This window comes from Chanodichthys erythropterus, chromosome 19, assembly GCF_024489055.1.
Source record: "Chanodichthys erythropterus isolate Z2021 chromosome 19, ASM2448905v1, whole genome shotgun sequence".
Classification (NCBI taxonomy): domain Eukaryota; kingdom Metazoa; phylum Chordata; class Actinopteri; order Cypriniformes; family Xenocyprididae; genus Chanodichthys; species Chanodichthys erythropterus.
In genome coordinates this window covers 895,441-967,529 of record NC_090239.1, presented here as the reverse complement: position 1 = coordinate 967,529, position 72,089 = coordinate 895,441, and the positions used below count along the sequence as shown (strand labels likewise).

Here is a 72,089-nt window from a genome sequence, read left to right as displayed (position 1 = left end):
TAGTGATAGTTGACCTGGCATTACCAGAAGGGTGTGCACTGCGTGCGCAGAGTGTGATGCATCAGACATGCAGTCAAATGTCATTCATAAACCTAGTGAAGTGATCACGTCAACACCTAATGTTGAACATAGTGTACCTGATATGTTAGGACAAATGATTTCAATTGTCCATCAGATTGGTCAACAGTTAGCAGACAACATTATATCTCATCTTAGTCCTTATAGCATTGACACCCAAAATAGACAACACCCAGACAATAAGGCTACAAGCTCTTCAAGCATTGCAAATTTGTAATTCAGCACAGAAAAGTCAAGGAGCCAGCTTCATTCAGAGGAGATGGTTCTGACACAATTGAAACTGAAGAATGGGAAGATCTGATGAGGACATTTGTCAAAAAGAACAACATGAGTGCCGATGAACATGTAGAAGAAATCCTTGTACACCTGCGTGGTAAAGCAAAAGATGTAGTCAAATTCTGGATCAGGAACTGTGACTCCTCGACTACTGTCAGTCCAAATTCTGTCTACAGCCTGTTGCGTAAACATTTTAGCTGCAACCACTACTCGCCTGTCCCTCTTGCTGATTTTTACACTACCTTGCCGGAGGAGGAAGAATCCATACGACTACTGGCTGAGACTCAACAAAGCAGCAGATGTCGCTTCAGAATGCCTGCGAGAGCGAGGTAAAACACTTGACAAGCCCAGCGTGGAAATAGTGCACATGTTTATCAGAGACTGCCCGAGTAAAGATTTGGCCTTAACCTTCAGGTCCAAACCAATTGACAAGTGGTCAGCACATGAAGTACAGGCCGTACTTAATGATTACCAGTCTGATTTATCTTTCAAAGCTACAAGTACAGTGCATCGCGGCCAAAGTGAAAGAGTTTCAGTCAACAAGATTGATCTTAACACAGTTCTGGTGCCTGCTCCCACGGTGTACGAACAACAACAAAAAAGCACATATTTCTTTGCTCTTGAAAAGGTCATTGACATGCTTGAGAAAGTCCTGCTGACCAATACTAACCGACCTCAGTCTCATCCTAAATACCAGCCTTTTAACAGACTTCCTAGGATTGAAGGTTTGGATGCTTTGCCGTGTGCTATCTGCGATGATGCTGCTCACTCTGCCTTAACACATTGCCGTGAGCACAGACTGTGTTTTCAGTGTCAGTCTCCAGGTCACTCCAGACGTTTCTGCCCTAGGAGAAGATGACAACCGCCTCAGCCCACACAGGAAAACTAACAGGTCTGTGCGTAAGGGAGGTTAGTACAGACCAGATTGATAACCCTCCCATCTTTGACACACAAGATTATGAGTCCATATATGAGCAGTACAAATCCAGTGTCTCACCTGATAAAACTGCTGGAATACAACGAGTCCCCAGAGCTGATTCATTATTTTACACAACTGTATCTGTTGAAAATGGCCCATCTTTCACTGCATTATTGGACAGTGGTTCAATGGCCTGCACTCTCAGCGAGGCAGCTGAAGCAATATTGTTGGAGAGCCTTTCTAAGTTGCCAAAATGTCCCACCGATGATGTTGTGATCATTGGATGTGGTGGTCATCGAGTCACACCAACAGCAATGTATGATCTGTCTGTCTGTGTTTATGAATGTAAAATGATGATACCACTGCTGATCGTTCCAGGCCAGACAGATGAGATTATCTTGGGCAGTAACGCCATCAAAAGCCTGCTGACTCTCCTAAAGAATACAGATGACTATTGGAAATTGGTCTCACTATCAAGTGGTAATGAAGAAAGTGAGAGTTTGGAGTTCATTTCATTACTATTCAATACACAGAGATGGAGAGGCGATCACATACCTGGAAAAGTAGGTACTGTTAAGCTCAAACACAGCGTGACGCTTCAACCGAAGAGTGAACATCTTGTATGGGGCAAGATTCCTGTCAGCACTGCAATGTCTGTGGGTAGTACAGTGCTTGTGGAGCCTACCCAATCCAAATGCAGCCCTAAGCAGATCATGGTAGGCCAAGTCATTACACCTTTATGGGGCGACGGTTGGATACCTGTTAAAGTTATAAATCCCACTAACAGTGTGTTGACATTAAGAAGAAATGCAAAGATTGCAGATGTTTCTCCATGTGTTGCTGTGGAAGATCTTCCAGAAAGTGAGTACATTAAGTCTCAAGTTCAACACTTTCAACATGAGTATGGTCCCCAGGAATCTGAGGATGAGATGGTGCGAACCTTGAATGACTTGGGATTGAGAGACCTAGATCTGACGGCGTGTGAAGTGTCTTCTTCTTGGAAGATAAAATTACTCCATCTCATCAAGAAATATGAGTCCATATTTTCAAGGAACAAGATGGATTGTGGTGAAGCCAAAGATTTTGTACATCGGATCCGCTTAGTGGATGACAAACCCTTTCGTCTCCCCTACCGTCGTGTACCTCCAGGCCATTATGAGAAACTGAGAGTAGCGTTGGATGAAATGGAAGAGAAGGGCATTATCAGAAAATCAAATAGTGAGTATGCTTCTCCTCTTGTCCTGGTGTGGAAAAAGAATGTTGATCTGAGGATCTGTACAGACTTTCGATGGTTGAACGCCAGAACAGTAAAAGACGCCCATCCTCTACCACACCAGTCAGACGCCTTAGCTGCTCTTGGGGGGAATGCTTTCTTCTCGACTATGGACCTTTCCTCTGGTTACTATAATGTTCCTTTGCACGAAGACGATAGGAAATACACTGCTTTCTCGTCTCCTTTTGGCTTACATGAATATAACAGGATGCCGGAGGGCCTCTGCAATAGCCCAGCTACATTCATGCGTATGATGATGTCGATCTTTGGTGACAAGAATTTCACCAGTTTATTGTGTTACCTTGATGATCTCATGGTCTTTGCTCCCAATGAGCAGATTGCACTTGAAAGGCTGGAGATGGTGTTCTCAAGACTCAAGGCCCACAATCTCAAGCTTTCCCCTAAAAAATGCCATTTCTTGAGAAATTCAGTCAAGTTTCTTGGTCATGTAATTTGTGAAGATGGTGTTAAAACTGACCCTGGGAAAATAAAGGCCATTACAAATGTTAAAACAGTTGATTTGATGGACTCTGATGGAATCACTCCATGCCATAGAAAAATCAGATCATTCTTTGGTATGGTACTATACTATCAACATTTTATAGAGAGATGTTCTGCAAAAGCAAAGCCTCTGTTCGATCTTATCTCCAAAACAGACACAAAACGCTCTAGAGGCAGAAGGAGGAAGCTCAACTCGACAGCTGTGTGCGCAAAACTCTCACCTGCAGACTGGACGGATAAATGTCAGAAAGCTTTTGACACTTTGAAAGAGGATCTTCTCTTGAGTGTGACACTGGCTCACCCAAACTTCGAACATGACTTCATACTAGCGGTAGATGCCTCATTTGATGGATTGGGTGCTGTCCTTTCCCAGATCCCAGAGGATCCCACTTTGGCCAGGCCAGTTGCATTTGCTAGCAAGACGCTATCATGTTCTCAGATGAATTACCCAGCTCACAGGCTAGAATTTCTCGCACTTAAGTGGGCGATATGTGACAAGTTACATTATTGGTTGAAGGGCCGTCATTTTATAGCTTGGACGGATAATAATCCCCTCACTTACATACTCACCAAGCCAAGACTAGATGCTTGTGAGCAATGCTGGGTTGCTAAGCTAGTTTCCTTCAGCTTCGACCTAAGAACGTAGTCGCAGACGCGTTGAGCAGGGAACCTTTTGTCCAGTCCAGTGTAAGCCATCGACTCGTAACTGAACCTTACCAGTCTTTGCTCAGTCAGGTTGATGGTGTTGTAGATCAAGTTGTCCAAGATTCTTTCCGACTTACCACTAACTGTCAAGTATTGAGCCCTGCTGACTACTCTTCTGGATCAACCGGAGTTGGCGGTCGATGTCAGACTACAGCTGGTGCTTTGAGTTCGCAGGATGTTGCTGCTGTATTGGACGCGCATTGCATCAATTCATTGTCCCAGATGCTCTGAAACAACAAGTGCTTCATGGTCTGCATGATGCAGCTGGTCATCTAGGGCGCTCCAGGACTCTTTCATTGGCCAGACAACGGTTCTTTTGGTTAGGGATGGAACATGACATAGCAAATTATGTAAGAAACTGCATGCATTGTATTGTAGGAAAGACTCCTGAACCGAAAGATTGTGCTCCTCTTGAGAACATACGTACCTCTGAGCCAATGGAACTGATCTGTATCGATTTCTGGACAGCAGAGCGGGGTGACAAGAGTGTGGATGTTCTGGTAGCGACAGACCATTTCACTAAATTAGCCTACGCTTTTCCCTGCAAGAACCAGTCTGCAAAACAGGTTGCTCATCATCTATGGAATGGTCTCTTCCGTGTTTACGGATTCCCTCGGCGAGTGCATTCGGATCAAGGTCCAAGCTTTGAGAGCAAATTAATGAAGGAGTTGTTGAATATGTCAGGTGTCAAGAAGTCGCACACCACTCCTTATCACCCGATGGGAAACGGGATCACAGAACGCTTTAACAGGACCTTAGGGAACATGATAAGAGCCTTACCTCCCGAGTCCAAAGCCAAGTGGCCACAGTCTTTGCAGATGCTGACATTTTGTTATAACTGCACCGTTCATGAGACCACAGGCTTTGCGCCTTTCTATCTGATGTTCGGGAGAGTTCCACGTCTTCCAATCGATGTGATGTTTCAACATGTTCTCAAGGATGATACTGTTGTTAAATATTCAGATTTCGTATCCAGGCTCAAATGCGATCTCGGCGAAGCTGTGAAAATTGCACAGAAGCACAGTTCTACTGAGAAAGCTCGGCATGCAAGGATCTACAATCGTAAAGTGAAAGGATCACCTTTGACTGTTGGTGACAGTCCTTTTGGCAAACCGTGGTGAGCGTGGCAAACGGAAAATTGCAGACAAGTGGGAGTCCAGCCTTTACGAAGTGATGTCAGTGAGATCACCCATTAATGTCTATCGGATAAGAGACACAGAAACAAGCAGAGAAAAGACTGTGCACAGGAATCTCTTACTCCCTGTTAAGTTTCTGTACAAAGATGGGGTCGATTTACCATCCAAGTCCCATTCAAGTGATTCAACTACAGACTTCCCTGATCATCCCGAGAGTGATAAGAGAACAGCTCACTGGATTATGCAGTCTGATCAGCACAGCTGCCCTGATAATGATGGCGACTCAGTTGTTTTGTCTGAAATTCAGTGTTCTTTGGATGTGCACAATTCCAATTCAAGAGCAGACTCTGATACCCGTAGTAGCTCTGTATGCACCGAACAGGGAAGTGACGTCCTGCATTTGTTGGATGAAGAACAACCTCCTGACGATGAGTTAGATCAGAGTTCCTCTCAGCACTCCTTGACCCTGCCAGTTTTTCCACTTTCACACGTAGTCAATAACCCTGTTCCGGATACAGTTGACCCTGTAATATGCAGTCAACCAAAACACATTCATACAGACACAATCAGTACTAGGGCTAGTAGGACCATTAAACCTCCACAAAGATTGATCTGTGAGATGCATAGTCAGTTTGTGCATGATTCATCACCTTCAGTGATTTCTCTTTTTGATGTGGTGAAAAGCCTTTTTCATGGGTAACTTATAAGTTGGCTCTAGACATTTTGAGTTTAAATAGTCATTTAAGAAGTTATTTCTATCCTTGAATTGTGTATGTAAAGAGAGGTGTTTAGAGCATCTCTTTAAGTCTATGTTAAGTCTGGATTTTGGTACCGGTCCATACTTGCATACTTCCTATGGAGGAATTTTGTAATTGACATTTATGCTGAAATGTTTCAAGGACAGTCACACTGTCATCTTTTTTTTTTTTCGCTCTCCCTTTTTCTAGTTCTTGTGTTAAGTTTTCTACTGTATAGGCGCTTCCCCAGTTTAGCATAATTTAAGGGGGGTGCATGTAACGGTGTGTAAAAGTGTTAAATTAATGCATAAATGGGGACAGCGCCATCTGTCTGCTACGTAATGGCATATAGCACGTGAAATGGGGACCACCCACAGCAGAGATAACGAGACATGCTGTGGGTAAGTCGCACATTTTCAACAGCTGGAGATTTATAAGTTAAAATGATTAAAAACACATAACTAACTGCTTTATTGCTGATTTATACTGCAATGAACTTCTTATACAACTTTTGATATGTGTTTGGCATCGAATGTGTTGTTTTATGTTGAGTTATTTTTAGTTTGTAATACGAGGCCTACTCGTGATTAATTTGTGCATTGTCTTTGTTTTATGTAGATGTGATTTTAATTCTCCGTGCTGTTTCCTTTATTTCTATGTGTTCCCCATTGTGCAGGTATGTTGTAAGATGTGTTGTTATAATGTTTAATGTATTAATTAATAGTTCAAATGGAATTATATAAATTCGCCGCTAGGTGGGGATGTTTACCCTTCAAATCAGATTTAACGGAATTGAATTGTTCAGTTTTTCATTTATTTGTGATAAATTAATTGAAAAGTCTATTGAAGTTGTCAAATTGAAAATTGTTAACACTATACGATCACAATGCATAAAGATTTAATTGATTTAAAAAGATTAAGAAAAAGAAAGAACTGTTTTAAATAAACAGCAGAGATAATGAGACATGAGTGATTTTAATTCTCCGTGCTGTTTCCTTTATTTCTACGTGTTCCCCATTGTGCAGACCACCCAGGCAAGACCATCACACGGGCATGAATGGCGTGTCGCGGAATGAGGGCATCTGAACTGGACAAAGCCGACCTGATGTAGTATTTTTTTTAATTTGTTTTATACAGTAAATATATTTGTTTGACAGCGAAGCTGTGCGCAAACAGGAATATATATTCATTTATTTATTTAAAAAAAAAAGCACCCCAGAAAAAAGGGCACTTTCTGTCCAGGAAGAAAAAGGGCAGGGGCTCAAGCCCCTTTTTTGTCTATGTGTGCACGTGCCTGCTGTAAACTGTACATTCTCTCCCCCTACACTACCCCTACCCTTAACCTACCCATCACAGGAAACTCTCTGCATTTTTTTTATTTTATAAACCATGTATACACTCAAAGAAGTGTAGGAGGGGGCGGGACTTCAGATTCTAGAGAGCATTTGATTGGACTGAAGATCTAATGAGAAGATCTGAAGTCCATGGGGATGTCATGAATATCCATTTTAGCAGAAATGTACGGTGGCCAAGAGAGCTCAACGCGCTGCAAATGAAGAAAACTCATGCAAACAGAAAAAACACCATCAAATAAAGAAAACATCTTCATCAGTTTGACAACACATGCAAATACATGCTGCAAACAGGCCTGTTCATAATGCAAATATGATCAGAATGTTAAGATAAACAAAGAAACTGAACAATCCCAGACAAGTTTGTCACTTGTTGATGTTTCCTTATAACATTTTTGTTGTGGTCTGTGCCAGTCCCGGTGCCAAGACAAACTCTTTGGGGGGTATTATTTTGCATTAAAAAATATTATTAATAAATTATTAACAATAAATAAAATATTTTTTAATAATTTACTTGATTTTATGTCTCAAATCCCAGTCAATTATTCACTGCAGAAAGTGAAACTAAAAACTCAGCGACGAGAGCCCTACTTCAACTTCTTTTGTGGCCTATAAAAAATGAGGAGAGATGTAGGTGTTAAACAAGTTGTTTCTTTTAAATGAGGAGTTATCTTATTACAGTGCGTTGGTTATGCGTAATGTGTTATAAATTATTGCAGGGCAAATTAAATATATATATATATATTCTAAAAGTAGCCTAATCATCATCATCATTCAGATCATCGCAGAAGGGCTTGAGATGTGCTATTTACAGCATGTGTCTGTATTTGCATGTGTTTTCTTTATTTGCAGCACATCTCGGCCACCGTATAAATGTGAATTTTGTCATTGTTTTGGAACACACCAGCTTGTTCATAACCTTAAAGCTAACATACTCGTACTAAAAGCTAAAAAAAAGGTGTTTATTGGACACAAGCAGAGGTAAACCAGATGACAGGTAAGTGAATTGCAAAGGTTGAAGTGATAGTAGAGTGAGCAGATGATAATACTGTCCTTTGTGTTTACAGGATGATCACAGAAGCTGGCTGGAGATGACGCTGGAGGATGACACTCACACACAGACTTGGAACACAGGAGGGAACACGGAGACACTGAAGACAGGTAGGTAACGACTGGAGTCCTTGAGGTAAGCATAGAGGTAAGTTCCTGTAATGCGAACGAGACCGGACAAAGTGGCTGTGTGTGTGAGTGTCTCTTGTAATGCTGGTGATGATCGTGCTGATGAGGTGCAGGTGGCGGTGATTAGTACTCAGGGGAAGGTGCTCGTTGTGATTGGTGGATGCTGGAGCCTGGTGTGTCTGTTACACTTTAAAGGTGCTCTAAGTGATCCCGGGTGGAGTAACTTCCTGTTGGCGTTCGAAGTGTTGTCAAACAAAACAGAGGCTAGCTAGACCCTCCCTCCTCCTCCTCCTCCTCCTCTTCCTCTTCCCCTCCGTGCTTCCTGAAACAGTCATGAATGCGCATTTAAAATCATTCTTGTCGGTTATTGGCTGGAGCATGTTTATTATGTTTCGTAGTCCAGGCTGCACCACTTTGTTTTTATTGCCGTTTTCGGAGCTTGTGGCGACTACAGAGACCACGTTTTTTTACAATGTGTTCAGGGGACAGGCAGCTAGCGGATAGTGAGGAGATTTTTTTTCTTGTATGTGACAAAAAATGTTCTGGCCTAAAAACTCGAGACATTGCTTAGAGCACCTTTAAGCAACTCTTCTCTTCTCTGATGATGAGGGCGGGGCAATCTTTCAATCACATGAGATCCACCAAGGCAAGGCAAACCACAACCATCCAATCAATTCCCCACGGGCAAAATATGTGTGTGTGTGTGTGTGTGTTCAACCCTCTTTACAGAGACAGAGGAAGTTCAAGTGTGTTTAAACTTCAGGACAGCTGGTTCTTTCTTTTCTTTCGGTCGGTGTGTTTCTGTGAAGTTTCCAGACTCATCTGTGTTTGTAGTGATGGACTCATACAGGACTTATTTCTGACATCTTGATGGTGAAGGTGAGCGTTTATTGTAGAATCTGTTTAATAATTAGTATAATGTGGATTGTGTTATGTCAAATGCTTTGCTGTGCACATTTATTTATTCTGATTCCACTGATACCAGTGTCGATCTCTGTGCTTCTCAGGATTGTTGGTGTTGATCTGATTCTGCCATGAGCCACAGGAAGTTCACGTCTGGATCTCTGCAGCTGAAGGTAACAGAAGCCAACAGATGACTGTTGAATATGAGCGCTAGACCAACAATATTCTCCCACACGCCCGAAGAAGCTGTTTGGAGAAACTGATTCATGAGGGTTTTTGAGTAGATCAACAAGAATATGTTCTAAGAACGTTTTGTTAAAGTTCTCATGAAAACATTATTTCTGAATGTTGACTAAATTTTCAAATCATCCATTTTTTTAAAAAATGTTTTTTTGTAAAAACTTTTTTTTCCTTGGTTATGCATTCATTAAGGGAACATTTAATGTGTCAAACATTATAGGAATATTGCTTTTCAACAAGTAGAAACACTTAAAAAATGTTAGACATTAATAAAGGCACAATATGTAAAATTTTGGGATTAAAATATCAAAAAACCACTAGAACAGTGTTATATATTTTTTTGACTTGTGTACTTACATTATACCAGATGTTTCCAAGAATGTTTAAATCCAGTGAAATAAGTCATTTTAACCAGGACACAGTTTCTGTGCGTAACCTATCAATGACATCATACTCGAATCACCTCCAGTTTCCGGTTTTATTTTGTAGAAACCATGGAAACACCAAAGTATTTGCCACCATTTTGGTGATTGCAATAAAGAGTTGAAGCTACTGTGAACGTTGGTTTAAGAAACAGTGTCTGTAATTAGACACGCAACATTATACCCAGCTCTTCAAATGTTTTTTATGTGATGACCAAAAACATTATTTCTTCATCCTTTTCATCTCCAGTTGTAAAACCCAACATTTGAAGATGTAAGAAAATCATTTGATAGAAAATAATATTGTTTAAAAATTAAAGACGTTTATTACCACTATAACCATCAGATGGCGGCAGAGGACCATTTATTTTCCTGTCCTGTTTTTCGCTTTTGAATAAATATTAAACATTATAAAATCACTAGGTTTACAAATACATTTGGTCAAGATGAAATATGAAGTACTCAGAAAATCTCATGGAAAACAATAACTTTTCTTGCGAATGAATTACAGAAAGTGTATTATCGCTTATAATCACAGCACCTGTCAGTCAGTGCAGCACAAGATCACACTTTACTCACATTTTATTCCATTAATCTAACTAACTAAAGTGCACAATAAATCTTTAATTTACAGTGTGTTGACACTTTTTTTCACATGAAAGTGTGAAAACTGATGGTCAAATTGAATTTTGCTGAGTAGGAACACTGAGATGCGTCTTTTTAATGTTTGAATAACTAAATTAACCCTAGGCCTGACTATTTAAATGTCTATATTCTGATTATAAACTAAGTATTACACCATTGATGCTGTTAAAACGACCTCGCAGACACATCAACAAGTGACATTTCACCAGAAGTTTTTCAGCTGGCTTATATTATTGAGAATGTTCTTAAGAACGTTCCGTGTATCACTGCAGAAAATGCTGTTCTTACTTAGAGTTTTTGTCTTGTTTCTAGTCAAAATATCTTAAAGTTCTTAAATCAAGAAGCATTTTCTTGACAAGTAAAAATGATTTTCTTGTTTTTAGGAAAAATGAATTAAGTGAGTTTTTCCTTAAAACAAGCAAAATAATCTGCCAATGAGGTAAGGAAAATAATCTTATTTTAAACCAAAAATAAGATATATAATCTTGTTTTCAGTTTTGCATGTTTTAAGGAAAAACTCACTTAATTTTGACTCATTTTTCCTGAAAACAAGAAAATAATTTTTACTTGTCAAGAAAATGCTTCTTGATCTAAGAATTTTTAGATATTTGACTAGAAACAAGACAAAAATTCTAAGTAAGAGCAGCATTTTTTGCAGTGTGATGACCTGTCATAGTTGAATCAGTCCCATCACAGTTTTATAATAATCCTAAAAGATCAATAACATTGTGTTTTGTGTCATTGCTTAGGCGAAGCATTCTGTCAATCGAAAAGAAAACAATACAGCTTAGTGCGCTTTAAACAGAACAAAGTGTTCACACGAGCAGCTCCGGATTGGTGTCTCAGAGCGGATCCGTTCACAGTAAATGAGCTTCATCACTGATAATGATGCTGATGTGAAGCTGCTCTTCAGTGATTGTTTTCTCTGGTCTCGACTCTGTTTGCTGTGTTGAAGGTTTGTCATTATGCCCCGCAGAGACTTCCATCACTTGCCAGCCTCAATAAATTCTGTGGCTTCATCCTCCTCGTGTACTTCATCGTGGCCTCTTACTTGCTGTTGAGAGGCGAGAGGAAGACTCTGCCGGAGGACCCCAATGAAAGCACCCTCACAGACTTGGTGCGCAGCATCGGAACTAAAGTGACGTTCAGAGCCAGACGAGTTCCTGCCGTCAGCGAGCTGCTCGACCTGCACGTGAGAAATTCATAGAGTACATAGTGACATCTGAATATAGTAAAAAGCACCTTTTGTTCAATGGAAATGTTAAAGGTTCTTTGTGGAACCATTGATGCCAATACAGAACCTCCAGTGCACATTTATGAGATTTAGAGATTCAAATGAACTGTTGAACTCTCTGCCTCTTTCAGATGTTCTCCGTGATTCCGCCACACTTTTTACCAGATGTTAAGAACCCCTGCTGGTATGAGGAGCTGCATGGAAATGTGAGCGCAGATCCATACGGATCCAACCTGTTCAGCCGCTTGTACAATATACAAAATGCCTTCGAGCGCCTGAGCGCCACGTTCAAAAAACAGTTAATTCAGCAAGATGGGAAAATCCAGCGCCTGCGATGCCTTCCCTACTTCTACATCATCGGTCAGGCCAAGTGTGGCACGACGGACCTGTACGAGCGCTTGAAGCTCCATCCCGACGTTCATCTCACGCCGCCCAAGGAACCGCACTGGTGGAGCCGGAGGAGGTTCGGTACGTGAGATTCCTGATGCTTAAATGTCCTCAAAGGGAAGCTGCTTTCATCTGCACTCTCATTACAAAGAAAATGTTCTGGAAGAAGCAGCTTGACAAAGCAGAAATAGATTAAAAACAATAAAAACAAGCAGTTCTGGTTTGTTTGTTCTTGTCAGAAGCGTCTGCTGGGAACTAAAACACACTTCATTATGAATCTCCGATCACAGTTTGATTCGTGAGAATGTGAACCGATTCATCAGGGTCAGATAAACACGTGTGATGATGTACAGTCATTAGAATAACACACGTGATGTAGACTGTTCTTTCGTTAAGATAATTATAGTGTTTCTACTTCAGAGACTCATTCAGATGCATCTAGTTTAAGTTTAATCTTCTCTAAACATTCTAAAACTAGAAGATATTAAAGACCAGATATCTGAATAAAGGCTCTATTAACGTTACTGGAAGAACATTTGTTCGTAACTTTGAGAGAACATTCTGAGAATGTTTGCTGGGATCAGGTGTTTCACCTGCACAGAATGTTTTATTAACACAATTCGGGAAGAGCAACGTTCAAATAATCTGACTAATCATCATGTCATCTCGGCCAGCTGTCAGCAATCAGTAATCAACACATCTACCCAATCAGCACGAGTGAAAGCATAAATGAGACACGGTCGACTCACCCATATTCCTCGACAGTTTGACAGCATCTGACCCGCCCTAAGTTCCGACCATGTCCGAAATTAATCTCTTTGTGTCGGATGAAGACTTTCGTCCTCTAGGAATCTTTTCCACAATCCTCTGGCCTTACTAGGAGCAATTACACCGCCGCCGATTCATCTCGGGGGGGCGTCAGCCCAAACGGGTCGCCGCATGCCAAGACGCCGAGGCCGACTCTCGTCACTGCGGTCGAAACATCCGCAATCTCCTTCCGTGTATTTCCTAGTGCTACCCATTCTATCATTCCTGCCATAAAGAAATGGACAACAAGGCAATGCCGCCTCTTCTCGCGAAGGAACGGGCCTTGTTCCAGCATCAGGCCGCCGCAGCAGGCCTTCAGCAAGCCAGAGCCGCGCCGCAGCGCAGATTCAATCCCAGCCAGCGCGGACTTTTCTCCCCATCGGCTCAACCCCGTAAAAGTACAGTTAAAATCCTTCTCGATTTCCGTCCCTGAATTAATTTCCACATTATGACATCTGTATCAATGCTGATCGGGGGAATTCACGTTTTAAACTGTTTCTGTAAAGTTTGCCTTTCTAATTAATGTGCCGCTTGTGGTTTAAACACTCAATCAGCTGTATATGCTCGTAGCCTATGACGTTAAGATTGCACAAACGGTCGTATAGATTCATTGAATCTCAGAACATATTGTCATCGCTGTCCTGCGATTCATCAACAAATCGCTTAGAAACTTAGTCATAATATGTATTTCTGTTTTGAAGTATAACCACAGCTTCACTATTGGAGGCGTAGAGACTGATAGGACAAATTCTTTTCAAATCGTTATTTTGATGCATTTAAAGGTACAATATGTAACATTTTTGCAGTAAAATATCCAAAAACCACTAGCCTAGTGTTATATATTTTGTCCAGCTGATTACAAACAATATCTCTAATGTTTTCAACTACTTGTAAATCATGAGAAAATTCCCATTCTAAACAGTGACACGGGGCAGTGCAGTCGCCTGTCAATGACGTCAGTTACCTTTGTTACCGCCTTTACTGACGTAGAAACCACATGACAACAGTGCCGTGGACAAATGCGGAAGTAGTGTCTAGCGTCCAGCAAACCACTAGCTTGCTTCAAGCAGTTCCTTATTTAGCTCTTGCACGTTTTATCGTGGATTGTGTTACTTATTTATGGAACATAATTACTGTTTACCATCTGCCGCTTGTTCTGTCGACAAGGACAGCTCCCGTAAACTCATGACCGGAAAAGCGGAAGCGGCGCCGGCGACTGTGTCATAATAAAAGTCCCGCTGCTCGTGAGGCATTTGTTGATCAATCGCTCCAGCTCCTCGTTCAGCTCCCGCAACACTCGCTCCTGCTCTGCTTCATACTACAGTAACGTTAATAATCGCATCCACGAACATGAGGTCTTCCAGACTCCAATCCCTATTCTTTTGCACCGTCCGTTGATATGGAGACCACATGTCCCAAGTTTCCGCTCTAAAACTTGGCGTCATCAAACTACGCCTTTGTTTTGAAAAGGCTTCTAGCGACCTCTAGCGGAAAAAAATATCACAAATTGTACCTTTAAATAAATCTTACCGTCTTTATCTGTTTTATAACGAGCAGAAATCTGTAAGTAACTTAACAAACGATAGACAGATAACCAATGAATAAACTAATTACATTACAGTTTGGAAAGTATAGAATTGAGTAATTTCCAGGTCTGGATGGAAAATATAATAAATATAAATAAACAATATTAAACAAGCAGCATGTCCATGGTTAAATGTTGGTGATTGTTGAAGACAGTTGAATAGATTCAAGGTGCACATTTTTATTATGCAAAGCTCTGTCTTTTGCAGATGAGTCTCTTTTGAGCTTCGCTGGGTGAAGGCGCTTGTGACTCAAACCAGTACAGTTAGAGAACAAGGATAATCCAAATCATACTGTACTTCATTTGATGTTGAATGATCATCAAACAGCAATGATAGTACAAACAGTACTGTCATTTACAGTATCAAACCATTGTGTCAGAGGGGAATATATGCAGGTTTAAAGGATTTCAGGCTGCTTCTGAGAAAATATGTAAAAAGTTTAATAATCTATCTCTTTCGCTGAGCTCAGGTTTCCAATCGCCGCGAATAAACGATGGGTCCAGCCACGTCCATTGAATTTCTGGGATTTAACTCGAATACAGTTAATTTCCAGGCATAAGGAATCAATAGGACATTTATGTTCGCTTCCACCTTCCTAAACAGTCCAAACTGTTCTAAACAGGAATTACTATCTTCGCTCCGCTACTTAAACTTCATGATGCGAGTAATTCCACAAGGCCCGTCTTTCATCTTACATCCTCACTCTTGTATCTTCAATTCATGTGCTAGAAACAAGCATCAGGCCACAGCAGCAGCAAGCCTGGGTCGTGCCCCAGATTCCCCACTTTCTTCCTCCAATGCCTGCCCCTCTTGGTGAATGCCTTCCCTCCTAACGTGAGGATGCCTCTACTAGCGGAGCAAGCTCAGCCATCTCAGCCATTTCATGCCACCATCTCTCACCCTACCTCTCTTTTGTCTTTGGTCTACAGTGTCAGCTACGGACCTTAGCGTGAGGCTGCCTCCGCTATCGCCGCAGGCCTAGACGTCCTATTTTCCCCAGCTTCCCTCTTTTTCTAACCACCCTGTTCCTTCCCAGGCTCCAGCGGGCAACCCGAGCAAGAGGCTGCCTCTGCTAACGGTGCAGGCCCGGACACCCCAATTTCCCTTTCTCAGTTTCCCTCTTTTCTAACCTCCTCATCCCTCCCCTGGCTCCAGGGGCCGACCCGAGCATGAGGCTGCCTCCACTAACAGCCTCGGTCCCGGCCTTTCTTCCTCCTCGCATTTTCCCATAAGCAAAACTAACCCCGTCTACTACAACACTGATGCCCATCCCACCAAATGCTACAGCCTTGGAACCAAACCCTGTTTCCAACAACATCAGATCCTCTTAGAAATTCAAGCTGTTGGCAATAATTGCCTGGAATGTGGACCCAACCCCTGTACCTTATTATTCAGAGCTGATAATTCCATAAACCACCTACTTAAAACTATCCTTGACACTTCTCTCAACTACATTCTTCAAGCTGTCTCCCCTAGAACCCTATAATCCATTCTGCATAGGAGCAGCAACTACAGCCACCCAAAAAGGCCTCTCCCAGCATCAGATTCAAACTTTTGGTCACTGGTCATCAGAAGCATTCAAGAACTACATCCAATCTAATCGCTCCCATATTAAAGAAAGCCTAACGAACACCTATCAGCTAGTTTTAGCTCCAGCTTGTTCTCTCACACATACCTGCAAGCTGCAATATCCAACTCAACTAATACCATCATTCCAACACAACGGAAAATTTCTATCATTGCCGCAGCAGTGATGTGCCTCGGTTCCCACAGGAGCTCAATTCCTCTGGCTATTCTCTCCACAGCCGCAGCAGTGATGTCGCCTCGGCTCCCGCAGGAGCTCATTTCTTCAAGCCGATTTCTCCACTGCCGCAGCAATGATGTCACCTCGGCTCCCACAGGAGCTCGGTTCTGGCTGTTCTCTCCACTGCCGCAGCAGTGATGTTGCCTCGGCTCCCGCAGGAGCTAATTTCTTCAAGCCGATTTCTCCACTGCCGCAGCAATGATGTCACCTCAGCTCCCACAGGAGCTCAGTTCTGGCTGTTCTCTCCACTGCCGCAGCAGTGATGTCGCCTCGGCTCCCGCAGTAGCTCAGTTCTTCAGGCCAATTTCTCCACTGCTGCAGCAGTGATGTCGGCTCCCTCAGGAGCTCAGTTCTGGCTAAATTCCTCCACTGCCGCAGCAGTGATGTTCCCTCGGCTCCCGCAGGAGCTCAGTTCTTCTGGCTATTCTCTCCACTGCCGCAGCAGTGATGTCACCTTGGCTCCCGCAGGAGCTCAGTTCTTCAGGCCAATTTCTCCACTGCCGCAGTAGTGATGTCAGCTCCCACAGGAGCTCAGTTCTGGCTGTTCTCTCCACTGCCGCAGCAGTGATGTTCCCTCGGCTCCCGCAGTAGCTCAGTTCTTCAGGCCAATTTCTCCACTGCTGCAGCAGTGATGTCGGCTCCCTCAGGAGCTCAGTTCTGGCTAAATTCCTCCACTGCCGGAGCAGTGATGTCGCCTCGGCTCCCGCAGGAGCTCATTTCTTCAAGCTGATTTCTCCACTGCCGCAGCAATGATGTCACCTCAGCTCCCACAGGAGCTCGGTTCTGGCTGTTCTCTCCACTGCCGCAGCAGTTATGTTGCCTCGGCTCCCACAGGAGCTAATTTCTTCAAGCTGATTTCTCCACTGCCGCAGCAATGATGTCACCTCAGCTCCCACAGGAGCTCAGTTCTGGCTGTTCTCTCCACTGCCGCAGCAGTGATGTCGCCTCGGCTCCCGCAGTAGCTCAGTTCTTCAGGCCAATTTCTCCACTGCTGCAGCAGTGATGTCGGCTCCCTCAGGAGCTCAGTTCTGGCTAAATTCCTCCACTGCCGCAGCAGTGATGTTCCCTCGGCTCCCGCAGGAGCTCAGTTCTTCTGGCTATTCTCTCCACTGCCGCAGCAGTGATGTCACCTTGGCTCCCGCAGGAGCTCAGTTCTTCAGGCCAATTTCTCCACTGCCGCAGCAGTGATGTCAGCTCCCACAGGAGCTCAGTTCTGGCTGTTCTCTCCACTGCCGCAGCAGTGATGTCACCTTGGCTCCCGCAGGAGCTCAGTTCTTCAGGCCAATTTCTCCACTGCTGCAGCAGTGATGTCAGCTCCCGCAGGTGCTCAGTTCTGGCTAATTCCTCCACTGCCGCAGCAGTGATGTTCCCTCGGCTCCCGCAGGAGCTCAGTTCTTCTGGCTATTCTCTCCACTGCTGCAGCAGTGATGTCAGCTCCCGCAGGAGCTCAGTTCTGGCTAAATTCCTCCACTGCCGCAGCAGTGATGTTCCCTCGGCTCCCGCAGGAGCTCAGTTCTTCTGGTTATTCTCTCCACTGCTGCAGCAGTGATGTCAGCTCCCGCAGGAGCTCAGTTCTGGCTAATTCCTCCACTGCCGCAGCAGTGATGTCGCCTTGGCTCCCGCAGGAGCTCAGTTCTTCAGGCCAATTTCTCCACTGCCACAGCAGTGATGTTCCCTCGGCTCCCGCAGGAGCTCAGCTCTTCTGGCTATTCTCTCCACTGCCGCAGCAGTGATGTCAGCTCCCGCAGGAGCTCAGTTCTGGCTAATTCCTCCACTGCCGCAGCAATGATGTCGCCTCGGCTCCCGCAGGAGCTTGGTTCTTCAGGACAATTTCTCCACTGCCGCAGCAGTGATGTCGCCTCGGCTCCCGCAGGAGCTCAGTTCTGGCTAATTCCTCCACTGCCGCAGCAGTGATGTCGCCTCGGCTCCCGCAGGAGCTTGGTTCTTCAGGACAATTTCTCCACTGCCGCAGCAGTGATGTCGCCTCGGCTCCCACAGGAGCTCAGTTCTGGCTGTTCTCTCCACTGCCGCAGCAGTGATGTCACCTTGGCTCCCGCAGGAGCTCAGTTCTTCAGGCCAATTTCTCCACTGCTGCAGCAGTGATGTCAGCTCCCGCAGGTGCTCAGTTCTGGCTAATTCCTCCACTGCCGCAGCAGTGATGTCGCCTCGGCTCCCGCAGGAGCTCAGTTCTGGCTAAATTCCTCCACTGCCGCAGCAGTGATGTTCCCTCGGCTCCCGCAGGAGCTCAGTTCTTCTGGCTATTCTCTCCACTGCTGCAGCAGTGATGTCAGCTCCCGCAGGAGCTCAGTTCTGGCTAAATTCCTCCACTGCCGCAGCAGTGATGTTCCCTCGGCTCCCGCAGGAGCTCAGTTCTTCTGGCTATTCTCTCCACTGCTGCAGCAGTGATGTCGCCTTGGCTCCCGCAGGAGCTCAGTTCTTCAGGCCAATTTCTCCACTGCCACAGCAGTGATGTTCCCTCGGCTCCCGCAGGAGCTCAGCTCTTCTGGCTATTCTCTCCACTGCTGCAGCAGTGATGTCAGCTCCCGCAGGAGCTCAGTTCTGGCTAATTCCTCCACTGCCGCAGCAGTGATGTCGCCTCGGCTCCCGCAGGAGCTTGGTTCTTCAGGACAATTTCTCCACTGCCGCAGCAGTGATGTCGCCTCGGCTCCCGCAGGAGCTCAGTTCTGGCTAATTCCTCCACTGCCGCAGCAGTGATGTCGCCTCGGCTCCCGCAGGAGCTTGGTTCTTCAGGACAATTTCTCCACTGCCGCAGCAGTGATGTCGCCTCGGCTCCCACAGGAGCTGAGTTCTGGCTGTTCTCTCCACTGCCGCAGCAGTGATGTCACCTTGGCTCCCGCAGGAGCTCAGTTCTTCAGGCCAATTCCTCCACGGCCGCAGCAGTGTCGTCACCTCGGCTCCAGCAGGAGCTCAGTTCTTCAGGCCAAATTCTCCACTGCCGCAGCAGTGATGTCGCCTTGGCTCCCGCAGGAGCTCAGCGCTGTCTAATGTCTTCATCCATATGACGATAACTCTACCGGTCCTTTACTAACCCTCCTAGCAGCACTTTTGCAATTTTGGGGGGTCATCAGTAATGTTCTGGCTGCTATCCTGCATTGGTTTGCAATTTTTGGGGGGAGTAATCTGGGTTCGGGCCAAAATACCGAGCTCGGAGCCCTCTCCTCGGACAGCACGCCAAATATGCATACTACTACGCATATTTTTCTATCTGATTATTTGTAAGTGTGAACTCGTGAAATGTTTTATTAACACAATTCGGGAAGAGCAACGTTCAAATAATCTGACTAATCATCATGTCATCTCGGCCAGCTGTCAGCAATCAGTAATCAACACATCTACCCAATCAGCACGAGTGAAAGCATAAAGACACGGTCGACTCACCCATATTCCTCGACAGTTTGACAGCATCCCTCCACCACCCCGTCTCCTCACATCTGCACTGGTTACTTTCCAGAATACTAACCAGAATGGAGGGGAGTAATCTGGGTTCGGGCCAAAATACCGAGCTCGGAGCCCTCTCCTCGGGCAGCACGCCAAATATGCATACTACTACGCATATTTTTCTATCTGATTATTTGTAAGTGTGAACTCGTGAAATGAAATCTGCATCGTTCAGCTTTTTACTTATTTTACTGCATTTCTGCATTTCCTGTCTAGATATAATCAGCTATATTTAATATTTAATATCATTCTTCAGACTCTATTCAGACTATTTGTACTTCGGCACATACAATGAATCAGCGCTGGATTTCCATCAGAAGGTCTGCGAGTCTCTGCGTCTGTTCGACGCCTGTCTGCGGGACGCCGGTCTGAGAGCGTGTGTGTACAGCAGCACGCTGTATTACACCATGAGCGTGAGTATGCCGACCTCTGACCTCAGAGAGACCTTACATAGTTAAGTATTTAATAGGTATTTACCTGTGTGTGTGTGTGTGTGTGTGTGTAGGTGCGGCTGCAGGTGGGCCTGTATGTGGTGTTTATTCTGGACTGGTTGTCAGTGTTCAGCCGTGATCAGCTCTTAGTTTTGCGTCTGGAGGATCACGCTGCAAACCTGACGCACAGTATGAACAGAGTCTTCCACTTCCTGCAGTTAGGTCAGTCCTGCAGCCGCCTGTCCATCATCATCTCATAAACACTGACCTGCTGCGAGCAGAAGGGGGCAGCAGATGTTCATCATCATCTTCATGAGACGCAGCTCACAGCAAAGAGAACATATAAACCACACAGAATCATTTTGGGATGAGACTGATTGTGTCGTGTGTCTGTTTGCAGGTCCAGTGTCTAAACAGACAGAGAGACTCATCAGCAGACGTCCCGTGGCGAACACCAGGGATCCGTCGGACAGGAAACTGGGGCCGATGAAGCCGGTGACACGAGAGCTGCTCCGGCAGTTTTACGCTCCTTTCAACCAGAAACTGTCTGCGGTGCTGCAGGACGAATCCTTCATGTGGTAGAGTCGCTGCCGTTCACACGCAGATCGCCTGTCAGATGAGTTTGATGCTGATTGTTCATTCCCTGGATCATGAAGGGACTTTTTGTAAATGTTGAAGTATTTTTAAACCACGCAGAGAAAAAAAAAAACTCTCTTTAAGTGTCTGAATCGCTGACATCTGCTGGTCAGATTGATCCAGTTCAGTGTGCAGTTTCACAGTCGGCATGAAAAAGAATTCACGCTCATCTTTTCTTCTCTATTGTGCCGTATATCCGAGTGAAACTGCTTCTCAAACAAGAACAAATGTAGGGCGGGGCTTGATTTTGTTTGTGGGGAATTGATTGGATGGTTGTGGTTTGCTATTGGTGGATCTCATTTGAGTGACAGGTTGCCCCGCCCTGGTCATCAGAGAAGAGGAAGGAGAAGTTATTCTGATTCAAGATTACTAGGAACATGAATTTATAACAACGATGATGTGCACCGATAAATGATTTAGAATAAACACTGCAATATTCCATAAAAAAACAAAAACATTTTTTGTGATGGATTAAGAAAGTAGTTACAATGTATTTTTCTATCACAAATAATAATATTTTATTAACCTTTCAAGAGTTTAAGAATCGGTTTGAGTTGGGTAATCATGACTTATTTAGATACTTTCAAATAAGACACCTGTCATGTTCCTGTTCATTCCGAACTCCATTTCCCATAATCCTCCCTGCCAGTCACATGTACTCACTCCACCAATCACCTATTGCCACATACTCCTGAAGCTCTTTACCTGGACTATTTAAGACTCACTCACACACCACCTCATGGCGAGGCCTTGATTCCCCCGTGTCAATTCTAAGCATTTGCATCCTGTCTGTTTCCTGTTTATGATTCTCTGCCTTCTGCCTTTGGACTGATTATTGTTATCTGGACTGTGAACGATATCTGCCTGCCCTGATCTACTGCCTGTATCCTGACCACGATTCTGCCTAGAACTTGCTGTTCCTGTTTGCCCCTGCTTAGACCCTGCCTGTACGACCACGCTTACTTTTGTAATAAAGCTTGCAAATAGATCTCTGCCTGAGTCCCGACCCGTTACAGAAGACCTCGCCAACACAACGATCCAGCAGCTTTTCTGATGAACACTGGTCTGGTAGGAACTTTGCATTATTGCTATCAGGGCTCAAGCAGGGCTCACGATCGCTGGAGGACTATGTTGTGGAATATTTGGACATTGATTATTATTCAGACTGTGCGCTGATAGACTTTTTCTGTGGAGGCATTAATCAGCCACTCAAATCACAACTCATTCGTGAGGGACCCCGTTCATCTCTAAGTCAGTTTTTGGATTATGCATTATTGACTGGTTCTCCGTTTACTGTGGGTGTCGCGGAGGAATGCGACACCTCGTCTAGTCATGTAATGGCTGCCGCGCCAGAGGACACTCACAAAATGGCAGCTACCAAAATAACGACACCAAGTCAAGTTAGCTATCCTGAACCAAGTCAAGTCACCGCTGATCGCCCAGACTCACGTCACTTCTCCACTGATCGCCCAGAGTCATGTGACATTACTGGTCCTGTCCGAGAGCGGAGAGGATTGTGTTCCAGTGTGGCTGATCCACCGCTGACTTCAGTACGAGCGACTGGCATTCCTAAGCCTCCGCCGGCCGCTTCGCACGCAAGCTCGCTGGTTGCTACGCACTCAGACTCCCTGGATGCGATGGACAAGATGGCAGCTTTGCCAGTCTGCTCCAGAGCCCGCTCCAGCCCGTGAGTCCACTCCAGAGCCCGCTCCATCCGGTGCGCCCGCTGCAGCGTCCACAGAGGAGGTGAACACAAAGCCACCGCCTCATCCACATAAGAAGAGGAAGAGGAGGAAGAAGGCTTCTTTCATCCTTCAGGGCTCGGAGGCCTTCCCAGAGCCCGCTGAGGGCACTGGAAACCACTCCAGAGGTCTTTTTTGCTCCACCCAAGCGTTTTGCACTGCCGGCGCCGCCCAAGCGTCTTGCCCTGCCGGCGCCACCCAAGCTCCTTGCCCTGCCGGCGCCAACCAAGCTCCTTTACCCGGTTGCATAAAGCACCTTAAGTTTTTCCCTTAAGTATGACACTTAAGGCGTGATTTCCCCTTAACTAAGGGAATGACTTAAGGGGGTTGCATATAATCTCTTAAACTGTTCTCTTAGGTAAGGGAAACAGTTAAGTGTTTAACGACAGCATCCCAGGTTTTGCTGTTAAAAAATTCTACTGTTGCCATGGACACGTTATTTGTTAATACGTATTGTGGTAAGTTTTCACAGAAAACAACATAATATGGATAAGGAAAATAAAAAAGAAAACCAAATATAAAAGAGACGAGAAACTCAAATTGATTGTTTACTCAAAATTGAGATTTCTGCCATCATTCACTCACCCTGACACCCTCATGTCGTTCCAAACCCATAAGACTTTCATTCATCTTTGGATAACAAATAAAGATGTTTTTAATATTCTCTCATCATTTATGTCCATTTATTGAAAGACATCCATATGATTACGGCTGTGTGCTCAAATGTGCGCGCAAGAACCAATGAGGTTTGTTTTTGCGTGTGATGCATGCACGTTTGCGCTTCCGTTGACCATATAAGATATGTTATAAGATATGTTATATTTCATCAATGTTCATGTGAATAAACCGCTAAAGTACAATTTGTCTATCATATAAAGCGGCCGATCGTGGCACGTTATATGACTTGGATTGAACCTGCTCACTCTGTGTAACACTTAAGGTGAAATTTGTGTAACACTTAAGTGAAAAATATATACTTAAGGGAAATTCTTAAGGGTTTATGACGTTTCGCCTAAAGAAACCCTTAAGTAACACTTAACGGTTATTTTCTGCAACACCCTTAAGTTTAAGGGAAACATAAGGGCGATCTTAAGGGAAAATTACACTTAAGGTGCTTTATGCAACCGGGCACTTGCCCTGCTGGCACCACCCAAGCTCCTAGCCCACAAGCCCGTCACTTCCACCATTGAATCCCCCAAGAAGATATTTTGGGGGGGCCATATACCTGTGGATGGGTTTACAGGCCCGATAGGGCCGTCTATGGACTCTGAACTGCCACGGTCACCAATGGCCCCTGAATTGCTAGGGCCGTCCTCTGCATCTGACCCGCCATGGCTGCCTGAGCCACCTGACCTGCTGTGGCTTCCCGAGCCACCTGACCCGCCGTGGCTGCCCGAGGCTCCTGACCCTCCTGACCCTCCTGACTCCACTTCTTATGTTCAAAAGAAAATGGGAGAAATGTCTATAATGGAAGAGGTTTAAAATCTAATAAAAATGTAATTTGATTTTTTTTATTTCACCAGTTAAAAAATGTTATAGTGAAATAGGATCAGGATGTTGGAGACACTGTAATTCAGAAGTAGCAAATCATCACCATATATTCTGGGCGTGTCCAGTCATTCACACATTTTGGAAAGATGTACACAGGACATTAGAGGCTATATTAAGGATCAAAATTCCATTCCAATTTTATGTCTTATATTTGGGTAATCTGGACTTGCATAAAACCAATTATATATACCTATGGAGAATATTTCTGGTTGCAGCTAAAAAGGCTCCTACGCACAAATGGCTTCAACCTACGTCACCCACTATAGAAGACTGGAAAGCAGTTGTAATTGAAATATATAATATGGAAATTTTTACCTTTTCTTTAAAATGAACAAAGCAAAAAGGGATTCTGCTATGGAAAAGATGGAAGGAATTTGTGCAAAACTGAGTAATAATATAATAGATGTAATCATAGATTATTGTTGGAAAATCAAAACTGTAACTATGCAAAGTTGCCACTAGTACTGTACTGTAGCTACCCCTAATTGTTTTTTTATTGTTTTTTTTTATTCTTGTGTTGCTTCTCAACCTTTTTTATGTATATAGTGTTGTGAATAACTTGTGTTCTACAACCATTGAGAATTTATTGAGAAATTTATGGGATGTCAGCTTATTGGAAAATGTCCAACTTCCTTTTATTCTGTAATGTATGTGTTTGATAGTAAGTTTAAAACGGTCGGACTGTATTAGGTGATGGTCCGTTTCTAGCTTTCCTCAGTGGGGTGTCGGCAGTGTTGGGCAGTAACGTGTTACTGTAACGCAGTTACTTTTGACAGTAACTAATACTGTAACGCATTACTTTTTAAATAAATTAACTCCATTACCGTTACCAAATGGTGCATTGTATGTTACTTTTTAAAATTAATTAATTTTGGCTGAAGTGTAGCCTACAGCCTAACCTGTTTACAGCAGCGACGCATTGTAAGATTGGTGGATGCCAACCACTGTAAACACGAAGATGCACTGTGGACATGTTTCCGTTTATTCAAGTATGTGTGGCAGTCATGGCGAGTTTCTTAAAGTGGAAATATGCTCATTTCACTTTAGTTGAGCATAAAAAACCTTTTAGTAAAATGTAAGCTGTGTCTTTCTGGTTTGAACCCAGCTAACACACGACGTAACAGTTACGTAATGTATTCGTACTTTTTGGTAATTTAATGACTTACTAACTGACATTGAAGGGGTTATTTTCCTCATTTAGATTATTTATGTATATATATATATATATATATATATATATATATATATATATATATATATATATATTAGCCTATATAGACCCATACTAATACAAATTACTCAACTTAAAAGTGAACTATTAGCACTACCAAAACACGGCAAGTTAAGTAGGGGTAGACCAGTTGGTACCCTTTTTGCTTTCACCGTTACCACACCGAAACTATGGGACTGAAAAGAAGTGATTTTTCATATGACAAATCCTTTACTTGTCTACTAAAGTATTATTAATTATTAACATCCATAAGAAGGTCATATTTTTCACAATTAGCTCATAAACACAAGAAGCTTTTTTGTTCCAACTGTACCCATGTCGGGAACAGTCAGGTACAGTTGGAACAGTACCCTAGTACAGTTGAGACACCCATCCGAAATGCTGTAAAGCTGCCTAACCAATTCACTGCAAATGTAAAATACCTTAAAAAATGAGAATTTAACAGTTTTTATTTCCATTTAAGTATTTTATTTTATTTTAGTTAAAAGTAGTCCATTTGTAAAACATTGTGCAGTAATGGCAAACAGCAATACAATATTTAATTTCAGTTCATAATTTTAATATTAACCGTTGAAAAGTTAAGTAACAGTAAAAAACATTGAACAATTGCAAACAGCAATAATAAAACAGATGAAATCTATTATTTTTAATAGATTAATAGATCTTAATAGATCTTACATCGTGCAAATAAACTGCACGTGCCGCAATAGGATTCTATGGTGTGGGTATGTGTCTCAACTGTACCCCGCTGACCACCTCGAACATTTCTCTAGATTTTACGATGACCTTATATGACACAAAGTTATGCAATATGTCAGTGTTTAGAGCACAGAATAAGGTTTACAAAAATGTAAGTGAACTTTAGCAGTCATGTAAGGATGAGAAGCTATTCAATGTGGAAGCGACGTGGTGAAGTGAAAAAAATACCTTAGAAAAAAAACTTTCGCCGATATCTTCAGACTGGAGAAGCACATGTACTTCAAATTTCACACAATCGAAGAGAGCGCTAATACGCATGTGCTAAGCAAATTTCACAGATCAGACTTGTTGCGTACGCAAGTTATTTAAGGTGTTTCAACTGTACCCCTGAACCAACTGTACCTGGTCTACCCCTAAGTTAAGCCTTATACCAGCAATGAATCGCAAAGGAGAGTATGGAGGAAACTGATCATGTATGTTCATGTAACGACTCACAACTCCTTTATTATTTTGGATTGGCAACCACGTAAACACATTGTTATGCATAGCCTAAGCTACATTTAAAAGCATCAAAATAGACCCGCTGTTAAATGTTAAGCACAATAAAACTAACGTTGCACAAATGTGCCGCCTTGCCGTCAAGTGTTTCATTAGTAGGTACCGATAGTGTAGGAAACCCGTGACGTTTTCTACTACGCAATTACGGGCATACGTGTGTAGCAGGGATATTGTTACACCAGATTATAATTCATTTTTGTTTTATATATACATATATATATTATTTGTTTTTATTATTAATTGTTTTGGGGCATTTTATTTTGAAATCGTCGCATGCCCTTACTACATTACATTACATTATTTTCATTGTTTTTTGTCATCAGCATCTGAATGAGCAAAGATGGCGCCGACCAGTGTAGTGGCTTGCCGTCGCTCCTCTCTGTTTACTCTTTTGTTTCTTTTTTGTGTTCTTTTATATTTTTTGTTTTGTCCTGGTCAGTCAATGTGGGTTTATGATCGCAGTACCCTGCTTCAGATTCGTTCGTTTGTTATGGACTTGTCGATCAGCAGTGGAAATAAGAATTTCTTTACGCATTCTGCACTGCCATCGCGTACACAGTAGGGTGGAAGTGCGTGCTGCAAGCAAAGGCGCCGGTGTTGCAGTCGATTCTGTTCCCTTTGGAATGTGTGTTCCCCCTGCTGACTGCGCATGCGCCATGAAACACCGCTGGATGGACGGAAAGCGAAGGAGGACAAAAATATTGGCGCTACGTTTAAATGTCTTGCACTGTAGCATAATAAAATGATTCAGTCCAGTTTTATTTCTGTGAATTAAATTAATCTTGGACTTGTTCATAGTTTATGTATTATGCCTGAATATATAAAGTTGAATTGTGCCAACACAAATTAGCTTATGTCCAAACTTTATGCCTTATATTACTGCATTTTTATTTTTATTTTAATTTCCAAAGTAGCCTACTGTTACAGTTCCCTCGTCTCCAAGACTCCATTTCCCATGACCCTCCTGTTTCTACACCTGCACTCACTTCCCTCGTCAGCTCCTCATCATCACCCATCACCATCACCTGGACTTCCTCGTTTGCACTCCCTATATATATGGACTCACTCCCTTCACTCCTTGTCTGTTCTTAATGTTATATTGTAGTGTTTGGTTGTGTGTTATGCTCCTGCTTTCATTAAATACCCATTAATTGTGGATGTCCGTATACGACTCGTCTATTACAACCAGCACCCGTAACAGAAGAACAGACCCAACCGTTGGACCTCCACATCATATAATGGGTATTTTTCTGACTCCTGTGCTTCCTGTAGCCCTCAAGACGGACGAAAGACTTTGCCATCTGCGGCAGAGTGGCAGGCCGTTGGAGAGGTATGTGGAGGAGTTTTTGGAGGTTTCTCATCTGGTGAGCTGGCCTGATGCCTGTCTTAATGCTGTGTTTTTGATGGGACTGGACAAGGACGTTATTCGTTATAACGAACCAGCCTGTCATTTCTCCTTAGTCGATTCCCTGAATGTGATTCTCCTGTTAAATGGTTCTAAGTTTGAAGTAGATAAAGCTCCTGAGAACCAGAGTCCTTGTCCAGCCCCATCAGCAGCTTATCGGGCATCACCAGCTCACCTCACCCCAAAACCCTGCACATACCGCTTCAACGGTCCTGCCCACTCCTGGCCGCCAGCCGCTGCCGCCGAGCCCTCAGCTCCAGCCGCCGCCGCCGAGCAAACTTCGCCAGTCTCCACAGAGCCGGCCCCAGTGCCTGTGGGGATTCTGATCGAATTTGAGGGGATGGACTGGACCCCTTTTCCAGCCCCCTTCGAGCCAGCCACTCCAGTCTCAGCCGCCGAGCCCTCCGCTCCAGTCTCAGCCGCCGAGCCCTCCGCTCCAGTCTCAGCCGCCGAGCCCTCCGCTCCAGTCTCAGCCGCCGAGCCCTCCGCTCCAGTCTCAGCCGCCGAGCCCTCCGCTCCAGTCTCAGCCGCCGAGCCCTCCGCTCCAGTCTCAGCCGCCGAGCCCTCCGCTCCAGTCTCAGCCGCCGAGCCCTCCGCTCCAGTCTCAGCCGCCGAGCCCTCCGCTCCAGTCTCAGCCGCCGAGCCCTCCGCTCCAGTCTCAGCCGCCGAGCCCTCCGCTCCAGTCTCAGCCGCCGAGCCCTCCGCTCCAGTCTCAGCCGCCGAGCCCTCCGCTCCAGTCTCAGCCGCCGAGCCCTCCGCTCCAGTCTCAGCCGCCGAGCCCTCCGCTCCAGTCTCAGCCGCCGAGCCCTCCGCTCCAGTCTCAGCCGCCGAGCCCTCCGCTCCAGTCTCAGCCGCCGAGCCCTCCGCTCCAGTCTCAGCCGCCGAGCCCTCCGCTCCAGTCTCAGCCGCCGAGCCCTCCGCTCCAGTCTCAGCCGCCGAGCCCTCCGCTCCAGTCTCAGCCGCCGAGCCCTCCGCTCCAGTCTCAGCCGCCGAGCCCTCCGCTCCAGTCTCAGCCGCCGAATCAGCTGCTCCACGCGCCGCCAAGCCCGCTCCATGCTCCTCCACCCACATTTCCATGATGTCTCTGGGACTCCTTGGTACTATCCTAAACCTCCCCAAGTATTTTTTTTTGGTCAGTGGATACGAGACCTGAAAAATGGGATGTGTACCTAGATGCAGTAATGTTTGGTCTTAGAACCAAGACGCAAACTGACTACTAGGTACTCCCCATTTTTCTTAATGTTTGGCATGGAGGCCCGATATCCTTGTGAGGTTCCAGATACGTATGAGGTATGTTATCCTTTACATTGTTTCATATAAATATCATGTATCATTTAAGTTAATAATTTTAATCTTCAATGTTTCTGAAAAGGTCAACAGCACTGTGGAATCTGTGTTGGCAGAGGACACTGTATCAAATGCCATTTCTCTGAAGGAGAAAATGGACAGCATTGTAAAAAAAAATGTAAAAACGAAACAGGACAGGACACAGAGGGTGGCAAATCAGGCTCCATTTTTTGTAGGCCAGAAGGTCCTACGAAAAAACATAAGGGCCCAGCAGAGGAAAGGGGGCAAGCTTGAACGCAGCTGGTTGGGACCTTATGAAATTGTCCACTTACAAGAGAAAAGTGCAGATTTAAGGGATGAAATGGGGAATTTTTTTTCCCAAAATCAACACTGACCATCTCAAACAATTTAAAGAAGACACACCCCGGATACCCCATAGAATAACTCAAGAACCACAATGTAAAAGACCACATAAAGAAACTGGACCATGCCCTTCTGTCACACCTGTTGATCTCACCATCACTACGTCACATGAAAAGCCCCCACCATCACCTCCATCCTCACCAATTGACTTGTCTATTGGACCAAAGCATTCACCAGCTACCAGATCCTCTCCTCTCTCTTCAATGAAAATGCCTCCTTACTCTCCTGTGTCCCACACCACTACAATGGTGACAGAAGTACCGACTCATACCACAGATGCAGCGCATAGCTGTAAGTGTTGATGTAAAGTCAGATCTTATAACAGATTAATATTGGTCTGAATCCATATCTGTGTGGCAATTAGTGCAATGCTGTTTTTGGTCATCCTCTGTAGATATCAAAAGTGCCTGGGATGGAAACGACAGTTATGTACTGCTGTCCAGAGTGGGACCCTACAAATTATTTTTCAAAGATCTGCAGATTGGCCCTGGGAAGGAGTTGGAGAGTGAGGTACTCATTTCATTGATTTTTGAAAAATAAGACTTTCAACAGCTTCATTAATAATCTGTATTTATAATGCTGTATTTATAATGTTATATTTGTCAAGGTTATAAATGCATACCTGTCACTGAAGGTGAGGCAGCACAATATCACCTCTCCGGGTAAAGCATACCACATGGACACATCTGCCATGACAGACATGTGGAAGGGAAAACATGAGAAGCTCAAGGTGTCCTGCAAATTTTAATGCTGTTATTTTGTATTTTATTACTTGTGCCTATTTTGTTCTGGCTGTATGTCAATTTGTGTTGTTGGTACATACTCAAGGTTTTCATTAGCAAGGTATAGATCATAACTTTTATATATAATTTTTTTTTCTTCCCCAGTTGGACCCAGCAAACTATGAGCTAATAGTGGGCATTGTAAATGAGCGCAACCACTGGTTCCTGGTTGTAAGTATTTGTGGTAGGCCTATAGAACATTTAACATTGCCTTAATGTTGATTTGCTCTAAAATCGTGTTGTCTGGATATTTTTCCACACAACCTAGGCCATTTACCCATCCCAACAAAAAAACATTCTACTTGACTCACTTGGAGAGTCACGCATCAAGAAGAAAAAGTGTTTGGAGGCAACAAGGTATTTTTCATGCAATACAATCAGATAGTGTTATTGTGAAACATGTATGCTTGAAAGAAAACTCTTGTTTGTAGAGCCCTGATGATGGCAAAAGGTGTTTCACACTGGGTTTGTGAAAGCCTGCCTCACCCACTTCAGAGGGACACTATTTCATGTGGCGTGTTTGCTTTGAAGGTGTGATAGCATTATATAAAAATATTAAATGTCCATTGAAATGGTACAATACTTTAAAGTTAATTTGTCTTATTACTTCAGTTTGCAGAACACATTCTGCAAAATTCTACAATAAACTTCTCCAGTGAGCCACAAGACATAACACGGTTCAGAATGGAGATTGCTTTAACACTGCTACACCAATCTGGTATGGCTTTAAACTTATGAATACCATTGATGTGCTTTTTGTGTGCACCTTCACTAGTGTTGTACCTCCATAGATGACCTAAGTGAACTGTGCCACTTTTGTGGAGAGGCAGAAACATTTGAAGACTCTGAAGTAGAGGCAGAAACATTAAAAGACACTGGAGGAGAGACTGAAACATTTGAAGACTCTGAAGTTCTTTGGGTAAGAGCATTTTTGGTTTGTAGTGCAAGTCAAGTAATATGAATGGACCATTGCTTTAAAACTGTTTGTTTCTTATGTTGACAGATTGCTTGTGACTACTGCGGGCGGTGGTTCAACTTAAAATGTGTGGGCAATCCATCTAGAGAAAGAATACAAATGTGTTTTATGCAATAAATGACTCAGTTATGAAGCCTTTGTTTTTGGAGGGTTTTTTTTCTCAACTTTCACTTTGGGTAAACTCTTTTCTTTTATAAAATTTGCCATTTAAAATCACCTGTGAACTCCTTGTGGTTCAAATAGGCCTGCAATGGAGGCTTCTGTACTAACAAAGCCTTAATAAACATGGCATTAAACTCTGTAGTGCATTTTAAATTGGAAAAGGAATAAAGATTTGAAGAAAAAAAAAAAAAAAATACCACCTTCGAGGGGAAAAATAGTTTTTGAACCTTTTGTGTTCCCATGCTTGTGAAAAGGGGAACACAGATTCTGAAGGGAACAATCAAATTTGCAATGCTAAATGGTAATATGAGGCATAAAGTTTGGACATAAGCTAATTTGTGTTGGCACAATTCAACTTTATATATTCAGGCATAATACATAAACTATGAACAAGTCCAAGATTAATTTAATTCACAGAAATAAAACTGGACTGAATCATTTTATTATGCTACAGTGCAAGACATTTAAACGTAGCGCCAATATTTTTGTCCTCCTTCGCTTTCCGTCCATCCAGCGGTGTTTCATGGCGCATGCGCAGTCAGCAGGGGGAACACACATTCCAAAGGGAACAGAATCGACTGCAACACCGTTCATGCTTGCTGCCAGTTTACCCGGAGGGATGTCCGTCGGCGTTTCGCTTTTATCTGGATGGAAATTCTTCTTCGTCGTGTTCCAGAGGTGCTGACTTGAGCAACTTACTCTATCCTAAGACGGTAAAGTCCGGTCAAGCCTCAGTAGTTGTTTCTATGGTCTCACAGACTTTAAAGATGTCATTGGTTAATGCACCCTCGATTACAAACAAGACTTTCATTTTAAATGATTTTATTTCACAAAACGTCTTGGACTTTTTATTTACTTTTTAGTCCATGTGATGAACTTTGTCCAACTGACTATAACTTGATTAAAGGTGCTAAATATGCAATATTACTTAACTGTCTTTACTAACTGATAAAAGACTATTTATTAGGTGCACTGAAAGTAATAATATTAATATACATCATCTGTGCACGTCAGCCAATCGTTTACGCGATAATCGTGTAAACGATTGGCCCTCTGGCTTGTCAATCACTGCCGTGACGTTCCTTGTGAGAGATGAGCGCGGCTGCGCGCTCCAGTAACTTTCTACTCTCCACAGGTGCTGCATCCAATGTTTTTGTCAACAACTGCAGATTATGAGTTACCTGCGGTGAGTTCGACATAAGGAATCCAAAAAACACGACACAGCGAATGCCGGTGGTAAACACTCGTTTTCCAATACTCGTGCACGAGTTTTGGTTGGCGTTCCTTTGAAATGAGCTGTGAAGGTGGGGGGCTGTTCTTACGCATGCGCTCATTTCAAAAACTCAGTCTTTGGATTCTCAGTCAACGAAAATCTCTCTCTATCACCTTTAATACCCCAAGATCAGTGGGTCGTGGTGGGGTTTTATTTCAGTTGAGCTCTTTTTTGGCTAATAATGATGTGCTAGATGCTTTTCAGTCTGGTTTTAGGGCAGGACACAGCACTGAATCTGCTTTATTGCGAGTTTCCAATGATTTGTTACTCATTGCAGACTCGGGTAGTCGAGGAACTTTAATTATGCTCGACCTTAGTACAGCTTTTGATCTAATAGATCATGACATCCTTATTAAACGTTTAGAGCATGTTGTGGGTCTGAGAGGTGGTGGTTTTCTTCTTATTTGAAGGGACGATTCTTTTCAGTGAGGGTTGGGGAATTTTCCTCTTCTTCAGTTCCTATTGATTGTGGAGTACCTCAGGGCTCCATTTTGGGCCCCATTCTGTTTTCATTATTTCTGTTGCCTTTAGGCCTTATTTTCAAAAAAACACAGAATGTCTTATCATCTTTATGCTGATGATATTCAGATTTATCTACCTATTAGATCTGGAGGATCAACTTCTCAGTCTTCTTTGCTACTATGTCTTGAGGAGGTGAAGAGCTGGCTAGAGCAAAACTGCCTACAGACGGTATAATAAATCTGAAGTAATCATTTCTGGGTCAAATAAGTTTGACTGTGACATAAATGATGTGTTAGGTTCATGGACAACAAATGTGCAGCCCCAAATAAGAAATTTGGGTGTAATTTTTGACTCTGCTTTAACGTTTGATCGTCAGATTAAAAGTGTGGTGAAAAGTTGCTTCTTTCAGTTGAGGACTGTTGCAAAAGTGAAATCCTTTCTGTCTGCTGCTGACATTGAGATTGTGATACATGCATTTATCTCCTCCAGTTTGGATCACTGTAATGCACTTTATTTGGAAGTAAGTCAAACTCTTATTTCAAAATTGCAATTGGTCCAGAATGCAGCTGCGAGACTCCTTACTAATACAAAGAAAAGGGAGCATATTACTCCAGTTTTGGAAAAGCTGCATTGGCTTCCGGTTAAATATCGGATTCAGTACAAGATGTTACTGTACGTTTTGAAAGAAGTCCATGAGTTGGCCCCAGAACATATTTCGGACCTGATTCATATGAACTCTGGTAGATCTCAAAGATCATTTAATTGCTTACTGCTCTCAGTTCCGAAAACACATCTTAAAACCAAAGGGGATCGTGCATTTTCGGTTGCCGGCCCAAGACTCTGGAATACCCTTCCACCTGACATCAGATCTGCATCTATTCATGAGCTCTGTTCATTAACTGTTAAAATGTGTTCATGTCATGTCTATATGATCAAATACGAGAAAGTATTGTGAGAGTACTGTGTGATGTTATATTTGACCATTAGTTCATGTTATCAACCTGGTAAATGTAGTTTATTTGAGTGCTCCTTACTAGTGAATAGTGCATTGCGTGAGATGGCGGCAAAGTGTGTGAAGGATATGTTAGCTGCTAACATCTCAATTAAGGATTTATATATAGATAAATATAAATTGATAAATAATAGATTGATATATATATTATATATATATATATATATTGTATATTGCATTCATTGTGTGATCTGTGGTTAACTACCTGGGGTACTTAACATGTATTTTGTGGTTAACAGGCATAATTAAGAGCAGTTGCAGATAACAGTGCCTGTCTGTTTATGTGTTTCACCACACAGGCACTGCAATTAAATCACCATCAGTAAAAACCAGCTTTGTGTGGAAGATTCTTTTATTCAACATCAAATGATGTTTTATTAACAAAATTCGGGAGGAGCAACGTTCAAATAATCTGACTAAAGGTGCGTTCACGTGGCCTCGTAATTCCTGTAGTTGTACATGGGTTCGGGCCAAAATACCGAGCTCGGAGCCCTCTCCTCGGACAGCACGCCAAAGACGCATACTACGCATACTATTTACTATCTGATTATTTGTAAGTGTGAACTCGTGAAACTAACACAACGCAGAGGAACAACTGCTACACGTGGAACGGATCGTGTACCCACAGTGCCTATACCCACAGTGCCTTTTTTTCCACCCCTGGAAGTCAGCCGACATTGGCTTAATGTAGCACCATCTTGTATATGTTACATATTACCACGCTTGTTTGTACAGTTTTAACCACTTCCCCTTTTTTCTGTGCTTCTAATATGTAAAGCTGCTTTGAAACAATTACCAATTGTAAAAGCGCTATATAAATAAATTTGACTTGACTTGACTAGGTCGCCACAACATAACTTTTTGACGTTGCCAGGTAGTAACGGTGGCAACGTTGTGTATCAATAGTTGTGTGTTGGTAATCAGTTGGTAATTTTTATATTTATTTATTTTTCTATGGGCGGACATGCAATTGTTTAACCTAATTTATGTCCTCATTTGCCCAGACTAATTTAAAGGCTATTCCAACAGCTGTGAACGATGAATGCAGAGCTCAAATTGAATTCAATTCATTTGTTTTAAAAAAACACACAGAACATGAACAAAAATCCAAATAAAAATAATAAAATACACCCAAACTATAAATAAAAACATATAGCCTACAGCAACATAAAATAAAAGCATTCAAGACGTTTACATGCAGTATTATTAAAAACATATGCTATGCTAGCATAACATTTTGCTAACATATATTTTAGATGATCAAAGAAAGATACCATATAATCACAGAGGTAAAAATATTAACAAAAGTACTTAAAGTAGGCTGTAGGTAATGTTACTTAACCAATCTGACCCAGTTGTTGAACTTTAAAACTGACGAGAAACACGGAGAAACGTCGACGCTTTCCTCTCCAGCAGCTTGAATGTTTTCCCGGTTGCCATAGCAACTCTAATGGCCACCAGTACACTAACGTAAACACAACAATAAAAAAAGATTTAGCGTCTTTCCAAAGTTTATTTTATACATTTTTATAAAAGCCATTTATTCGTTGTCACCTCGGAAGAATAAATTCTTCTCTCAGAAAAATTAACTTCACTCACTTGTCAACGTACTGTGGGCGGCGCGCTGTATGTCACGTCGTTATAAAAAGCAGTCATCCATATTCTGACTTGGTGAAAAGAAACAATTTTTTCTTCAGGGAAATTTCAGTCTGACGTTTAATTACACTTTTTAAATAGCAAACTCTGGTAATAATAACATATAAAGAACGTGTAAATGATGGTAATGAAATTACGAGCACACGACGTTGCTGTTATAACATATACGTATACGTTGCCAGTCAGTCATGGAATGACCATTATATTATGAATAGAGTACTTATCTGGAACATCCTAACGTTGGATAACGTTAGGAGATCGTACTGACAACGTTGTGATATGGTAATTTAATGGTAGTAATATTACGGGCATACAACATTGTAGTTACGTTAGTTAGTCAGTCATGGAATGACCATTATATTATGAATATAGTACGTATCTGGAACGTTCTTGGTAATCTTATAACGTTAGGAGATCGTACTAACAACGTTGTGAGATGGTAATCTGAAGGTAATGAAATTACTGGCGTAGTTACGTTGTCAGTTAGTAAGTCATGAAATTACCAAAAAGTACGAATACATTACGTAACTGTTACGTCGTGTGTTAGCTGGGTTTGAACCAGAAAGACACAGCTTACATTTTACTAAAAGGTTTTTTATGCTCAACTAAAGTGAAATGAGCATATTTCCACTTTAAGAAACTCGCCATGACTGCCACACATACTTGAATAAACGGAAACATGTCCACAGTACATCTTCGTGTTTACAGTGGTTGGCATCCACCAATCCTACAATGCGTCGCTGCTGTAAACAGGTTAGGCTGTAGGCTACACTTCAGCCAAAATTAATTAATTAAAAAAAGTAACGTACAACGCAACATATGGTAACATAGTATTAGTTACTGTCAAAAGTTCTGCGTTACAGTAACGCGTTACTGCCCAACACTGCCGACACCCCACTGAGGAAAGCTAACGGACCACCACCTAATACAGTCCGACCTTTTTAAACTTACTATCGAACACATACATTACAGAATAAAAGGAAGATTTGATTACATAAAAAAGGTTGAGAAGCAACACAAAAAACCCCCCCAAAAAAAACAATTAGGGGTAGCTACAGTACAGTCTTGTGGCAACTTTGCATAGTTACAGTTTTGATTTTCCAACAATAATCTATGATTACATCTATTATATAATTACTCAGTTTTCCACAAATTCCTTCCATCTCTTCCATAGCAGAATCCCTTTTTTCTTTGTTCATTTTAAAGAAAAGGTAAAAATTTCCATCTTATATATTTCAATTACAACTGTTTTCCAGTCTTCTATAGTGGGTGACGTAGGTTGAAGCCATTTGTGCGTAGGAGCCTTTTTAGCTGCAACCAGAAATATTCTCCATAGGTATATATAATTGGTTTTATGCAAGTCCAGATTACCCAAATATAAGACATAAAATTGGAATGGAATTTTGATCCTTAATATAGCCTCTAATGTCCTGTGTACATCTTTCCAAAATGTGTGAATGACTGGACACGCCCAGAATATATGTTGTGTGAATATATATAATATATATATGAATATATTTTCTTATTATATATTGTCTGTGGTTTTGTAGACAATGATAAAATTTAGAAACAACCTTATTAGTTGTAATAGCCTTGAATGCAGACAAGAGTATCTTCACAAATTCATTTTGTTCCCAAATCCCCTTCTTATGCACTGTTGAGTTAAAGTGTTGTCTTATTTGAAAGTATTTAAATACCAATAGCAAACCACAACCATCCAATCAATTCCCCACAAACAAAATCAAGCCCCGCCCTACATTTGTTCTTGTTTGAGAAGCAGTTTCACTCGGATATACGACACAATAGAGAAGAAAAGATGAGCGTGAATTCTTTTTCATGCTGACTGTGAAACTGCACACTGAACTGGATCAATCTGACCAGCAGATGTCAGCGATTCAAACACTTAAAGAGAGTTTTTTTTTTTTTTCTCTGCGTGGTTTAAAAATACTTCTGACAGGCAATCTGCGTGTGAACGGCAGCGACTCTACCACATGAAGGATTCGTCCTGCAGCACCGCAGACAGTTTCTGGTTGAAAGGAGCGTAAAACTGCCGGAGCAGCTCTCGTGTCACCGGCTTCATCGGCCCCAGTTTCCTGTCCGACGGATCCCTGGTGTTCGCCACGGGACGTCTGCTGATGAGTCTCTCTGTCTGTTTAGACACCGGACCTGCAAACAGACACACGACACAATCAGTCTCATCCCAAAATGATTCTGTGTGGTTTATATGTTCTCTTTGCTGTGAGCTGCGTCTCATGAAGATGATGATGAACATCTGCTGCCCCCTTCTGCTCGCAGCAGGTCAGTGTTTATGAGATGATGATGGACAGGCGGCTGCAGGACTGACCTAACTGCAGGAAGTGGAAGACTCTGTTCATGCTGTGCGTCAGGTTTGCAGCGTGATCCTCCAGACGCAAAACTAAGAGCTGATCACGGCTGAACACTGACAACCAGTCCAGAATAAACACCACATACAGGCCCACCTGCAGCCGCACCTACACACACACACACACACACACACACACACACACACACACACACACACAGGTAAATAACTATTAAATATTTAACTATGTAAGGTCTCTCTGAGGTCAGAGGTCGGCATACTCACGCTCATGGTGTAATACAGCGTGCTGCTGTACACACACGCTCTCAGACCGGCGTCCCGCAGACAGGCTTCGAACAGACGTAGAGACTCGCAGACCTTCTGATGGAAATCCAGCGCTGATTCATTATACGTGCCGAAGTACAAATAGTCTGAATAGAGTCTGAAGAACAACAGCAGAAGAGTTTGAGTGTGTGTGAAGCATCAGATGACATCATCAAACACACTACACGAGCGTCACGTGACCCGGAACTGAAACACTGTAGCGAACTTCATTTGATGAACTCCGCTAATAAGCGGTTGTTCCCCTTTAAAGGTGCCATCAAATGAAAAATTGAATTTACCTCGGCATAGTTGAATAACGAGTTCAGTACATGGAAATGACATACAGTGAGTCTCAAACTCCATTGTTTCCTCCTTCTTATATAAATCTCATTTGTTTAAAAGACCTCCGAAGAACAGGCGAATCTCAACATAACACAGACTGTTACGTAACAGTCGGGATCATTAATATGTATGACCCCAATATTTGCATATGCCAGCCCATGTTCAAGCATTAGACAAGGGCAGCCAGTATTAACGTCTGGATCTGTGCACAGCTGAATCATCAGACTAGGTAAGCAAGCGAGAACAATAGTGAAAAATGGCAGATGGAGCGATAATAACTGACATGATCCATGATATCATGATATTTTTAGTGATATTTGTAAATTGTCTTTCTAAATGTTTCGTTAGCATGTTGCTAATGTACTGTTAAATGTGGTTAAAGTTACCATCGTTTCTTACTGTATTCACGGAGACAAGACTGTCGTTATTTTCATTTTTTAAACATTTGCAGTCTGTATAATTCATAAACACAACTTCATTCTTTATAAATCTCTCCAATAGTGTGTAATGTTAGCTTTAGCCATGGAGCACTATCAAACTCATTCAGAATCAAATGTAAACATCCAAATAAATACTGTACTTACGCGATTAGACATGTTGGATGACAAATATTTTGTAAAGATCCATTTTGAGGGTTATTTTAGCTGTGTGAACTTTGTTTATGCTGTTTAAGGCAAGCGCGAGCTCCGTGGGCGGAGAGCACAAGAATTTAAAGGGGCAGCAGCCTGAATCGGTGCATAGTTAATGATGCCCCAAAATAGGCAAAATCTATGGAGTATTTTGAGCTGAAACTTCACAGACACATTCAGGGGACACAGACTTATATTACATCTTTTGAAAACACGTTCCTCGGCACCTTTAAATAAGGAATGAGTACATGTGACGTCATTCTCCCCAGCGGAAAAAGAAAATGTCCAGTGTTAGGAGACACCATGGCGTTTTACTCTTGTTGATGCTTTGAATCTCCCGCTTGTGTATGGACTAATTGAATCTCCCGCTGTGGATGGAATGTTTAAAACGCTTGTTGAAGCCGTGTACGGAGAGATATTGTTCACCTATCCTGATGTAAATTTGTGCTAGGGAAAGTTTAAGGTTAATTTTCTTTTGCTATTGTTTATGGGATGTTGTAAATTCGATTGTTATTTTGTTTTGTGCTAATTACACTACTGTTCAAAAGTTTGGGATCGGTAAGATTTTTAATGTTTTTAAAAGAAGTTTCGTCTGCTCACCAAGGCTCTATTTATTTAATTAAAAATACAGTAAAAACAGGAATATTGTGAAATATTATTACAATTTAAAATAACTTTTCTATTTGAAAACATTTTAAAATGTAATTTATTCCTGTGATCAAAGCTGAATTTTCAGCATCATTACTCCAGTCTTCAGTGTCACATGATCCTTCAGAAATCATTCTAATACGCTGATCTACTGCTCAAGAAATATTTAATGTGTAAAATTGTACAAAATATTTGAGTACAATATTTTTTTTTTCAGGATTCTCTGATGAATTGAAAGTTCAAAAGAACAGCATTTATTTGAAATATAATCTTTTGTAACATTATAAATGTATTTACTGTCACTTTTGAATGATTTAATGCATCCTTGCTGAATAAAAGTATTAATTTCGTCTCGGTTACGTATGTAACCCTCGTTCCCTGAAGGAGGGAACGGAGACGTACGTCAGTAGTGACCGACGAATTGGGATATCGCTTAGAGAGCCCTATCATCTTCGTGTAAACTAAAACAAGCCAATGGAATTGGCGTGCGATATTTGCATAATGCGCACCGCCCCCGACAGGTGTATATAAAAAAGGAAGCAGATGCAATCGCACTCTGTTTTTCGCTGAGGAGACAACTGGTGTCCGCACTACAGCGAGGGTACAGAAACTGTGGCGACGGGACGTACGTCTCCGTTCCCTCCTTCAGGGAACGAGGGTTACATACGTAACCGAGACGTTCCCTTTCAGTCGGTCACGTTCGACGTACGTCAGTAGTGACCGACGAATTGGGATCCCAACTAAAGCGCCACAGTTACGAAACCCCTTCCAGTGCCCAGCACAAGCTCAGCCGCCCATAGCAACGGCTGGCGGTGAAGGGGTCGAGCTTACACCGAGAGAGTCTACTGCTGTCTAACCACTACCCACTAAGTAAACTAGACACACTGGGGAAGCGAACCCGTAAGGGGCGCTGCGGAGACCACTACCTACCCAATGGGGGAGGAGTTTATGTGGGAAATACACATATGGACTGGCCCGGGGGGCAGTATGCATATGGAGTCCCTGGGATGGCTCCACCTGGTAGGGGGAGACTCATCTGACAGGTGACAGCAGAGCTGGCTCTGCTAAGGGAAAGACACGGACTCGGCCCGTAGGGAGTTTTAAACCGTGGAAAATACACATATGGGACCGCTCACGTAGAGGGGTCACGACATATGGGCCCCAGCCAACAGACAGCGTCAGCGACGGATGTAGGCCTGGCATCAGACACTCCGCAATGTCCGAGCCGAAGGGGGAGGCGGAGGAACTCGACAGGGTTCGCCAGCGGGGAACACGACTGGAGTGAAAGTATGCACGTATCCGGCCAGTGGCGGGAATGGCATTGCAAGCCGACACTTAGAGCGGGTACAACACGTCTACAGACTAGTGGATGCGAGTAGACGCGAGGATACCGGCTCTACACGTAGGCTATAAAACCTAGCGAACGTGTTAGGTGTCGCCCAGCCCGCAGCTCTACAGATATCTGTCAGCGAGGCGCCATGAGCCAGCGCCCAGGTAGAGGCCACCCCTCTGGTGGAGTGGGCTCTCAACCCGAGCGGGCAAGGCACGCCCTGGGATTCGTACGCCAAGGCGATGGCATCCACTATCCAGTGGGCCATCCTCTGCTTGGAGACAGCCTTTCCCTTCTGCTGGCCTCCGTAACAGATGAAGAGCTGATCTGAGGTCCTGAAGCTTCGCGTTCTATCCACGTAAACGCGCAGAGCACGGACGGGACAGAGCAAAGCTAGGGCTGGGTCTGCCTCCTCCGAGGGCAGCGCTTGCAGGTTCACTACCTGATCTCTGAAGGGAGTGGTAGGAACCTTGGGCACGTATCCAGGCCGGGGTCTCAGGATGACGTGAGAAGCACCGGGCCCGAATTCTAGGCATGTTTCGTCGACCGAAAATGCATGCGGATCCCCTACCCTCTTCAGGGAAGCCAATGCAACCAGAAGAACCGTCTTAAGAGACATTAGTTTCAGGTCGACTGATTGCAAAGGTTCGAAGGGATGACCCCGGAGAGCTGTGAGAACCAGGGTCAAATCCCAAGAGGGTACGGAGGAAGGGCGAGGAGGATTCAGTCTCCTGGCCCCCCTCAGGAATCTGACGATCAGATCGTGTTTCCCCAGGGACTTACCCTCAACTGCATGGTGATGTGCGGCAATAGCGGCAACATACACCTTGAGGGTGGAGGGAGACAGCCTTCGCTCCAACCCATCTTGCAGAAAGGAAAGCACGGATCCGACCGAACATGATCGGGGGTCCTCTCGGCGAGAGGCGCACCATTCGACGAACAGGTTCCACTTCAACGCGTAGAGATTCCTAGTGGAAGGAGCTCTAGCGGAAGTGATGGTGTCTATGACCGCTTGCGGGAGATCACTCAGAACCTCCGCATCCCGTCCAGGGACCACACGTGGAGGTTCCACAGATCGGGACGCGGGTGCCACAGGGTGCCCCGTTTCTGAGTCAGGGGGTCCTTCCTCAGAGGAATCGGCCAGGGAGGTGCTGTCGCGAGGAGAATGAGGTCTGAGAATCAGGTCCGAGTGGGCCAGTACGGAGCCACTAACAGAACCTGCTCCCCGTCCTCCCTGACCTTGCACATGAGTTGTGCGAGAAGGCTCACTGGGGGAAACGCATGTTTGCGCAGACCCGGGGGCCAGCTGTGTGCCAGGGCATCCGTGCCGAGCGTGCCGCCGGTCAGGGAATAAAACCACTGGCGGAGGGCAGTTTCCGGGGAGGCAAACAGGACTACCTGGGCCTCGCCGAAACGCTGCCAAATCAGCTGGACCGCCTGGGGGTGGAGCCGCCACTCGCCCGCAAGTAGATGCTGCCGTGACAGCTCGTCGGCTGCACGGTTGAGCACACCTGAGACACGAGTGGCCCGAAGGGACCTCAGATCCTTCTGACTCCACAACAAGAGATGGCGGGCGAGTTGCAACATGCGACGGAAGCGTAGACCACCTTGACGGTAGGTGTACGCAACGGCCGTAGTGCTTAGTGAGCGGACTAGAACGTGCTTGCCTGACAACAGCTCCTTGAAGCGGGCCAGCGCAAGACGAACCGCTAGCAACTCGAGGCAATTGGTATGCCAATGCAATTGAGGCCCCGTCCAAAGACCTGTCACTGCATGCCCGTTGTACGTGGCCCCCCATCCCGTGGCAGAGACATCTGTGGAGACCACAGCGTGCCTGGACACTCGTTCGAGGGGTACTCCGGCCCACAGGAACGAAGGGTCCAACCACCGGACAAGGGTGCGACGGCAGCTCGGTGTCACGGGGACACGGAGCGTGCCGCACTGCCATGCCCATCTCAGGACCCGGCCGCGGAGCCAGTGTTGAAGCGGTCTCATATGAAGCAATCCGAGCGGCGTTACCGCGGCTGCAGATGCCATATGCCCCAGGAGCCTCTGAAAATCTTTCAGTGGAGCCGCTGTCCTGCACTTGAGCGAGCTCAGGCAGTTCAACACCGACTGGACGCGCACCTCGGTGAGACGCGCAGTCCGTGCGACCGAGTCTAGCTCGAGACCGAAACAAGAGATCCTCTACCCGGGGGCGAGTTTGCTCTTGTCCCAGTTGACCTGAAGACCCAACCGGCTGGGAGCTACAACCATGTCGGGTAGGACTTTGTACTGACATGCCCGACCCTCGAACGCAGACCGACCTAGGAAGGGTCTGTGTCGAGGCAGAATCGAGACATGAAAGTACGCGTCCTTCAGGTCTATTGCTGCAAACCAATCCTGGGGACGGTCCAGGATTGGCCGTAGCCCACCGCCCTTTTTCGGTACAATGAAGTAGGGGCTGTAGAACCCTGACTTCATATCGGCTGGAGGGACCGGCTTGATTGTATCCTTCGCCAGGAGGACAGCAACCTCCACCCGGAAAACAGGTGCACTGTCCAATGACACCTGAGTGAAGTGGACAGCCCTGAAGACCGGGGGACGCCGGGCGAACTGAATCGCATAGCCGAGTCTGATAGTACGAATGAGCCCACTGGACAGGCTGGGGAGCGCTATCCACGCTTCCAGACACTGAGCCAGCGGGACCAAAGGCACCACAGACGCACCGGGGGTGGGGCAGCAAGGCAGAGAGGGACCCGACTCGGACGGCTTGAGGGCGGCCCGGAGTGGGGTCGGACTCTGCGAGGCAGCAGTGTGCATGGGAGAAGGCGCACGGGACGCGGTCTGCACCATCACACTGCCACCTGCTGGCGAATGGGGAGGGAGCTGTCAGTGGCGAGGCGGAGTCTGGCACACTGGCAGACACCCCCTGTTGTGACCTGGAGTTTGAGGAAACTGCTCTTTTTGTGGCAAAGTGGGTACCGCTGGACTCCGGAGAGCCAGCGGCGGTAGATGGACAGCCGCCACAAAATCCCCCCCGGCCCTCCTCCGGGGGTGGGAGAGCAGATGGAATACTCTCCCAAAGGGCAGGAACCTTCCGCTCCAGGTCGCCCGTCTCAGGGCCGAGTTTTCCCCGACCGCTTGCCACCTGGCTGGCAGAGACGGGCTGGGCACCACGTCCGCGCCCGGCACCCTGCTGTTTGGCTGGTGTAAGCTGCTGCTTTGCCAACTTAGCAGGGGCGGAGGAAGACGCAGGCGGGCGCCCTCGGCGACGAGCGGGCTGAGGCTGAGCCACGGGCGGCTGGGTGGAGGCAGCAGCGGACCGCCGTGGCATGACATGTCTGATAGCCTCAGCCTGCTTCTGTGCAGCGGAGGACTGTTGGGCACAGCTCTCCACCGCGTCGCCGAAAAGGCCGACCGGAGACACGGGGGAATCCAGGAACCGATGTTTGTCGGTCTCCCTCATGTCTGCCAAGGTCAGCCAGAGGTGGCGTTGCTGGGCTACCAGAGTAGACATCGCCTGGCCAACAGAACGCGCTGTCACCTTCGTTGCCCGGAGGGCAGCGCGCAGCTCCCCAAGCAGCTGTTGGTCAGGACCTTCCTGGGGCATCTGCGACAGCGCTTTTGCCTGATAGACCTGCAAAAGGGCCATCGCGTGCAGGGCAGAGGCAGCCTGCCCACAGGCACTGTAAGCTTTCTCAGTCAGACCGGCTGAGAATTCACAGGCCTGGGACGGGAGACGCGGCTCACCGCGCCAGCCAGCGGCCGTTGGACACAACTGCGTCGCAACAGACCGCTCGACTGGCGGGATCTTCGCATACCCCCTGGCTAGCCCGCCGTCCAGGGAGGTGAAGGCGGACGAGGGACCAGGCCCTGTACGAGCCCCATGCGGAGCTTGCCAAGACCTGGTCACCTCATTGTGTACTTCCGGGAAGAAAGGCATTGGGGCGGGACGCTGGATTTGACCAGCGCGACCCCCCGCCAAGTACCAATCGTCCAACCGAGATGGGCCGGGACAGGGTGGAGGGTTCCACTCAAGCCCGACGCACAAGGCGGCCCGGGAGAGCACAGCCGTGAGCTCGGGATCCGACTCGGGCAACGCTACCGTCCCGGGCGGCAGCGCGTCCGAATCTTCCCCCGAGGACTCAGGCTCACCTTCCGATGCAGCGATCGACATCCGATCCGCCGCCAGCACACCAAAGGTAACGGCTGGACAGTCCGTAGAGGGCCCAGCGGAAACCAACGGTGGCACGATGGGTTGCGGTGCTGATGAGGCGGCAGGGGCCCGAGGAGCGTTTCCGCTCGGCGGGGAAGCCCTGACTGTAATCCTCCGGTCACCCTTCCTATACAGCGCCGTACCGTCATTCCGGTTCCCGGGGCCGGAAAAAACGGTCGTACGCGGCATAGGAGAGGGGACCCCCGCTTCCTGAGACTTCAGGAAGGAGAGTCTCGACCTCAGCATCGCGATAGTCATGTTCCCGCAATGGGAACATGAACCATCCACAAAAGCTGCTTCAGCGTGCAGAATGCCCAAACACGAGATGCAACGATTGTGCCCATCAGCAGGGACCAGGGAACGACCGCACCCATTAACGCACAGACGAAATGACATACTGTCAGGGTTCGTCTGTAAAGCTCTTTTAGAAGGGGAAGTCAACTCACTCGTGCTGAAGCACCCAGGGAGCGACGCGATGTGTCAGGTACACCACTCCCTGACACACCGAGGAACCGGCCCAAATCGCTACACACGCACACACTCTTTGTGTTGCTGTGAAAACAGCAGTTTTCGAGCTTATAGCTCAGCTCCTCGGAGACTCGCGACCTCGCTGAACGTGCCCTTTCACCAGCACTGAAAGCTCGCTGTAAATCCTCTTCTGAGGCAATGTTTTAGAATAAAACAAACGAAGAAAGGAGTCTTCTAAAACAGGACACCAGTGAATGGCTCCGAAGCGAAAGACAGAGTGCGATTGCATCTGCTTCCTATTTATATACAGCTGTCGGGGGCGGTGCGCATTATGCAAATATCGCACGCCAATTCCATTGGCTTGTTTTAGTTTACACGAAGATGATAGGGCTCTCTAAGCGATATCCCAATTCTTCGGTCACTACTGACGTACGTCGAACGTGACCGACTGAAAGGGAACTTTAATTTCTTAAAAAAAAAAAAAAAAATTCTTACTGTCCCCAAACTTTTGAACGGTAGTGTATAATGTTACAAAAGCTTTGTATTTCAGATAAATTCTGATTTATTAATCAAGGTATCCTGAAAAAAAAAGTACACAACTGTTTTCAACATTGATAATAGTCATAAATGTTTATTGAGCAGCAAATCAGCATATTAGAATGATTTCTGAAGGATCATGTGACACTGAAGACTGGAGTAATGATGCTGAAAATTCAGCTTTGCATCACAGGAATAAATTACTTTGTAAAATATATTCAAATAGAAAACAGTTATTTTAAATTGTAATAATATTTCACAATATTCCTGTTTTTACTGTATTTTTAATTAAATAAATGCAGCTTTGGTGAGCAGACGAAACTGCTTTTAAAAACATTATAAATCTTACCAATCCCAAACCTTTGAACGGTATTGTATATTTTATTTATCTGTATTTAGGGGTGGGTTTTATTTCTTTTGAACTGGATATGTTTCAAGTTATGGACAATACACAGGCTCCACAGGCATTCCTAAATGACTTTGATCCAAGCTAAAAACTTCCTCCACGTTAAATGGTCGTTCGTAAAAGTATGCTGAATAGACTGAGTAGCTATGTATTTGCAAATGCTTTGTATATTGGTGTTTATTTGCTGTGTTTGGATTTATTGTACTGATGGAATATGTGTATGGGTACTATGAACTTTGTATTGCACTTCTTGAATATGTGAATATGTTTTTTTTTTTTTTACTTGCTTTGGGTTGTGAAGGGTCTTTTGAATTTGTGAAAAAACTAAACTAAACTAAACTAAACTAAAGAAACAGGATAAGATAGGGATTGTATAAATTGTTGTGGACATTTTATTAGATTCCTTTGGGGCGATTTAATTGCTGAGAATTATTCATGAGCAAAAATGTTTGTTTTAGTAATTTTCTTTAGTTTTTGACATTTAAAAATAAATTAAGTGTTTTAGTGAAGTACTTCAACTGAAACTAAACAGAAATGAGGTGAGTATGGAAGCTTGTTTCTGCCAATGGAATAAAAAATAAAAAAAAGGTAATTGTGATTATCTCACAATTATGTGTTTTCTCAGATTTATGATAAATAATCTCACAATTGGTTGTAAATGTCCAAATTGCAAGATATAAACATGCAATAACGAAGAAAAAGATAAAAAGTTGCAGTTACCTTTTTTATTTTTATTGACAGAAACAAGTTTCTACAGAAATGTTGCTCTGTTTATTTTATTTTATTTAGTTTCATTTGTTTTTATTGTATTTGATTTTATTTGATTTTCATTTGATTTATTTTATTTTACATTAATTTAATTTTACTGTATTTTATTATATTTCATTTCATTTTGATTTTATTTTCATTTATTATTTTCATTTTATTTCATTTATTTATTTATTATTTCATTTCGTTTAGTTTGATTTAATTTCCTTTTTATTTCATTTTATTTTATTTCATTTTATTTCATTTTTTATTGTATATCATTTGATTTGATTTTCCTTTGATTTATTTTATTTTACATTCATTTAATTTAATTTTACTGTATTTTATTTTATTGTATTTAATTTAATTTTATTTTCATTTTATTTTAATTTATTTTCATTTTATTATTTCATTTAGTCATTATTTCATTTCACTTTGTTTAATTTAATTTCCTTTTATTTATTTAATTTTATTGTATTTTATCGTATTTCATTTGATGTTATTTAGATCTTATTTTATTTTCATTTTTTTTATTTAATTTAATTTTTATTTAATTTAATTTAATTTTATCTTATTTTATTGTATTTAATTTAATTTAATTTAATTTTTATTTAATATTTTTGTTTTTTATTGTATTTGTTTTTTATTTTATTTTATTTCCTTTTATTTATTTCATTTTATTTTAATTCAATTTTATTTTATTTTATTTTTTCCATTTTATTTTATTGCATTTTGTCATTTAGTTTAATTTAATTTCCTTTTATTTATTTTATTTTATTATGTTGTTTCATTTTCTTTTGATTTTAGTTTAATTTTTTATTTAATTTCATTTTGTCTTATTTTATTGTATTTCATTTTAATGTGTTTTATTTTTTTATTATATTATATTCGATTTGATTTTTATTTTATTACTTTATTTCATTTTATTTATTTATTTATTTTACTTTATTTCAGTGAATGTTTATTTTATTTCAAGTAATGAAAATGTTTTTTTACAGTTGTAGTTTTAGTTCGAGATCCGGTGTGACCTCTGACCTCTCCACAGGGTCTCTGAGGATGGCGATGAGTCGCACGTCCGGCTGCACCGCGTGAATGAAGTCCTGGCTGAGTGATGGAGGCTCCGCCTCTCTGCTGATGTCATGGAGGTAGGACCAGGCCAAGTTGTCCCACATAGTGGTAGCGCTGGCCTCACCTGTCAGTCGCACACACACACACACACACTCACACACACACACACACACACACACACACACACACACATTGTTTTAAAGGAAACAGAATGTTATTACAGTAAAGCGTCACTTTGTAACACATTCTAGAAACACTCGAGCACACAGATCACCTGACCTCATGTGGAAATGAAAATAAACACACAGATCTGAGAACGTACCAGTGATGATGCTGCTTCTGCTGGAGGAGTTTCCCAGAAGTCTGTGCTGTATCCGCTGGGCCACCGGATCGAACAGGTCCAGGTAATGGTCCAGCGGGAAGCGGGTGAGAGGAGGATCACCGGGACGAATGATTCCTGCAAATCACAGGATACAGATCAAGCTTCTCCAAACGACAGGTGCTTCTGTGTCAGTTACGTGACTTTGCAGCTCATCCGCAATATTTATGAGCATCAGCGGAACGAACACAGAAACACATGAACAGAGACACAGAGAAATCCCTGAACATTTACTGTATATGGAGTTGAATTGTGGATAAAATCTACATAAATGTGTGTGAATTAATTTGAGTGTAAAACGTTTTCTGGATCTGCTATGAATCAAATCCAGTGATTCAGTGTTTTTTATTGCTTATTTTTTATTATTCAAGTCATGTGACTGAAACAGATAAATATAGCTGATTATATCTAGACAGGAAACAGCTTGAAATGCAGTCAAATAAGTAAAAAGCTGAACCATGCAGATTTCATTCTGTGCAGGTGAAACACCTGATCCCAGCAAACATTCTCAGAATGTTCTCTCAAAGTTATGAACAAATGTTCTTCCAGTAACGTTAATAGAGCCTTTATTCAGATATCTGGTCTTTAATATCTTCTAGTTTTAGAATGTTTAGAGAAGATTAAACTTAAACTAGATGCATCTGAATGAGTCTCTGAAGTAGAAACACCATAATTATCTTAACGAAAGAAGAGTCTACATCACGTGTGTTATTCTAATGACTGTACATCATCACACGTGTTTATCTGACCCTGATGAATCGGTTCACATTCTCACGAATCAAACTGTGATCTGAGATTCATAATGAAGTGTGTTTTAGTTCCCAGCAGACGCTTCTGAAAGAACAAACAAACCAGAACTGCTTGTTTTTATTGTTTTTAATCTATTTCTGCTTTGTCAAGCTGCTTCTTCCAGAACATTTTCTTTGTAATGAGAGTGCAGATGAAAGCAGCTTCCCTTTGAGGACATTTAAGCGTCAGGAATCTCACGTACCGAACCTCCTCCGGCACCACCAGTGCGGTTCCTTGGGCGGCGTGAGATGAACGTCGGGATGGAGCCTCAAGCGCTCGTACAGGTCCGTCGTGCCACACTTGGACTGACCGATGATGTAGAAGTAGGGAAGGCATCGCAGGCGCTGGATTTTCCCATCTTGCTGAATTAACTGTTTTTTGAACGTGGCGCTCAGGCGCTCGAAGGCAATTCGCATTTTACTGGACAAGCGGCCGAACAGGTTGGATCCGTATGGATCTGCGCTCACATTTCCATGCAGCTCCTCATACCAGCAGGGGTTCTTAACATCCGGTAAAAAGTGCCGCGGAATCACAGAGAACATCTGAAAGAGGCAGAGAGTTCAACAGTCTGGTTCATTTGAATCTCTAAATCTCATAAATGTGCACTGGAGGTTCTGTATTGGCATCAATGGTTCCACGAAGAACCTTTAACATTTCCATTGAGCAAAAGGTGCTTTAAATTATATAGATTCAGATGTCAATATGTACTCTATGAATTTCTCACGTGGGGGTCGAAGTCGAGCAGCTCGCTGACGGCAGGAACTCGTCTGGCTCTGAACGTCACTTTAGTTCCGATGCTGCGCACCAAGTCTGTGAGGGTGCTTTCATTGGGGTCCTCCGGCAGAGTCTTCCTCTCGCCTCTCAACAGCAAGTAAGAGGCCACGATGAAGTACACGAGGAGGATGAAGCCACAGAATTTAATGAGGCTGGCAAGTGATGGAAGTCTCTGCGGGGCATAATGACAAACCTTCAACACAGCAAACAGAGTCGAGACCAGAGAAAACAATCACTGAAGAGCAGCTTCAGATCAGCATCATTATCAGTGATGAAGCTCATTTACTGTGAACGGATCCGCTCTGAGACACCAATCCGGAGCTGCTCGTGTGAACACTTTGTTCTGTTTAAAGCGCACTAAGCTGTATTGTTTTCTTTTCGATTGACAGAATGCTTCGCCTAAGCAATGACACAAAACACAATGTTACTGATCTTTTAGGATTATTATAAAACTGTGATGGGACTGATTCAACTATGACAGGTCATCACACTGCAAAAAATACTGCTCTTACTTAGATTTTTTGTCTTGTTTCTAGTCCAAATATCTAAAAATTCTTAGATCAAGAAGCATTTTCTTGACAAGTAAAAATTATTTTCTTGTTTTCAGGAAAAATAAGTCAAAATTAAGTTTTTCCTTAAAACAAGCAAAACAATCTTAATCCAAACTGAAAACAAGATTATATATCTTATTTTTGGTTTAAAATAAGATTATTTTCCTTACCCCATTGGCAGATTATTTTGCTTGTTTTAAGGAAAAACTCACTTAATTTTGACTAATTTTTCCTAAAAACAAGAAAATAATTTTTGCTTGTCAAGAAAATGCTTCTTGATTTAAGAACTTTAAGATATTTTGACTAGAAACAAGACAAAAACTCTAAGTAAGAACAGCATTTTCTGCAGTGATACACGGAACGTTCTTAAGAACATTCTCAATAATATAAGCCAGCTGAAAAACTTCTGGTGAAATGTCACTTGTTGATGTGTCTGCGAGGTCGTTTTAACAGCATCAATGGTGTAATACTTAGTTTATAATTAGAATATAGACATTTAAATAGTCAGGGCTAGCGTTAATTTAGTTATTCAAACATTAAAAAGACGCGTCTCAGTGTTCCTACTCAGCAAAATTCAATTTGACCATCAGTTTTCACACTTTCGTGTGAAAAAAAGTGTCAACACACTGTAAATTAAAGATTTATTGTGCACTTTAGTTAGATTAATGGAATAAAATGTGAGTAAAGTGTGATCTTGTGCTGCACTGACTGACAGCTGCTGTGATCATAAGCGATAATACACTTTCTGTAATTCATTCGCAAGAAAATTTGTTTTCCATGAGATTTTCTGAGTACTTCTTATTTCATCTTGACCAAATGTATTTGTAAACCTAGTGATTTTATAATGTTTAATATTTATTCAGGAAAATAAATGGTCCTCTGCCGCCATCTGATGGTTATTGTGGTAATTAATGTCTTTAATTTTTAAACAATATTATTTTCTATCAAATGTCGGATTTTCTTACATCTTCAAATGTTGGGTTTTACAAATGGAGATGAAAAGGATGAAGAAATAATGTTTTTGGTCATCACATTAAAAATAACATTTGAAGAGCTGGGTATAATGTTGCGTGTCTAATTACAGACACTGTTTCTTAAACCAACGTTCACAGTAGCTTCAACTCTTTATTGCAATCACCAAAATGGTGGCAAATACTTTGGTGTTTCCATGGTTTCTACAAAATAAAACCAGAAACTGAAGGTAATTTGAGTATGATGTCATTGATAGGTGACGCACAGAAACTGTGTCCTGGTTAAAATGACTTATTTCACTGGATTTAAACATTCTTGGAAACATGTGGTATAATGTAAGTACACAAGTCAAAAAAATATATAACACTGTTCTAGTGGTTTTTGGATATTTTAATCCCAAAATCTTACATATTGTGCCTTTATTAATGTCTAACATTTTTTAAGTGTTTCTACTTGTTGAAAAGCAATATTCCTATAATGTTTGACACATGAAATGTTCCCTTAATGAATGCATAACCAAGAAAAAAAAGTTTTTACAAAAAAATAATTTAAAAAAATTGATGATTTGAAAATTTAGTCAACATTCAGAAATAATGTTTTCATGAGAACTTTAGCAAAACGTTCTTAGAACATATTCTTGTTGATCTACTCAAAAACCCTCATGAATCAGTTTCTCCAAACAGCTTCTTCGGGCGTGTGGGAGAATATTGTTGGTCTAGCGCTCATATTCAACAGTCATCTGTTGGCTTCTGTTACCTTCAGCTGCAGAGATCCAGACGTGAACTTCCTGTGGCTCATGGCAGAATCAGATCAACACCAACAATCCTGAGAAGCACAGAGATCGACACTGGTATCAGTGGAATCAGAATAAATAAATGTGCACAGCAAAGCATTTGACAGAACACAATCCACATTATACTAATTATTAAACAGATTCTACAATAAACGCTCACCTTCACCATCAAGATGTCAGAAATAAGTCCTGTATGAGTCCATGACTACAAACACAGATGAGTCTGGAAACTTCACAGAAACACACCGACCGAAAGAAAAGAAAGAACCAGCTGTCCTGAAGTTTAAACACACTTGAACTTCCTCTGTCTCTGTAAAGAGGGTTGAACACACACACACACACACACACACATATTTTGCCCGTGGGGAATTGATTGGATGGTTGTGGTTTGCCTTGCCTTGGTGGATCTCATGTGATTGAAAGATTGCCCCGCCCTCATCATCAGAGAAGAGAAGAGTTGCTTAAAGGTGCTCTAAGCAATGTCTCGAGTTTTTAGGCCAGAACATTTTTTGTCACATACAGCAAACATCTCCTCACTATCCGCTAGCTGCCTGTCCCCTGAACACATTGTAAAAAAACGTGGTCTCTGTAGTCGCCACAAGCTCCGAAAACGGCAATAAAAACAAAGTGGTGCAGCCTGGACTACGAAACATAATAAACATACTCCAGCCAATAACCGACAAGAATGATTTTAAATGCGCGTTCATGACTGTTTCAGGAAGCACGGAGGGGAGGAGGAGGAGGAGGAGGAGGGAGGGTCTAGCTAGCCTCTGTTTTGTTTGACAACACTTCGAACGTCAACAGGAAGTTACTCCACCCAGGATCACTTAGAGCACCTTTAAAGTGTAACAGACACGCCAGGCTCCAGCATCCACCAATCACAACGAGCACCTTCCCCTGAGTACTAATCACCGCCACCTGCACCTCATCAGCACGATCATCACCAGCATTACAAGAGACACTCACACACACAGCCACTTTGTCCGGTCTCGTTCACATTACAGGAACTTACCTCTATGCTTACCTCAAGAACTCCAGTCGTTACCTACCTGTCTTCAGTGTCTCCGTGTTCCCTCCTGTGTTCCAAGTCTGTGTGTGAGTGTCATCCTCCAGCGTCATCTCCAGCCAGCTTCTGTGATCATCCTGTAAACACAAAGGACAGTATTATCATCTGCTCACTCTACTATCACTTCAACCTTTGCAATTCACTTACCTGTCATCTGGTTTACCTCTGCTTGTGTCCAATAAACACCTTTAAATTTTACCTGCTGTCTCCGTCTGGCATATATTGTAACATAAAGAGGCAGAAGAAGAAATTATAGTTATTCAAGATTACCAGGAACACAAATGTAACAATAATCATGAATCATTTAGAATAAACACTGCAATATTCCATAAAAACAACGAGAACATTAACACTTAAAAAGTCCCAGTGAAATCAAAATGAAATCAAATCAAATCAAATCAAAAAGTTTTTTTTAGCTTTTAGTACGAGTATGTTAGCTTTAAGGTTATGAACAAGCTGGTGTGTTCCAAAACAATGACAAAATTCACATTTATACGGTGGCCGAGATGTGCTGCAAATAAAGAAAACACATGCAAATACAGACACATGCTGTAAATAGCACATCTCGAGCCCTTCTGCGATGATCTGAATGATGATGATGATTAGGCTAATTTTAGAATATATATATATATATTTAATTTGCCCTGCAATAATTTATAACACATTACGCATAACCAACGCACTGTAATAAGATAACTCCTCATTTAAAAGAAACAACTTGTTTAACACCTACATCTCTCCTCATTTTTTATAGGCCACAAAAGAAGTTGAAGTAGAGCTCTCGTCGCTGAGTTTTTAGTTTCACTTTCTGCAGTGAATAATTGACTGGGATTTGAGACATAAAATCAAGTAAATTATAAAAAAATATTTTATTTATTGTTAATAATTTATTAATAATATTTTTAATGCAAAATAATACCCCCCAAAGAGTTTGTCTTGGCACCGGGACTGGCACAGACCACAACAAAAATGTTATATGGAAACATCAACAAGTGACAAACCTGTCTGGGATTGTTCATGTTTACTCTTCGGGTGAGTTTTTTTGTTTATCTTAACATTCTGATCTTATTTGCATTATGAGCAGGCCTGTTTGCAGCATGTATTTGCATGTGTTGTCAAACTGATGAAGAGGTTTTTTTATTTCAGACAGGACCACTTTGGCAAGTTACTAAGTTTATTGAACACAATTATCTTTGGCGGTATGGTTCCTTACGGGGGTTCTTGCTCCAAAATAAATTGCACATACAAGAGCTTTAACATTACCCCCCGGAACCATCAGCTTGGAATACACAGACAATTAAGACACTAGTAATGTCTTTATGAGCGAATGTGGTATCATGTAGATATGGCAGTAGGACGTCTATACTGTAGCTTGGTTATGAGGATGAGTGTCTCTCAGCAGTGAGGTCCATGTGTTACACACATGGAACCGGCGTCGTTTCTAGTGCAACACATTTAATATTCCTGTTTTACATTCAAATCTGCAAGGAAAGAAGTAACAAGATAAAGTCAACCACATATGGAGCATATCAAATCTGTGTGTTAGCTATCTGCTCGTCTCATGTTAACTGCTGTATTAACGCATTCTCTAGCAGGCCATGGCGAGGGCTCCCCCCTGTGGTTTGGATAGTTTACGCCACTGTTTACACATTAAAAGATATACCCTCCCTGCAGATAGTATCAACGTATATATATATATATATATATATATATATATATATATATATATATATATATATATATATATATATTAAATAAAAGGAGCCAAAAACAGAGTTCAAACATATATATATAAAACTCAACTCAAATTTTAAAGGGGGGGGGGTCTTTCGTTTAAGTCTTGGGGTCTTCCGTTTAAGTCTTTTCTTTACGGTAGTGCCACACTCTCCCCCACAAAACTAAATGTCCCCTGACATTTCAACTATACCTTGAAACATTCAATAGTTTCTCAACAGGAGTCTTTAACAACTCTCCACGAGGCTCCAAGGTCTCCAAAAAAGAACGTTAGAGGCTGTTTTAATTCTACCGAGCAGTCCCTCTGAACCAGCGAAGGTTGGCCTAACGTATCATATGTGAATACAACTGATTTCTGTCTCTTTCTCTTTGGATAATTTCTCACCGGTTTTGGAGAGTCCATCTCAGACTCACTGTCTGACACAGCATTGTCACTGTCAAGGTCAATGTTTGAACTGTGACCAGCGTTTTTTTTAAGGTTAAGAGGCAAATCCTCTCCTACCACACAATTTTGAAGGGGCACATCCTCTTCGCTCTGAAGGGGCAAATCCTCTTCGCTCTGGAGGGGCAAATCCTCTTCGCTCTGAAGGGGCAAATCCTCTTCGCTCTGAAGGGGCAAATCCTCTTCGCTCTGAAGGGGCAAATCCTCTTCGCTCTGAAGGGGTCCATCTTGAGGCTTGAAAGGAGGTGCTCTTGGGTTGAGAGGCATGCGATCTTTCTCTTGCCACTGACAGGTCAGTACATACTCCCCATCTGAGTCACTCTCAGCATTTACTGGGAACTGTCTCTCTTTGTTTCTGTCCATCTTATCCCTTTTGGGCATGTTCTGAGTGTTTTGTGAGCGTAGTCGATGAGGTTTCTCTATTTCCAGGGGCAGAAAGTCACATGGCAGGAGAAGATTTCGGTGAATGACATGGCTTTTCCCCTTTCCGCTTTCAGGTGTCACCTCATATACAGGACTTTCGGAATGTTTCCTTTCTTTGACCACATGCACCTGATCTTCCCAGTATGACCGTATCTTCCCTGGACCTCCCCTAGGTGTCAAATTGCGGATCAGGACTCGGTCACCAGGCTGAAGATCTCTCCCCTGAGTTTTCTGATCATAGTGAGCTTTCCCACGGGCTGCTAGTTTTGAAGCCGCCTTTGATGCAATTTGGTACGCCTCACTCATCCCTTCCTTCCAACGAGACACATAGTCCTGGTAAGTGCCATACACTTCGTCTGTCTTTAGGTTCAAGAGGATATCAATCGGTAAACGAGGAGATCTTCCATACAACAGGTAGTACGGGGAGAATCCTGTTGCTTCACTCCTTGTACAATTGTAGGCATGAACCACTTCGGCCAAGGAATTCTTCCAGTCTGCTTTCTCCTTGTCCGCAAGTGTACGGAGCATGGACAACAGGGTACATTGAATCACTCTACTTGCCCATTGCCTTGTGGATGGTAGGGTGTCGTGTGAGATCCACAAATTCCACAGAGTTCTTTCAGGTTCTTCAACAGTTTGTTGTCAAATTCTTTGCCCATGTCATGATGGATTTTACAGGGAAAACCAAACTTTAAAGCAAAGTCATTGAAGAGCCTCTCTGACACTGTCTTTGCAGACTTATCTTTGGTTGCATAAGCCTGTGCAAATCTAGTGAAGCGATCCATCACCACAAGAATGTATTCAAAACCTCGCTTGCAGGTCTCCAAATGAAGAAAGTCTATCGAGACCATTTCAAATGGATATGTTGTGTGAATTGGGGTTAAAGGTGCTCGAGTTTGTCTGACTGGCTGTTTCTTTTTCAGAGATTCACATACCTTGGTGACGAAGTGCTCTAAGTCTTTTTGCATCCTTGGCCAGTAAAAGCGCTCCCGAATGAGGCAGAGGGTTCTCTCCACACCCAGATGACCCATCTTTTGGTGCAGTTCAGCTAGAATCAACTGTTCTCTGTTCTCTTAGACTGTCCGCATCAGCATTACTTTTACCTGGCCGGTATTTTATGGAGAAGTTAAAGTCGGCAAGCTGCGCAACCCATCTGTGCCCGGTGGCATTCAGTTTGGCTGTGGTGAGTACATATGTAAGAGGATTGTTATCAGTGTAGACAACAAAGGATGGTGCGTAGTATAAGTAATGACGGAAACGCTCACAAACAGCCCACTTCAACGCCAGAAATTCAAGCTTACCGGAATGCATGTGGTAATTTTTCTCTGGGGCGCTCAGTGTTCTGGACCCGTAGGCTATCACTACCATCTTCCCATTCTGGCGTTGATACAATACTGCACCCAATCCTTCCTGGGATGCATCACAGTGTAGCACAAAGGACTGAGTGAAATCTGGGAAACCCAGGATTGGAGGTTTTGCGAGGTGATCTGTCAGGTCGCTAAGCGTCGCCTGATGGACCTGTGTCCACTCAATGTGTGCCTGTGACGCCAGATTACCTTCTTTCCTCCTACGGGCGGGTTTTTCTTTCTTGATGACAATCTCTGATCCATTTGAACCCTTTTCTTTCACTGTCAGTAGCTGGTACAGTGGCTGGGCGATGCGTGAAAAGTTGGGGATATAAGAACGGTAATAGGACAGGAACCCTAACATCTTCCTTAGGTCACCCACTGTGGATGGCGTCCTTTCCTTCAAGGCCTGCACTGGCGCAATCTCCGCGGGGTCCATCGTATAACCTTCACCAGACACCATTTTCCCCAGGAACCTCACTTGGCATTTAAAGAGCTCACATTTTTTCGGGGTGAGCTTTACACCATGCTCTTTATAGCGCTGAAGCACCAAGCGCACATGAGCCACATGATCATCAAAACTGCTGCTATGGACCAAGTTGTCATCTAGGTAGGGTTGACATATGGTGTCCCTCAGGCCTAACAAACAGCTTTCCATACTTCTTTGGAACTCGGCTGGTGCTGAGCTCAGCCCAAATGGAATGCGTATCCATTGGTACAGCCCCCATGGGGTTATGAATGCTGACAGCGGCTGACTCTCCTCATCCAGAAAGCCCTGGTGGTAGGCCTTCCCCTGGTCCAAAACAGAAAACCAAGTGCTTCCACTCAATGCATCCAGCATGTCTTGTATCTTAGGGATTGGGTGGCGATCAGGCACTGACTTCTGATTTAACTCCCTGTAGTCACAGCATAACCGAAGACTGCCATCTTTTTTTCTCACACAGACTACTGGAGGACCACTGGAGGACCACTGGTTGAGTATGCTGACCTAGAGGGAGCCACCCAACCTTTATTTAACAAGTCTTGCAAGTACTCTTTGACCTCATCATGCAGAGGTTTTGGGACTGACATATAAGTTTTCTGCACTGGCCTTGTGTCATGAAGTGTGATGTGCATCTTCAAGGATGGAATGCAACCAATGTCATCATCATTGTAGGCAAAAGCTTGACACTCATCTCTCAGCACTTTTCTCACAGTTTCCTGCTGGGCTTTTGTAAGATGGTCCAGATTCACAAGGGGATCCCATGCAGACGGCGGTGATTTGCATTCTGAATTATCAGTGGTCATTTCAGGGGCCGACTCACCAGTTTGAGCTCTCTCTGCTGGGGGTTTATCTGGTCCAGTGGGGTGGACTGCCACAGGATAAACTCTTTTCACAGACTGTAAGTGACCCAAAATGTGGTTTCTCTGCAGGGTGATGTTATGTTTTGCTGCATTGACAATTGATATTGGTATATACTTTATGTGTCTTGCAGGAATCGTTACCACTGCTTCACTCAATTCCAAATCTTGAACCGGGCTTACCTCACTGGGTGAGAAGAGCAGTTCTTGGCCATGGTACTGAGACCCGACGTGAGCACGGACCATTACGGTGTCCGCAGGCAAGTACACATGTTTCTTCTCGATTTTCACCACCCCAACCGTTATCTCTTGCTCCTTACTCCGGATCAATTTCATCAGTGTGTGTGCCTCGCCGCGGGTGATAGAGAATGCAGAACTCATAGTGCATAACATTTTCTTCTCTCTATGCCCAGGCGATTCTTCCATCTGTTTCACTATCTCTTCAATAACGTTGTACCCAATTATCGGGTCCTCGGCTACTGTTGGATCACTGGACACTAACATGGGTACCTTTAACAATGGTGCTGGGAAGGGGCCTCCATCCAGCTGGAAATTAATCTCCACCCACCCGATAAATGGAATTTCCGTGTTGTTTGCCGCAAGACCAGTTAGTGTTGCTTCTCCTAACAATTCTTCCAGGGGCTGGATGACAGTATCTGGGAGGTGTTGACGTCGCCAAGCATCGTTCACAATGCTAGCCTGCGCCCCTGTATCCCACAGCGCCTCCATCGGGTGACCATTCAGGCGGCAGTTGACCAAGCAACGCTTCCCAATCAGTTTAATGAGCTGTAATTCATGTTGAGGTGGAAGATACTTCACTGTACAGAGATTGGTAGTGGCCTTTACTGAGGTTAAGTCAAATGCACAGGTGTTTGACAGAGCCAGCTGAGATGGCTGATTATTTACTGTGCAGTCTCCAGCAGGTATAGGTGACAAGGAATGGGACACTTCAGGGAGGACTACTGATGGCCCCATCTCAGCAGTCCTTGGTCGTTTCCCGACTGTGAGCTCTGTACTCTGCATCCACGTGAGAAATGGCATGCTTGTCCACATTTAAAGCAATGTTGACAGTTTTCACCTACTTGCTCTTCCCTACACTTCTTACAGCCTCGCCGTCGTTCCTCTCTGTACCGGGGTGAAGTGATCTTATTCGCTTCCCTTGCAGCTGTAATCATCTGTCTCATTTCGGCTCTCAGCTCCTCCATGAGCTTTTGAGTGTCTGGAACCTCATTACTGATCTTATGACATTCTTTAGATTCCCTTCCTTTTACAGACTCTTTTGCTGACTGCACAGCCAGGGCAGGAGAGATCTCAGTTCGTGGGTCAGTATGGAACTCATGTATGCATGGAGGTTTACCTGCATGGAGCCTTTTCAATTTCTCTTGTCTTTCACCTTCCAGCTTAGCAGCCTCATTCACCGTTTCAATCCGTTCCTCGTCCGTTGTACTGATGTTACTGAGATAGGGCTGTATCTGAAACTTTAGAAAGTCACTTGTCAGTCCAGTTTCAATTGAACGCAGAAATTTACGCTGGATGATATCTCTGCTATAGCGGTCATCATAGCCATCCTCAGCTTTCCATAGCAGCTCTTCTTTCAATTCAATTGCCCTGAAGATGAAGTTCTGAACTGACTCTTTGGGTTCCTGGGATATATTTATGAGCTGGTGGTACAGAGCAGTTGTACTGTCAACCTTGTAGTGGCCCTTTAAGATGGTGTATAATGACTGGAGTGTCAGACCATGCTTGATCTCCAACATATCTCTTAGGGGCAAGCCTGGGGTGACAGCTCTAACCACGGCCTCTACTATTTCAGTCTCAGAGTGGCCCTTTTCTAATCCCACTTCCATCTGGCGAATTAGACTGGGGTAGGACAATTTTTCCTTTGGTCCCCTTTCTCCTATCTGTCCCCAGATCTTAAATTCTCTTCTTAGAGTCACTTCAGTCAATTTTTGAGATGGTTCAATCCTCTTGTCATATCTTGTGTTACTTTTAAAAGGCTTGTGACCGTCTATCATCTTTTCAGCCTTACAGTAACGTTCCTCCTCTTTTTGAGAGTTGCTAAGATACCTTTCTTCCAGCCCTCTTATTTGAGTTGGTTTCTCTACCACCACTTCCACATCAGTGTTACCTCGTTTTACCTCATAAATGAATGACAGTAGATCTGTTAAACACTGAATGAGTTCACTTTCCCCTTCGTTCTCATGCATTTCGTCCAACATGCTTTCAATTGTCTTAATGAGCCACCGTTTGGGCTTACCTGAGGACACATCACATTTCAGGTAACGACAAACTTCTCTACATCTAACTGCCAGAGTTCAGCGCTCACTTGGTCATGCAGATGTTGGCTGTTCTCCATAACTAAACTCGTCTCTGGATGAAGAGGTAGTCTTCGTCACACTGCTCTACCTCTCCTGGCTGGCTCGCCAAAATATGTTACACATATAGAAAGGAACCGGCGTCATTTCTAGTGCAACACATTTAATATTCCTGTTTTACATTCAAATCTGCAAGGAAAGAAGTAACAAGATAAAGTCAACCACATATGGAGCGTATCAAATCTGTGTGTTAGCTATCTGCTCGTCTCATGTTAACTGCTGTATTAACGCGTTCTCTAGCAGGCCATGGCGAGGGCTCCCCCCTGTTGTTTGGATAGTTTACGCCACTGTTTACACATTAAAAGATATAACCTCCCTGCAGATAGTATCAACGTATATATATATATATATATATATATATTTATATATATATATATATATGGCGAGGGGGGCGTGGTTTAGCGGGGTCTGCGGCAGGAGGGAGTGTCTGGGGATGTGCGGTGATTGAACGGGTTGAATGTAAATCACGAACACCTGTTTCTCGTTCCAGTAACTGGCGTGGAGACAGGATAAAACGCCAGGAGAAGCAGGAGCGTGTGAGAGAGAGAGGGACTGCTGACAGTCGGACTAAGTGAGCTGTGCTCGTGTCGTGGAGTGAAGCCCGTCCTTGGATGTGGAATTATTGAGTGTGCGTTGCACCGTCTTTTTGTTTATGTGTTTGATATTTTTCTCTGGTGAGAATAAAGACTGTCAGCAGCCCAAAGCCGATCCCTGTCCTCTTCCTTCCCATTACACAAAGAACCTTCGTTACAATATATTAAATAAAAGGAGCCAAAAACAGAGTTCAAACATATATATATAAAACTCAACTCAAATTTTAAATGGGGGTCTTTCGTTTAAGTCTTGGGGTCTTCCGTTTAAGTCTTTTCTTTACGGTAGTGCCACACATGCTGGCCGGGACTTGCAGCCTTATTGACTTTAAAGGTAGTGATCTGGAACAAAAGAAGATGACAACCAGAAGGTGCACTGTAATATGCTCATGCTTATAATGGGGAGGGAGGGAGGGTTGCAAGCAGTTTGAGCATACTTACCGAGCAACGATGCCACGTATATATGTCCCGTGTCTAATAGGAGAATCGTAGTGATTGGAGCGATTTGACAGCTGACCGCGTCAGCTGTCGCGGCACTATGCCTACATGGCCTGACTGAACTAACGCTGCGCTCGATTTGCTGGTGTTTTTTCTGTTTGCATGAGTTTTCTTCATTTGCAGCGTGTTGAGCTCTCTCGGCCACCGTACATTTCTGCTAAAATGGATATTCATGACATCCCCATGGACTTCAGATCTTCTCATTAGATCTTCAGTCCAATCAAATGCTCTCTAGAATCTGAAGTCCCGCCCCCTCCTACACTTCTTTGAGTGTATACATGGTTTATAAAATTAAAAAAACTGCAGACAGTTTCCTGTGATGGGTAGGTTAAGGGTAGGGGTAGTGTAGGGGGAGAGAATGTACAGTTTGTACAGTATAAAAACCATTACGCCTGTGGAGAGTCGCTGTAAACCACATATACAAGTGTGTGTGGGTGTCAGAAAATCTAACACAGTGCTCAGCAGATTAAACGTGTGTGTCTCAAATGACGGTTAAAGTCACGTTTGCCAAAACATTTTCACGGTGCTGCTGCTGGACTCAACAGATAGAAGCGACACGCGGCTGCTTCTGCATGTGTTATTAATGACGCTACGAACCGCAGACACAAACTATCAACAAGCCAACCTTAAAATACCAACCCTAACATGACAAAAAAAAAAAAAAATCTGTTGTTATCACTTCAAGTGTTAGATGAAGCGTTAGATGACAAACACACATCATCACGTCTGATTCCTACAGCTGCTGATTCTTATTTTTTTATGTAACATTGCAGTGTTTATTCTGAATTATTTATCGGTGCACGTCATTGTTTTAAATTCATGTTCCTGGTAATCTTGAATCAGAATACCTTCTCCTCCCTCTTGCAGCATCTCTTCTCTTCTCTGATGATGAGGGCGGGGCAACCTGTCACTCACATGAGATCCACCAATAGCAAACCACAACCATACAATCAATTCCACACAGACAAAATCAAGCCCCGCCCTACATTTGTTCTTGTTTGCAAAGCAGTTTCACTCTGATATATGACACAACAGAGAAGAAAAGACCAGCACATCTTCAGTTTCATGATGAGTTGCAACAAAGACTATAGACTAACACAAGACGTGTCACTTGTATTGTTTTGAATGGGATCAATTGCAATGCGCAATATGGTGGAATAAGTCCCGCCTTCTAAATAAGAGCCAATCGCTGATTGGTAAAGTCATTGCGTTACTGTTAGGCCATTAGAAGCTCCGGTTCCTATAGGAACACACCTGTTCTGTGTCTTCGCGCTGATTGCACTGCCTACTTCTCCCTGTTCTTCGTCCTTGTCTGTGTCCAGGAATTGATGTTGTAACAGTCTTGAACTGTCACATTAGGTGCCTGGCCCTGATTGCTGTAGTATATCAGCAATGTAGAGGTAGAAGAAGTAAGATTGGTTTGGTGCTATAGCATGGTGGATGGTGTCTGCAACCCACTCTTAAGAGTCCTGACTGGGAATCTGGGGATTTTCTGCTCAGTCAATGTGAGGTGTTGTTTTTGTGTTTTTATGTATAGTTGTTTGTTTTATTTTCATTTATATATGATCTGATGTCAATTTTGTTTGCTTATTTGTAGAAGGACTCTTTAGTCTTTATGAACAATACAAAGGTGGATTATTCACCAAAAAGGCCCCTTTACCTCAGGAATTGTTTCCTTCAACTTCCTTTTGATTTCATGAGGCGCTAGGGGAAATGTATGCTGGTATGCTTGGACACTTGTTGGATTATACCTGACTGGTTCAACTCACATCACTTCAAGATTTTAACTCCCTGGTCTTCAGCCGCAAGGACTTCAACATTGAAAACTATCTAGATAAGCTACCATGTCACTTGGGAAGGGTGTTTATTTACACATGATCCTTCCCAGTGGTTAAATGATCTGACTCCAGTGGTTACCTGCTTACGGGTGATTTCATAACCTGATATTGATGATTGAATGTGTTCATTGTTTTTCTCTTTTATAAATTATATATACTTTTGCATCTACTGGTTGCCTTACTGAGTATTTTTGATTTTCATGGATCTTTTGCTGATGGTCCCTCCCTCATATAAATCTTGTGACAGTTTAGCTTAAAATACTAGACCTAGTGTTACAATGTTTGTGAGTATTACGTGCTCCTCGTTGTCTCACTAAACCTTATTCGTGTGTGTCTTAGCAGTCAGTTTACTGAGTCTGAGTTCCAGCCCTAGTCCAGAGATCCGAACTTGTTTCCTGCTGTCGGTTCTGCCAAACTGTGAGCCTGTCGTCTGGCGTGGTCGTTTCTTTCAGCCACCACGGACTGTTTCCATCAGCTCGCACTTCACTCCAGTGGGACTGCTTTCAAGGACCTGTGACTCAGGAGACCGCAGTTTATTTCCGTTTGATCTCCAGCTGCAACGTGCCTGCTCCTGCTTCTGGAACTCTAATAAACTGTTTACAAACTCCTTACGCCTCTGGGTCTTCCAGGCTCACCTGACAATTCAAAGAGATAGGAGCTGCAATTTCATGCCCGAGAGGTGCTTCAAAGATTGCCGCCGAGTGAAATTACTTGTCTTAAAGGGACTTTGGTCGCAATAGCGCCAGATCTTATCTTCTGTATTGCGATCTAAATCCAACTGAAATGTATTATTCCCCCCTCCCCCCCAAAAAAGTAGGGCGGGGACTTGGTTCTGTTCATACCTTGTTGATTGGATGTTGAGATGTGGGCATGGCACTCAAAAATGGAGGCAGATCTGAATGCGAGCATAAAGGGGTTTGTAAGAAAGGGGCGGAGTTTAAGACCAGCATTCGCCACAGTCTGTGCAGGTCAAAAAAACATTAAAAATTAATTTATCCTCTTTACAAATTTTATATCCGGGTCATCGAGGAATAGACCACAAATGTAAGTTCACCGACAACAAGGCAATCTTCAAGAAATGCCTTGGGAAGAGATCAGTAATTATTATATTTATGTGGAGCGAAACTGGTCTGCCAGCAAACAGAAGTGTGTGTGTTAATGTGTGTGTGTATGTTCAAGGACCTGAAGAGGCGGACAGCTTTCACTTGCCAGGCCTTGAAAAGGATCTTGGATTGTGGGAAAACGATCTTATGCCAATCAAGAAGATTAGAACATACACTCTAATAAATACTGGGATAAAAACAACCCATGTTGGGTTGATAATGGACGGGTAAAAATTACTGTATTTCTTGCATAAAATTTTCTGACCAAACTGTTGGCATTTTTAATGCTTATAATTTAGGCCAGACTCTCCTTACTTTACCTAACCTGAGAATAATAAATAGTAATTTTAAACCTGTTAAGATCAACACATTTGATCTGCAAAACACTTTCTTACATTTTTTCTGTCATAAGTAAAGTATTAACTTGTTTTTTTCTCTGTATTCTGTTGACTGTGTTGTTATTGTTTGTGTATTATACACAAATTGTTTATTATAAACTTGTATTTTTTTAATTAATAAAAAGTAAATGTATGCATGGATGAAGCGATCACAATTCACATAATTCACATTTTGTTACAATACAGAAGGGACAGAGAGAGTCTTTCACAGGTGATGGAGCTTTATTGAGAACCAGTATGAGTTGTGGCAGAAGTGCAGGTGAGCAATACGTGAAACAGTGCAGATTCTTGAAGTGCTGGATGATAATGGGTTCCTTTGTGGTTTTAGGTGGAGTCGAACTTGGAGATGGAGACGAAGGAGATGCTGGAGACGAGGAGCACTCACACAGAGAGAAGATAACACACGAGGAGAATACTGGAGACAGGTAAGTAGATCACTGGGAGTCCTTAAGGTAAGCATACAGGTAAGTTAATGACCGGACATCGAGTGGTGTGTGTGAGTGCTCTTTATGCTGGAAGTGATGAGGTGCTTTATGAGGTGCAGGTGTCTGTGATCAGTACTCTGGTGAATGGGTGCGCTGGTGAGCGGTGGAGCCTGAACGTGTGTGTGACACATTTCATGCTGATGTAACCTTAAATTCATTATTTTATTTTAGTTTCAGTTTAATTCATTATTTTAGTTAGTTAATTCATGCTTTTATTTAAAAAGGGAAAAGAAAGAAAAAGACATTTTGATGTGGATGTGAAGACACTAATAATTGATTTAGTAATGTTTTCATGTATTTTCATGTGTCTTATGCAGAGTTATATATATGTTAGTTGGGAAATTAACTATATATAGTTAATTTATGTAGAGGCTACTCACCAGAACGTGGTAGAGACAAGCATCATTACTCTCCACTCTCATCTCCGAAGCGATACCCATCATCACCTGCACCGTATCCACATCGAGATCGTCACGACAGCCCATCTCCACATTATCAAGATCGTCATATCAGCCCATCTCTGCATTATTGAGACTGTCATGTCAGCCCATTGCCACATCATCGAGATCATCACATCAGCGCTTCTCAACATCGTGATCGTCACATCAGTCCACCTCATTGAGATAGTCATCCCAACCTGCCTCCACATTATGCTGCTCAACATGACAGCCATTCTTCTTATCATCGTAACCAACAAGTTGGCCCCACTCTACATCATCGCGATCATTATGTCAGCCCGACTTCTGATCATCGAGATCATGGCCTACATCATGCCTCTCATCATCAGGATCGTCGTACAACAGAATGGCCCTCCAACAGGTTCTCTGGTGAGAGATATGGCCTACGATCGTCTACTGACCATCCACCCTCATCTGGTGATCATCATGTCAGTTTCGTCGACGAGGATGCTGAACTTCAGGGAAACGGCTGGTAGCAGGTACTACGGGCCAGGTATCTGCTGAGTCTATGAGCAGGCCCAAACAAACTGAACTGGTAACACCTGTCATTCCCACACCTTATGTTTTTGCTATCATTGAGAACATTGCTGTACAAGCATTTGTAGACAGTGGTTCAGAAATATCTTTGATCAGCGGAACACTGAGAATGTCAATTCCCTCGCTAACAAAAAAACCAATTCAGAAATCTTGCCAAAATCAGTGACTGGTAACAGTGACTTGATACTCTTGGTATGTTACCCATTACTATTAGGCTTGGTGAGGAAGTGTTCTCACATGGAATGCAACACAGCCAGTTATCCTTGGGTGGGATTTTCTTAGGAAACATCATGACACGCCCTAGGAAAACACACCCTAAAATGAGCTCAAATGAAATAATTTATAGGGAATTATAAAGAGTTGTAAGTTTACGACCGAGCAACTGAGTCATCCGGCGCTCATTTGCTCGAGCCGTAATAAGCTCTTGTAGCGGATATGAATATCCAACAATAGTGAAAACACTGATTAGAGCACGGTAACTTTAAGATCACAGTTTAAGACATTAAATTTTAGAAGCACATAATACAAGACACTTTCTTTTCTTTTCTCTGCAGACGAGTTGGAGCCGAAACCTTGATTCTGAATTAGAATTATGTTTTGAAAGAATCATCTGAATGATTCATTTGTCTGGTTCGTCCATGGTTCCTAAATATTCCCCCCTTTGTTCAGCGATGTGTTGAGATGAAGACATCGGCGGACACTGTTGAAAAATGGACAGAAGAAGCAGACGCATGCAAAGCAACAACAAAACAAAACCTCCATGATTGACCACTGTACTGGTGCAGGGGCATATTCTTTGTACGTCGCTAACTCACTTAGCTGGATTTGACTGATGGCGATTTGGCATGATCTTAGATTGTTCGGTTCTTCGACGCTCATCCTGGACTTGCTGTCATAGCAACAGGTCCGTAAGCTCAAACCTGCTCGGGAGCAGGCTCATTTCATGTAAACAGGATTAGATTGCATCTTTTTAAGCGGAGGTGATGCTTAAGGTCTGTCCCAGCCACTGCTACTTTCCTACAAGAGTACCCTAATGTAAACCAGGGACAATATGATTTAAAAATCAATTTGCAAATAATACTATAATGCCGCGTAGTGTCATAATATAGACACCGACATTTTTACTCTTTGAGAGATTCATTCGTGAGGGAATAATTACGTAATAATTTCTATTGGAGTCTTACACATGATGTACAGATGTCTATGCCGTACATGCATTTGTGCATTTGAACCGCGACAGATGTTATGGGAGTGGCTTGATGAAGCGCAGGAGATGCAGATAACTTGATCTTGACCCTTAAGAAACTTTAATTAATGCTGTCAAATATGCTTCAAAGGTAAATTAGTTGCTAATTACAACACTGAAATAAAAAATTGCCTATACAAATACTAGAAATTGTGAATAAAGCCTAAATAATTGGGTAATCATGTAAAAAACAAAAACAAATTGTGCACATTTCATTTATCTAACATTTATGTCGTTCTTCTGTCATTTATTCGCTTGGCTGTTTCCTTATAAATGTCTAGAAATTCGTCAAGTTTTTCGTTAGGTGTCTTTTCTCATTCTATATCATTACATTGCCGTCTTACATTACATTGCCGAAGAATATGCCCCAGGGCATTAGATTATCTGAGTACTGATGGATTAAGTTAAATTTTAGGAGTGTTATTCTACATTGTCTCAGTATGTTAATGCTTGGATCAAATTGTGTGATTACATTGTTTGTTTTTCTTCCAAATTGTTTTAGGTTCAGACCGTTTTACCGTTTTTAACCTTCATTTTTTGTGCCTTTTCTTGAAGGGCTTAGATGAAGATTGGCTCTTTGCACCTTGGACTTGGGACGAGGGATCGTCCCTAATCTCTAATATATCGTCCCTAATATAAAGTGGGTGTGAGATTTAAATGCATGACCGTACCTTGCTCAGGAAGAGACTCTGCGATCACAAACTTGCAGTCGGGTTCTTTTTTGTCTTTGAAGGGCAGAGTGATTCCCGACTCACTGCATTTCCAGTATTCCATCGCAGTCAGCCGCAGCCCGATCCCGTCGTAGTTCAACACGCAGATGAGGAGCGGCAGATGAATCACCTTCGATAATGAACGTGATATTGCGTAGCTTGTCAGTGAATACGGCTCTGTTTATTAAATGCCGCTCCATTTGAAAGCAGGTGATGGCGATTTAGCGGCTTTACTGACGAAATGCGCGTGACAATTCAAACCCTAGACTGTACTCTTGACTGTTTGACTGTACTCTTTGAACATTTATGCATTTGGCAGACACTTTTATCCAAAGTGACTTGCATTGCATTCAAGGTATACTTTTTAGCAGTTCATGCATTTCCTGGGAATCAAACCCATGACCTTGCCATACTTTACTGTTCGAGCCATTTACATTCATGCATTCGGCAGATCCTTTTATCCAAAGTGACTTTCATTGCATTCAGTGTTTACATTGGATCAGATCATGCATTGCAACAATTGAATTGTTGATATCAAGAATTCATATCCCGAGAATGAATAAAAGTCAAAACGGCTTGTCATAGTTACGTCAATGAGATGAAAGTAGTCCGCGGCCACACCCCCGTGCTAATGGTACAGCCCACGGCGCAAATTACAAGACCAAAAAGTAGAAAATCGGTTAGATTTCATTTATTCAAATGATTGTTTCTAAAGTCATAATTTAGCAAAAGTAAAATTGAAAAAAAGGGGGAAATGGCAAATATCCACTTATGATAGGCCTAACCGAAAAACAAGAAAAATGAACGCCTGGTTTTAATTTTTTAGTTTTGCATTTGCATTGTATGGTCTGGAAACCTATGGAAGCCCGTTTCCGCCACTAAAAAAAAAAAAAAACGCCAAAAAAAAAAAAAAAAAAAAACCCACAAAAAAAAAAAAAAAGATTCATTGCGACTTTTTTAAGTTGCGTTTTTTTTTTTTTTTTTTTTTTAGTGGCGGAAACGGGCTTCCATAGAAAACTGAATAGTGAAGTGTTAAATTTGCCTAAAAACCTCCCTTGCCAGTTTGTCCACAGTTCTGAGCATGTAAAAACATCACGCTCTAATTTGAATATTAACAAACGGTCGTCATTATAATATGCACATATCCTAAAAGGAATTCAAGATATTTGCATTTTTACTAGTGAAAATGAAATTTTAACATGTAAGAATTAAGTTACAGATAACAAGAAGTTTGTTTTTTACTAGTTGTGATTTCATTTTTGATATAAATGTATTTCTGCGAGTGATGAAGTCATTGTTGATATCAAGAAATGTAATTCCTAATATCAACAATCAGCATTTCCACTAGTGAAAATTGCATTTCTGATATCAAGAACTGAATTGATATCAACAATTTATGTTTTTAAATGTTAAAAGAGCGACAAAACCATTACAGATATCAAGAATTTATTTCTTACTAGTTTCACATATCAGAAATAAATTCTTACTAGTAAAATGCAATTTCTTTTTATATCATTAATTACTTTGTTACTAGTGCAAATGTCTATTCTTGATATCAACAATTGAATTGGTACTAGTAACAATGTTCTTTGTTGATATCAATAATGTGATTGTCACTAGTGACAATGTTAGTTTCTGATATCATGAATGTGATTGTTAGGTCCGTGTACTTTTGCGTCCATTCGTTTTTCCTTTTTTAAACCAGAAATGAAAATGCGGTTTCTTTGTTTTTTATTTTAACATTGATGAATAGAATTAGCAGATACAAGCCAATTTTCTTTATGTAAGATTAATATTTTATTAAAAATAACAGATGATATTCAAGTTGTTATTTAATATTTAAAAATACTATCAAGTATCAAGTAAATGAATTTAAAACATAGGACTATTTAAACATACATATGAAACTCCTTTTACAGTGTGTATAAATTTGGGTGTGGTCTACAAAGGAAAGAAATAAAGATATATATTAACAAATATCTTGAGTATTATTACACAACATTACTTCAATTAACAGTCACAAATCTCTCAAATAAATAAGTTCGAGTTAAATCTAGAATGAAATAAAGAAATCACCATACAAGCAATAAATTCTTATACAATACTGTCACCCAGTGGCCAAAAACGGCAAAACATTCAAAACGAAATTAATCGTAAAATTATTTAAACGAGCAGCATGTAATCATCTCGTACATAAACTATAAATAGCAGATATATCAGCAACAAATGTGATGATAATACATTCATACATAGATATCAAACACTGATTACAAGATATATCTTGCGGATGGC

General features: G+C 42.8%; 1 protein-coding gene and 1 long non-coding RNA gene across 2 annotated transcripts; both read right to left on the bottom strand.

The window, feature by feature from the left end:
• Positions 1 to 37,913: 37,913 nt before the first annotated feature.
• Positions 37,914 to 50,937, bottom strand: LOC137008288 (carbohydrate sulfotransferase 15-like; the record flags this gene model as incomplete). Its single annotated transcript, XM_067370258.1, has 7 exons — positions 37,914 to 38,095; positions 38,274 to 38,421; positions 38,538 to 38,694; positions 48,917 to 49,073; positions 49,272 to 49,406; positions 50,320 to 50,659; positions 50,842 to 50,937. Coding segments are annotated over 7 exons (1,215 nt in total), but the record flags the coding sequence as incomplete, so codon positions are not given.
• Positions 50,938 to 50,939: 2 nt separating this feature from the next.
• LOC137008126 (uncharacterized) lies at positions 50,940 to 53,449 on the bottom strand. Its single transcript, XR_010892754.1, has 3 exons — positions 53,368 to 53,449; positions 53,171 to 53,239; positions 50,940 to 51,063 (listed from the first exon to the last, which is right to left on the bottom strand). It is a non-coding gene; the product is annotated as an uncharacterized lncRNA (long non-coding RNA).
• Positions 53,450 to 72,089: the final 18,640 nt, after the last annotated feature.